This window comes from Cupressus sempervirens, chromosome 1, assembly GCF_028749045.1.
Source record: "Cupressus sempervirens isolate cs-2001-9-10 chromosome 1, ASM2874904v1, whole genome shotgun sequence".
NCBI classification, from domain to species: domain Eukaryota; kingdom Viridiplantae; phylum Streptophyta; class Pinopsida; order Cupressales; family Cupressaceae; genus Cupressus; species Cupressus sempervirens.
In genome coordinates this window covers 493,210,328-493,282,416 of record NC_143118.1, presented here as the reverse complement: position 1 = coordinate 493,282,416, position 72,089 = coordinate 493,210,328, and positions in this window count along the sequence as shown.

Below are 72,089 nucleotides of genomic sequence, written 5' to 3'. Positions count from 1 at the left end.
TTTGATCTTTATTTTGTTTCTTTCCCTTGTAACCACATCAATTTCCTCAAGGGGTTCCTCTTGGTTCTTCTATAATTGATCTATATTGATAGAGATCTTACTAAAAATGTATGCCTCCTCTAAGTAATTGTGTTATGATACCAATTCTTAGAAATATGGAGTACCAACATGGAGAGGAAAAGGGAGGGGAGGGGGTAAATTAGTGTTCCATAAACTTTTTCCCAATTATGTATATCTTCAATAATCTTTAAACTTGTATAAATGATCAAACTAAAAAGTAAACATAATGCAACTCAAAACAACATTATTTGTTAACTAGGGAAACTTGGCCAAGGGAAAACCCCAATGGGGATGGTACCCACAAAATGATCCACTAATCAAAAGTATCATGTGAAAGATATTGACCATGTTAGGAGTCTATTACATCTGCGTAGTGTATCTTACCTTGTTAGAGGACTAGGCCATGTGTTAGAAGCCTCAACATTGTTATGAGCTAGTATTACATTAAAAGTAGCAAGTTGATCCCACTACTCAAGCATGCATATACAATAGTACAATATGTGTACAAAAAGGTATAGATACAAAAACCATTCTGACTATGATGATATAATCAATATTTGATTTATCCTTCACATCTCTCTTCACAAAACTATTCATGCATCTACATCATACTATACTATCATCAAGTTTGCATCAATATTGATCATACAAAGTATGCATTCAAATATTATGTTGTTACAATACAATGCCACACTTATTACAAGCAAAAGGTGTCTTATTTTAACCAAAATACCTTTTTTCCATCATATGCTCTGCTCAACATGTATAACCTATTCTTGGAAAACTGAACATAACTATGATTACACATCAAATATTCTTGAATTCTCTTAACCACTTGCTTATTACATCATGTGCTTCCTTTCCTCAATTTTGCATAGTTTGTAGTGTCTCTAGTAAACTAGGATAAAGAATTTCCTTATTTTCTTGAATAATACTAAGATAATTTTCTAAGCCCAGGTATATAGAACTTAGTGTTATGTTTTTCCTTCTTCATAGTAGGTTATGTTCCCATAAATTATAACTCTATATCATCCTTACATATCCTTCTAGAAAAATTTCCAACAACTTTGTGTCAAGATCTTGGGCCCATCTTGGGTTTTAAAAATTTCTCACATAGTATAGCTAACCCTTTTAATTTTGACTATAGAATTTCTTTAAAATGAGGCTTACTTTCTTGATTTGGACATCCATTACTAATCTACACAATGTCCATGCATGCTATCAATTTGAAAACAAAATGCATAATTTTATTTAGGTATATCAAGTTAAGATTCATCGAAGGCCCTCATTTTCATGTCATAATTCATGAAATTCCTTCTCAAGATCTATATTTTTCCTTCAATGGAGATTATGGAGCTGGCCAACAAGGAGGGAGATCAAAATTCATCAATATTGCACAAGAATTCAAGTATTCAACCCTTCAGGCATTCAAGAGCATACTTATATCCATGATTCTATGATTTGGAACATGTAAATTTATCGCATTTGTGTAGACATATTACATTATTATTCTATATCTTTCATAAACATAGAAGTATTCATACATATTTGTGGATGGTACGCCCAAATTCATCCATAGAGATTTGGTAAGTGATGTAGGAGCATCCTAGGTTAATGTGTTATCTTGTTCAATTGTGTTCTTTCTACTAGTTGTTTTCAAGTTATAGTCATTGTCAAGTGCTGGTAATTTTGTACTTTAAGCTGAGTTGAGGCTATCCCATGTCATGTTAACATTCGAGTTCATGTGTTATCCCATCTTTCTTTGTAGTGTGTTTTGAGTTCCACTATGTTTGCCAAGCTATCCTTCATATGTCAAGTTACTTAGTAGATGCCAAGTGACCCTTCATGTATTGAGTTATCCTATTAATGTTGAGCATCAATATTTGAACATATTTTCTATGTTCTTGGTGTGAGTCAACATGTGGGATTTTTTTTTTACCACAAAATTTATGATAAGATCTTTTCTTGGGATGTGTCCAAATTGTTTATGGGTTTCCCTTTCTCTTATTTATTTATCTACAATGTTTAGTAAGCCATTTTGGCAAGTATAAATAGAGCATTTAGGCTTAGAATTAAGTAGCAATTAGAGACTTTGGAAAATTAGTGGAATATATGTTTGGAAGTGCAAATTTGGAGTTGGATCTTAGATTTTGAATGTATTTTGTATCTAGCCATAACCCAAAAGGCCTCACAGCTGGGCATGTATGCTAATAATTTCATGAATCGATAAAAGAATATTGTGCTCTCTCTCTCTCTCTCTCTCTCTCTCTCTCTCTCTCTCTCTCTCTCTCTCTCTCTCTCTCTCTCTCTCTCTCTCTCTCATGTTGTTCTCTTTATGTGTTTTCTTTTATTGTGTTTACTCTACAAGGTTGGTTTGGATTGGTGGGTGTGCCTTTGTCCTTGGTTTCTCCCTACCCTTGTTGCATTAGGTGGTATCAGAGCATAGTTGTTCTTGAGTGTGCACCCAAATTACCAAAGTGTGAGTTAGTTTTTGCTAGGAATTTGGATCATGTAGAACCCTAATTTGGATTTGGTTGTAGGGCTATAGATCTACATATTTAACCTATAACTTGCAAAGGGTTACAATCTTGTAGGAAGCTAATATGTAAAGATGGTTTGTGGCAAAGTAGATGTTGATAATGCCATGTTAGATGCCTTGAGACAAATTATAGCCAAATTAAATAATATTGAGAAAACCTAAAGGATAGAGATACATCTCGAGGATGTGAGTGATGATGAAGTGGTAGCACCAAACCCTAATCTAGAACTAGAAGAAGATCAAGATGAGGAAAGATTGTTGAGATTATTATCTAGGGCACATTCGAAGCCTGTTATAGAAGTTGTTCCTTATGATGGAAAGTTGGACACCAATGCTATGTTGGATTGGATCTCTAACATGGAGAAGTTCTTTGAGTATGAAAATACTCCTAATAATAGGAAGGTGAATATTGTAGTTACTAGGTTGAAAGGTCATGCTTCACTGTGGTGGGAGCATTTGCAAACTAATAGACAAAGGAGATGAAAGGAAAAGATTAGAACTTGGGTGAAGATGGTGAACAAGGTAAAGAGAAAATTCCTTCCTATTGATTACCAAGTTACTTGTTGAGAAAGATGCAAAATCTAAGACAAAAAGACATGACTATGAAAGAGTATACTAAGGAATTCTATAGATTGGACATAAGATCTAGACATGCGGATGATGATGTTGAGAAAATTGAAAGTTACATAAATGGGTTGAGATCTAGAATTCAAGATGAAATAAGTTTTGTGAAAGTAGAAAGCATAAAAGAAGCATATAAATATGCCTTGAAAGCTGAGGAGATCTTGATAAAAAAACATGAACAAAGAGAAAGAGGTAGAGGTGGTAGATTCCAGAGAGGTAGAGGTAGATCTTATAGTGAAGGTGGAAAATCTAACAATTTTGTGCATGATAAAGGAAAAATGGAATGGAAGAATGATGACAAAGATAAGAACAAGTGGAAAGGTGGAAGTTCTTACTGAGGAGGTATTGGTTCTTATCAAGGAAGAGGTAATTTTTATCCTAGAGGTGGTTTCTGTGGTAATTATTTTAGATGTGGTAAAGAAGGACATAGATATTTTGAATGTAGATCTTCTAAAAGTGGGTAGAATAATAGAAATTTTGTGATTCAAGGAGACATTGAGAGTTCACCAAGTGGACCTAAGGCTAGAGAAAATTTGATGGTGAGAAGAACCTTATGTAATAAGGGAAGTGATGAGGAACCTATCCTTAGGAGAACTCTTTTCAAAACAAAATGTAAGATGGCTAGAAAATAATGCAAGGTGATCATTTATAGTGGAAGTTTTACAAATTTGGTATAAGAAGATTTGGTTATAAAGTTGCGGTTGTAGAAGTTGAAGCATCCTAAACCCTATCATGTTTCATGGATCAGCATAAGATATTGGTAAGTGAACAATGTGTTGTGAAGTTCAAGATTGGACATTACTTTGATGAAGTGTTGTGTGATATTATGCCTATGAATTGTTGTCATATTTTTTTGGGTAGACCTTGGCAATATGATAGATATGTCATACATGATGGAAGATTGAATCAATATACTCTTTGGGTGAATGGGAAGAAACAAATATTATTGCCTTTCATTGAAAGTATAGATGAGCTTAGTTGTATTGCAATAAAAGTTTTCATAGTTAATGAAAAAAAATTTGAAAAAGAAGTGAAGAAGAATCAGGTTTGTTTTGCCATAGTTCTTAGAGGATTGAGTGTTGGTAGTAATAACCAATCACTGGAAGTTGGTGATGATCGAGTGAAAGTAGATAGTGGTAGCCGAGTACCAGAAGACATTACAAATTTTTTGAATGAGTATAAAGATATTGTTGCTGAGGATATTCTTGATGGTTTACCACTAGTGAGAAGCATAAGTCATTGTATGAATCTGATTCCTAGAGCTAGTTTTCCAAATAAAATACCATGTAGATTAACACCTATAGAGAATGAATAACTTAATAGATAAGTGCATGAGTTGTTGAAAAAGGGATTAATTAGAGAAAATTTGAGTCCATGTGCTATACCTACTATATTAGCACCTAAGAAGAATGGAGAATGGAGAATGTGTAATGATTCCAAAGAAATTAACAAGACCACAGTGAAATATAGGTTTCCAATGCCAAGGATGGATGACATAATGAATTGTTTGAGTGAAGAAAAGTATTTTACCAAGATTAATTTGAAGAGTGGCTATGATCCGATCAAAATTAGAGAAGCTGATGAATGGAAGATTGCTTCCAAGATAAAAGATGGTTTGTATGAATGGTCGGTTATGCCTTTTGGTTTGACTAATGCACCTATTACTTTCATGAGGTTGATGAATGAAGTTTTGAAAAGACTCTTGGGTAAGTTTTGATTGTTTATTTGGATGATATTCTAATATTCAATATCTTGAGCATTTTAGAAAAGTATTGTAGTGATTGAAAGAGGAGAGGTTGATGATTAATCTAAAAAAGTATTCTTTTATGCAAGAAGAGATTGTGTATTTGAGATTTTTTACTTTAGATGATGGTTTGAGAATGGATCCTAAGAAGGTTAAAGCAATTTTGGAATGGTCTACACCTGAGAATGTGGGTGAGGTAAGATCATTTCATGGTTTGGCTAGTTTTATAGAAAGTTTATAAAGAAATTTAGTGTTGTTTGTAATGTTGTGACTAAGACAATGAGAGGAGATAAAAGGGAACTCAAGTTGACATATGGAGCTGATAAGATTTTTGAGACTTTGAAACAAAAGGTTACTTAGTTTCTCGTATTGACTTTGCCTAATTTCAATAAGGTATTTCAACTTGAATTTGATGCAAGTGGTATCATCATAGGAGTTGTATCAAGTCAAGAAGGTAATCCTATTGCTTTCTTTAGTGAGAAGTTGAATGATTCTAAAAGGAAGTATTCTATGTATGATCAAGAGTTTTATGCTATTGTTCAAGCTTTGAAGAAGTGGAGACATTATTTGATTCCTAAGAAGTTTGTGTTGTATATTGATCATAAAGGTTTACAGTACTTGGGAAGTCAACATAAATTGAACAAAAGACATATGAAGTGGGTTGAGTATTTGCAAAGTTTTACATTTGTGATTAAGCATAAGAGTGGAGTTACTAATAGAGTTGTTGATGTATTAAGTAGAAGATTTTCTTTGTTGATAGAAATGAAGGTTGAAGTTCTTTGTTTTGATGAAATGAAAGAGTTGTATGATGTTGATCCTAATTTTTCTGAGACATGGAGATAGTGTAGAGCACTAAATCTGATAGATCACATCAGTAAGTATGATAAATTTTATTCAAGAAGGTATGTTGTTCAAAGGTATTCAGTTGTGTATCCCTAGAAGTTGTATGAGGTTGAATCTGATTAAGGAAAATCATAGTGGTGGATTGGCTAGATATTTTGGCATTGATAAGACATTGAGTTTGTTGAAGGAGAAGTATTATTGGCCATAGATGTATAAAGATGTTCAAAAATTTATGAAGAGTTATGGAGTTCATCAAGTTGCAAAAGGAGTAAGTTTGAATACTAGATTGTATACAGCTATTTTTATTCGTAAGAAACCTTGGAGTGACATTAGTATGGATTTTGTTGTTGGATTGCCTAAAACAACAAAGGTGTATGATTCTATATTTTTTTTTGTGGATAGATTTTCTATAATGACTCATTTTATACCATGTAAGAAGATATCAAATGCTGAGCATGTTGCTAAAAATTTCTTCAAAGAGGTTGTTAGATTGCATGGATTACCAAGAAGTATTATTTCTAATAGAGACAATAAGTTTGTTGGTTAGTTTTGGAGAACTTTGTGGAAGAAGATGGGTAATGAGTTGAAGTTTAGTTCTACATTCCATCCACAAGCTGATGGGTAGATAGAGGTTGTGAATAAAAGCTTGGGTAATTTGCTAAGATGCTTAATTGGGAGATGGTATTAGCACAAGCTGAGTTTGCATATAATAATTCTATGAATAGAAGCACATGGAAGACACCTTTTGAGATTGTTACTAGAATGAATCCTGGAGGAGTATCAAATTTAAGGGATGTTACTAGTGAAGAGAAGAGAAGTGTTGTACGAGAAGAATTTGTTGATTTCATGAAGTCTTTACATAAGGAAGTGAAGCTAAAGTTGGAACAACATAATTAGAAGTACAAGGAGAATATTGATAAGTCTAGAAGACATCATATTTTTGAAGTTGGTGATGAGGTGATGGTTCCTTTGAAGAAAGGAAGATTTTTAGTTGGAACATACAATAAGCTAAAGATAAAGAAGTTTGGACCTTGTAAGATTTTGAAGAAGTTTGATAGTGGAAATGCTTATGAAGTTGAGTTACCTAGTGACATGGATATATCTCTTATATTCAATGTTTCTGATTTGTATAAGTACCATGAGTTAGATGATGAAGTGGTTGTACCTAATGATTATCCTAAGAAGCAGATTGTAGAGGTTGAATAGATATTGGATTAGAGAGTTGGTAAAAGAAACAGAGGAAAGGATTACTATTAATATTTGGTGAAATGGAAGAACAAACTAGTTAATGATTCTACATGGATTTCTCAATCTATGATGGATTCAACTTAGGTTGTGACACTTGCATGATTGAGGAGAATCATTTCATTCTACCCTAGTTGTTTGATGTAGGAGCATCTTGGGTTGACATGTTATCTAGCTCAATTGTGTTCTTTCTGCCAATTGTTGCTAAGTTATAGTCATTGCGAAGTTGTAGCAATTGCTGAGTGCTAGTAATTTTGTAGTTTAAGCTGAGTTGAGGTTATCCCATGTCATGTTAACACTTAGGTTCATGTATTATACCATATTGCTCTACAATGTGTTCCAAGTTCCATAGTGTGTGCCAAGTTATCCTTCATCTATCAAGTTACTTATTAGATGTCGAGTGACCCTTCATGTGCTAAATTATCTTGTTGATGCTGAGCATTAGTATTTGGATATGTTTTCTACATTTTTGATGCAACTTGACTTGTGGGATTTATTTTGACCATGACATTTATGATAGGATCTTTTCTTGGGATGTGTCTATACTAGTTTTGGGTCAACCTTTCTCTTATGTCAATATCTAGAATTTTTTGTAAGCCATTTTGGCATATGTAATGATCTAGAATGTTCTATAAGACATTTTTCCATATGTATTGATCTAGAATGTTTAGTAAGTCATTTTGGCAAGTATAAATTCTTTAACTGGGACTTGACCAAGGAAATCTACTTCCCCTCAAAAAAATCCATTTTTCATGTGTGTAGCATCACACCTACAAGTTATTAGAGATATGAGTTTATATTCTCAAACAACTGTTTTGGGTTTCTGTCACACTTTTGGATTTCAGGTTTTTGGTGTAGAACATGTTGATGTCAACCTCGACCTCAACCTAAGATTTCTTGGAACTTAAGTTGAGTTGGACTGTTTAGTTCAACCTTTACTAGAGGCTCATAGTTTTTTCAAGATTGGTAGATCTTAGTTCCAGGGTCCTAAATCCATTTTTGTTCCAATTTTTGACATAGTCTGACAATTAATTTATAGATTTGAATTGGCCCATCCTATTTAACCTTAATATGAGTGTAACTCCTCATTTTCCATTTCATAGAACTTACTTTTATGTTTTAGATCTAATCCTTTAATGTGTTTAGATATCATATATGCTTCTAAATTTATTTGCAATTTGACTGGTCAATTTACTTGCACTAAACAAATCAATTAATCATATAACATTAAAGGCAAATAACATCTTGTAGAAAGATATGTTGAGAGTGTACATCTTTGAAAGTGACTTTGATTCAACATTATCAAACTTTTCATCCATTTTGGGTAGTGCTAATCTAATTTATGCCCTTTAGAAGGTTGTGCTTGAAGGTCCCTCTTTCACTTTCCCTAATGTACATTAAAAACTAAAGGATTTTTATACTATCCACCTATCTCTTAATTTTTATGTCGTGTATAATTAACTAATTTATAATGTAATTTGGGATTTTTTTGGGTAAAATATTGTTAGATATATCCTTATGTTGTAAGGTTAGTAAGCAATAATATTATATATAGTAGTTGAGTATTTAAAGTTAATGCTAGATTTATAATGTAATTCAATATTATGTAGTATGTAAAGTGGTATTAATGTTATTTTTAAAATTGATTTTGTTTAGGAATAGACCAATATATTGATAATTATTGCTACAAAAATAGGATGAGATTTTCTATATTACATAAGTATTATATGATAATATTTGAGAAATTATAAATGTGAGGTGGTAAATAGAAAATTTGACAAATAAAATGGTCATAAAGAAGTGAGACATTCATTTATGACAATCTTAATCAATAAAATTGTTATGTTTTGGATAAAATTGTGTGTATTTATGTGCAACAATATTTTGGAACAAACTCAATAATCTGGGCTCATTTCTTTATTATTACAATTCTCTCATTCTAATGATGGATCATGGGGTTTGATGTGAAATATTTACAAAATTGAATTACAAGTGGTTTTATCCAAAAACATAATAAGATAATAAATATGGATAATGGAAACCCGATGTCTGGATCCATAACCCATTTAAGCATATTTATTTATTTTTAAATAAAAATGAAAATAATAAAAATGTGATAAAATAGAATTAAAATGACATAATAATCCATCAAAAATTGTGATAAGAGAAACAAAATAAATCAAGGAAAAAGTATATCAAGTGAATCTATAAGTATTAATTTTTATACTAGAAAGTAAAATTTTGTTGAAGAAAACTTAGTTTACATATATCATGTAGTCATGATTGAAGATTCTAATTAATTTTATGTGACAAAAAAATAAAGGTTAAAATGTATCGTTGTATAACTTATGATTAAAGAAGGGTTTTTACCCTTTGGAATGCTAGGACTTCTTCCTTGTAGTGCCTACAATCAGGTTCAAGTCCCTATGGGGTTGCTCTTTATCATTGCTCTTAATGCAGAGTTATTTATCCTTGGGGATTCTTGTTTTTAGAGATTACATCAAAGGATCAAGATTTTTTGTCATGACGCCTCTTGTATGTAGAAATTACAACCAAAGATCAAGATATTTTTTGGAATATTAATAAGAAACTCTGAACTATGATTTTCTCCAATGACTCTCACCCTTTGTTGGTGTTGGAATTGTTAGTCATGCACCACTTCAAGGTTTGGATCTTCTCTCCCTAAATGTACTAATGTGGTTACTATTATTGATGTGTCAAGGTTTTTTGTTACTTATGTCCCTGTTGCTTTGGGTCTTATCTTGAGCTCTTCATTTTACATGTTACACATGGGTTGTTAGCTTGTTTTTCTCCAAATATTTCTTATCTACAATAGATTGCTACTATTCCTTGTGTTGTGTTGGAAAGTAGTGTCCCTACTACTAGAGCTTCCAAGGATGAGATTCCCCCTCTAATATCTATTGCTCATGATGGACAAATTTATGCATGTGTTATCAAACTATTTCACATATCCCTCTAAAGTTGACATCTTGACCTATTGCTTGTTTCAAGGAATCCCATATGGTAGTGTGTGGCCCAAATCTTATGGAAAATATAAATATCTACAAAAAAGAGGTTGGTCTATATATTATTATGCCTCTGGCCATCTCTTCCAGATTTTCATTATCAAGTAACTAGCTCTTAGCAATCCTTAGTTTCTAGTAAATTGATCTCTTCCCTTATGTAAATGGGTTTTTCATTACTTCATTTTTTACTCCCATGGAGATTTATTCAATTTTGAATAAGTTGTATGCTTGAGAAAAACACTCCATTTTTGTCAAGTCCTAGGCAATCTCTTTTATTCCTTGTACTAAACCACTCAATCTACACTTAGTGTGCATCCACTTTCCCATTCTCCCACTTTATTCATGGGAGAGGTAGTACTTCAAATCCATTAAAAACTCTTTGGATAAATTCTTGAAGGTGGATGAAGATATAGTCACAATAGTTGCTTGAAAGTGGATGAAGATATAGTCACAACTCTACTTTCACCCACATTTTGGTTGATTTGGATATCTCTACATTGGTTTTGGAGGATGTGATGCTCATGTTTGAGAAAGGTCACAAACTCAAGGTTTGGATTATGAGGGTTCTCTTCTATTTTTGATGTTGCTACTCTACTAGGATTTTGATTGCTAATTGCTATCTTCTTTGTCATAAAGGAGATACTACTTTGTAGAAGGATGCTAATGAGGACCAATTGACTATTTAATGATATTGGCTTTTGACAAAAGCTAAGAAGGAAATTATAGAAGAATCAAAGCTAGAGGAATAAAATGAAGGACAAAGAGATTTTTTCATGGGGAACATGAGAGCCAAAGAAGCCCTACTATCAGCTCTTCCAAAGAATGAATACAACTAGGTAAAGATATTTCAAACCTCTCATGAAATTTGGAAAGCATTAGAAGGTACTTTTGAAGGTGATGATCATACAAAATAAATGAAATTGCAAAATTGGATTTGGGCATTTCAATATGCTAAGATGATGGAAGATGAATCCATCAGAATTTATGTTGGTAGAATATCATAAATTGTTGCAGGTAATCAATCTCTTAGTGGAACTAAACAAGATGATAAGGTTATATGAAATATTTTGAAAATTTTATCACCACCATTCAAGAAAATAGCTCAAATGATTCAGTTAGTAATGCCCTTCACCAAATATTTCACAAAGGAAACATTTCTTGGAAGATTAGAATTTGTAGAAGCAAAAATGAGATAGTCTGGAGAATTAAAAAGAGTTGAGACAACTTTTAGTGCTTTGAACATTCAACCTAATCTATCAAGAAGTGCTAGTACAAGAGGAGACTTTGTCAATAGTAGCAAATCTGAAGAAGATAAGAAGATTGAAGAAGGAGTAGCCCTTCTGGTAAGAAGAGAGAAAGATGGTAAGATAATCTTAAAGTGTTGGACTTATGATGAATATGGTCATTATGCATCTAAATATCCTAAAAGAGAGAAAAAGTTTAGAGAAAAATTTAAGCCTGGAAAAGATAAAGATAGATTTTTTTAATATGATAATGAGGATGAAGAATCTGATGAAATTTAGATCAAAGTGAAAGTGATGATGAATTAGAATTTGTGGCTATTAAGGAAGATAATCTTGATACATAAATTAGAGAAGAAAACTCTAGTTAACCAAGTTGAGAAGAAATTATATTGGATAATTGATAGTGGATGTTCACATTGCATGACTAGTGATATAAAAAAAATTTTCAAGTTCAGAAATCATGATGGAGGTATTGTTAGAGTTGGTAACAATACAACTTGTCATATTACTAGGATTGGATCTATTAATCTTGATGGTACAACTAACACTGATGATGTTTACTTTGTTGATGGTTTGAAACATAATTTGTTAAGTGTTAGATAGTTGGTAGAAAAAGGATATTTATTATAATTCATAGAGAAGACTTGAATTATCAAAGACAAAGATGGTAAGCTAATTGGTACTAGAACAAGATTTAGAGGTAATGTATTTTAGTTGAATTCTATTGAAATAACATGTTTGGTTGCACAGATTGATAACACATGATTATGGCATAGAAGGTTTTGTCATATAAACTTTGATAATATTGTGAAAATTAGTAGTGCATTTGTAGTGAGAGATCTGCCTAAGATTATTAAGCCTACTAATATGTATTTTGGCTAAGCAGAGGAAAGTATCTTTTCCTAGAAAGAAATTCTCTACTATAGAGAAATTGGAGATTGTTCACATGGATTTGAGTGGTCTTGCAAGAACTAGAGGATTCTATGGTGAAAGTTACCTTATGATTTTTGTTGATGATTTCAATAGGATGATGTGGGTAGCATTTCTTAAAGAGAAGTTTGAAGCTTTTGAGAAATTCAAGATATTTAAGAATAGAGTTGAAAATGAATCTAGTGTCAAGATTAAGTTTTTGAGATCAGATAGAAGAGGAGAGTTCACCTCTAGAGATTTCAACATGTTATGTGAAGAGAATAGAATCAAAAGATAGCTATCTTCACCTAGAACACCTAAACAAAATGGGATTGCAAAAAGAAGGAACAAGTCAATAGCAAAAGAAGCAAGAGTGATGTTATTTGAGAATGATGTCTCAGAGACATTTTGGAGAGAAGCAATTAACACTACAGTATACACTCTGAATAGAGTACATATCATAAAAGGTATGAGAAAGACACCTTATGAGTTGTGGTTTGGTAATTCACTATCGGTCAAGTATTTTAGAATATTTGGAAGTAAGTGTTACATAAAGAGAGATAATGACATTAGTAAGTTTGATCCTAGAAGTAATGAAGGTGTGTTTCTTGGTTACTCATTGAAAAGTAAAGCATATAGATGTTTCAACTATAGAACTAAGAAATAGTTGAGTGTGAAATGTAAGAATTGATGAAAAGTTTGGTACTAAAGAGAAGATGGTAGATTATAATTCTAATGAAGAAGTGGATAACTCTAGATCTGTTAGAAAAAATGTTGAAGTTCTTTTTGAGACTAACAATTACTTGAAGAATGAAGTATCTATTAATCATAAAGAAGAAAAAAGATCTAAACCTAGATAAGAGATAAGAGTTGAGATGTCAACTCCTACTTCTAGCAAAAACATGACAAAGAATCACCATCCAAAGAAGATAATTGGGAGAAAGGATAAAGGTGTGATGAAAAGGAATGGAATGAATGATGAATAATGTCTAATTTCTCAAGTGAAATCTAAGAGCACATATGAGACATGTAAAGATGATCACTAGAAGCAAAAAATGAAAGAAGAACTGGATCAAATTATGAAGAATGAGACATGGGAATTAGTTCCTAGACCTAAAGACAAAAATGTTATAGGAACCAAGTGGGTATTTATAAATAAGATGAATGAGCAAGGAGAAGTTGTGAGAAACAAGGCTAGACTTGTTTGCAAAGGTTACTTACAACAAGAAGGTATAGATTATGAAGAAACATATGCACCTATGGCAAGAATGGAAGCAATAAGGATGTTCTTGACTTATGCAACAAGCAAGAATTTCAAGTTTTATTAGATGGATGTCAAATTAGTTGTTCTAAATGGAGAACTTGAAGAAGAAGTCTACATTGAGTAACTTGATGGATTCCCTCTAATAAAAGATAGAGATTTTGTATGCAAACTAAAGAAAGCATTGTATGGTTTGAGGAAAGTACCTAGAACCTAATATGCAAGGTTGGATAGGTATTTGTCTAAGCTTGGATTTATCAAAGGTGCAATAGATGAAAAATTTTGTTTAGAAAAAAATGATGATGGCTTTTTTATCATTGTAATATTTGTGGATGACATAATATTTGAAGGAAATGATAAAGAAAGTGATAAGTTTGTTGAAGAGATGAAAAATAAAGTTTTTCCTAGGATTGCAAATTGCACAGAACAAAAATGGGATATTTATTTCACAGACTAAGTATCTAAAATATTTATTGAAAAGATTTGGTTTGGAAAGCTGCAAACCTATTGGTACACCCATTATAACTAGTCATAAGTTATCCAGTAAAGATGAAATACATACAATTGAGTAGAAGAAGTATAGATCTATGATTGGAGGATTGCAATATCTAATTCACAATAGACCAAATATAGAAAATGTAGTTGAGATTGAGGCAAGATTCTAAGCTAATCAAAAAGAGTATCATTATGCAACAATAAAGATGGTATTTAGATATTTAAAGGGTACATTTGATTATGGAATTTGGTATGATAGATCAATTAATTTTATCTTGTGCACATATACTAATGCAGATTGGGTAGGAAGTATAGATGATAGAAAGAGCACCAGTGGTGGAGCATTCTTTCTTAGAGGAAGTTTGGTTTTTTGGTTGAGCAAGAAACATGATTATATATCATAGAGTATAATTGAGGCAGACTATGTTGCAACAATAAATAATTGTAATCAAGTTATGTAGATGAAACAAATGTTGAAGGATATTAGGATTGAATTTACAAAACTTGTTATCATTTATTATGATAACACAAGTATAGTAAGTATGTCTAAGAATCTAGTATTATATTCTAAGAAAAAGTACATGTCCAGAAAGTATCATGTTTTGAGAGAAAAGGTAGTAGAGAAAGAAATAAGTTTGGAGTATGTAAGCACTAAAGATCAGATTGCAGATATCTTTACGAAGCCTTTGCCTAAAGATACTTTTGAGTACTATATGCTAGGGGTTATGCCCCTACCTACTTCAGAATAGATAATTTAAGGAGTGCATCTATCTAATGGGACAAAGCACTATGGTTAGACTAGACTGAATGCTAATGCTTCTTGAATGGGGGAGTATTAGACATGTAGTGAGTCATGAAGGACTCTTGGTAATTGGCACTTGGTATTGAGAAGTGTCTTTGGACACTTGAGCTAGTTGATGATTTAAATAGTTGATTAACAATTGGTATATAATAATTGGTATACTTTTAACATTGATGTCATTGGGGGAGAGAATGTACATCAAAAACATATTGAGAGAATGTATACAAGAAATGGGAAGAGAAGAACCTATTGAGATGGAAATGGGGGAGAGTTATCTCTTTAGAGAGATTTAGAAAGATTCATGTAAGTGCATAGAATGAAGTGTAAGTGTGCAAGAGGAACTGTAAGTGCACAAATGCAGCTAAAAAGTATTGTAAGTTGCTTAATATGAAAAACTATTGCTGATCCTAAAGAAGAAGAAGAATAGTATATTGTTTTGGAGGATTTCAAATTTGATTAATGAAGAGGATTTGAGAAGATGACATTAGCAGAGTACAATTTGGTATTCTTGGAACTTAGATTTTTTTCATCTATGTTGCCATCAATACCAAAGGGGGAGATTGTTAGCATGAATGTTGATGATACTACATTGGAGGAGTATCCTAAGAATTGGAGAGTATTGATATGTTACATTCATGACTGGATTTGTCATTGATGTCAACATAACAATAATTATGTTAAGATTAGAAGAATAGAAATTAGTAATCTTAAAATGAATAGAAGATGAGAAGGTTTTAGATGATGGACAATGGAGGACACGTTCTTGAGGTTGTCTTAATGGCATAGTTAAGAGAACTAATTCTGAGTCAATGTTGTACAGAAGTGACACTTGATTTACTAGTTTAGTAGTGCAAAAATAGAGTTTTGGAAATTAGAGTTCTAATTATCTATTGCTATCTTTCATCTAAGATGTAATGAAGAGATGTGTAGTTAAATAGTGATAGATGATAGTCATGTGATTACACCGACATGTGCACAAGCTGTGGTTTTACATGTATGAAGTTTTATATAGACTATAACTGACAATTTTGTTATAACTGTAAATAAATAAGTAATCTTATTTTAATTAATTGGGAAAGCCTCAAGGCTATCTCAAGGAATTATTATGAAGATACAATATAAAGGAAAGTTGTTTTCCTTACTTATGAGATAGTCTTGATTAAGAGGATCAAGTGGAATGCAAAGTATTAGTGTGCAATGTGAGAAGGAGAAGAATGCTTGTTGAATGCATGTAAGCAATCCAAGGGATCATTGGATGTGTAGCATGAGATCTGGTTACAATATCTAAAGTAGAAAAAGTCCAATTGATAGGAAAAAGATAGAGGAGGAATTACATTTGAGTTCTATTATTTTGTAAGGAATAATGTAGAGATCATTTGGATAGTGGGTTCTTTGATCTTAATTAAAGAAATAAAAAAACTCTCCAACACTGGGAAACCTTGATTTTGAGCAAGACACACTTGTTCCTCCTTGGTAAATCCCCCTAATAATTCAAATCAAGCAATGATTAGGGGAAAGTTATTATTTTTCAAAGCTAGATGCCTTATGAGGAATCCTCTTGATGGTACAAGATCTAAGGAATTAGTCATGACCTCACTAGTGTTATATGCAATGATGGTATCCTATTGGTCTCAAAGTGTCTCCTCCTTTTCTTAAGAAGATATGATATCCACATATTCTTTGTGATGCTCGTGAACCACTTCCTTTGGAGCTATTGGTATGGCATTTCTCTCTACTTGTTGCTATTGTAACTCATCATCTTTTGATAATGAAATAGATTTCTTGATGCATGTGGATAAGCACAACTTTTGTAGCTCATCCCAAAAATTATCATCATCATATCCTTCTTGTTCTTTTGTAGTAATATGCATAGGTTGAAGGGCAACCTCATGCATATCGACATGTTCTTCCTCAAGGATAGAGCTATCCTTGGGGTCCTCTTTATTATCTACCATATAATGGAGGACTTCCAACTACAATAGTTGATTTTCTTCCTCATCTGCTTGTAACAAGTCCTCTGATTTGTCTATAGTCTCAATAATTGTTATTTCTTTCTCAAGAGAATGATATTGATGCTAATATCCTTATTGATAAATGTGATCTTGAAGTGTCATTTATTTCATTATGGCCATTAGTAATAGGATAAGGTCCATATTTTTCTTAAATCTACACACAATCTTTTATTAATGTGCAATACATTTATCTTAGTGGCTAGGTTCATCTTGTACCAAAAGAGGGAAACGTTGGCACTTCAATGGGCTATCACACCCCTATGGGAAAATTTCACCAACATATCTTTCATGATTCGTCACACATGCTAAAATTTTGTCACTACTATATTCATAAAATACATTTCCTTTCTTCGAATTACAAAAAATGATAAATGGCACATGTTCTGCATGTTTTTTATTACCATTGTAGTGTATGCACAACTTGTGTGATTGGGGGAATATAGGAATCCTATGTGGTGCCTCGTGTTGTTTACTAGTTCTAAACCCTATCTGGGACTAGTGGTCCACTCAGATTGTTCATTTGTTGGGATGCTTTGGTAGTCATTGGGTGTAATGCCTACCCCTGCTTGACTTTTCTAATTTGTTTTGATTGGATTCTTTTAAGTCAATTTTCTGATTATGTTTTATGATTATTGGTGCTTGGTTACTAGATTAGATTAGTTATATTTCATATTTAGTTTGTGTGTGTGTGTGTGTGTGTGTTGATTTAATTTTGTACTAGTTATTTTAGTTATTTCATGATTTTTTGATGATGATATATATGTTCATTTAGTGATTTTTTGTTATAATTAAATCAAATTAAAAGAAAATTTAATTATTTAATTTAATGAGAATTTTGTAAAGAAATTTGATATTTAATTATATTTAATTAATTGAAAAATTATTCAAATAAAAGAATTAAATTTAAAAGATTTAATTAAACTTCTAAATGTGGTGTAGTTATATTTATTTAATATAATGATAATTATTTAGGAGTTAAATTTTAAATAATAAATTATAATTAATGTTATTAATTAAGTTAATAAATATGTTATTAAAAATGTATGTGAATTTAATTAAATTAAAGAATAATATTTAAAGATAAGTTATAGTTCTAATTTTGGCATATTTATAATTATTTAATTTAATAATAATTTATTTAGGAGTTTTATTTTAATTAATAAACTCAAAATAATATTATAAGATAAATTAATAAATATGATATTAAGAATGTCTCATGATTAATTAAAGTGAGAAAGGAAACTAATTTAATAAAGATATTTTATATTGCAAAAAGTATGCATGAAAACACATAAGATAATTAAAATATTAAATAAAGATTTGATATTGTTTTATTGTGATTATTTAATTAATAATTATTAAATTAGAGTTTTATTTAAATAATGAGTTTTAATTATTCTTATTAATTTAAATTATAAACTACACTTTAAATAGTGCTTACACTAATTAATAAGTGGAGGAAAAGAAAATATAAAAGAATATTTTAATTAAAAAGTTCTTTAAATGTGCATGAAAAAATTTTATTTAAAAGATTTGATTAAAGTTCTAATTTAAGCGTATTTATATTTATTTAAAAGTTTTATTTTTAATAAACTCTAAATAATATTATTAGTTAAATTAATAAATATTATATTAAAAATGTCGCATGCTTTAATAAGGGAGAGAAAGCTTTAATTTATTAAAGTTTATTTTAATTAAATTACATAGAGTGCGTGCATGAAAATTAAAATATAGTAATTAAAGACAAAGAGTTTTCACATGATTTCATGATCAAAGCCTTGATTTGGGAGAAAAACTCTTTATTAAGGAAATTAGAGCTCATTTCTAGATATACAGCTTTGGAGGAGCCAATATTTGAAAAGAGGGTTTTCAAAGAAAAATGAAGATTTTTGCCTATTTGTGCATTCATTGTTTTAGCATCATATCTAGGTAGGATCTTGTGGATTTATGCAATAGTTGCTCATTCATTGAATTGCTATCTTCTTCATGTCTATTGTGTTTCTATTTTCTGAAGTTCTCTGGGTTGAAACTCTTGTTTGAGAAAATTGATTTCCATTATAAAATTTTCTATGATTTAATCTAAAAACCTTTAGTAAATATTAAACTTTAGGGTTTTCAAAACCTACTGAATTATAAAATTCACTTTTGTATGCACTTTATGTGATGTGTGATTTACTAGTGTTGGGGTTTTTGGGTTTTTCTTAGCTTTGGCTAGTCAAGATGTTTACTAGAGGCTTAGGGGTTTTTTTTGTGATGTCATGATGATGTTTGTATACAATCTTTTATACTCAACCATGGCAATGTGTCTTGTATTCTCTATGAGGTGTTTTGCTACATTGATTGTTATTGCTTTCTAGTGTTCTTGCGTGAAACTGAGGTGAATGGTGTGACCTATCTAATAAAACCTTTGAGTCTTCGATCAATTGTATTTGGATTGCTTTCCAATTTCTTTTATAGGAATGAGGCATTTGTATGATTTTTTCTTGGTGATGTCATGTTATGATGTGGATTGGTTTATGTATACTTGATTTTGGTATCAGTCCTATTAGGATGATCATATTGGTGGAATCTGTGATTATGTTTAGTTTTTTTCTATACTCATCAATTTCTTTTTTAAGAACTAATGTATGGTATATGGTATTTTGTGATCTTTTGATTTTACTGAGCTTAGGATAGGTTATCTATATGTAATGTTAGGAAGTGGCTTGCAAAGGAGGCTGGGGCCCAAAGTGGTTGTCAAGGTAACCCATTGTAAGTTGTTTAACAAGTGAAAACACTACACTAAATGGGAATAAAATGAACCTAATAAGATTCTTTGTATGTTCTTTCCCATGCCTCAAGTGCTAGTATAGACTAGGATGGGAGTAGAGAGAATGATTGATTATGACCATTCATCATCAGTATGCCTTGTCAGTATGAAAGGATACCAGTGCTGCATAGAGTCACTAGGGGGTTGGGGTCAAGTTAGACTACTAGGGTAACTCTAGCATTGATTTGTGTGATGACACTTGCCCACTTGCATAGTAGATTCCCTACGTGTCTATGTTGCTTCTGGGATTAGTTGATACTTGTGTCTTGGTACTCTTTGAGATAGTTTTCTTTTAGTTCATTCCTAGTTTGTTATCCTATTTGGGGACTTGAGACTATCTCCTCAATGTTGTGGGAGTGGGCCATTTAGGTTCCACGAGGTCAAGTGGTAGTTCTTTTTCTTATATCATTGAGATCCAATCGTCAGATGTCATTACTAGATGTGTTTGTGCAGATGTTCCTTTCTATCTGTTCTTGTATTTCTATGATGGATGGTTATACCATTGTATTGTATTTGATTTCATAAAATCTTAAGAGATGACATAATTTATTTCATGATGTATATTATTTTAGCCTTTCATACCCTGTGACCTATATAGTGGATGATTGTGCATTCTATTTATTATCAAGTGGCATCATATATAATTGTATATTATTTAAATGGATTCATATTGTTATATTATTATTTGATGCGGATTTATATATTATATTTATTCTTAATTAAACTTAAATGTGATTCAATGTCATGGGACCCTTAAGAATTGTAATATGTTTTATGGTATGTGTTTATGTGAACATTAATTTCTTTCTCTATGTTATAACTATTGTTGTTAAGTTATTATCTTTTTAAAAAAAATTAAAAAAATTAACAAACTTAGTAAAACTTTTGGTTAACTTCTTTTGGGCATGGTGGGGTGTTACATCAAGAGCATCAATAAATTATAGGTCATCAATCCATTCACAAATTTTATTGTCTATTAGATATGTATATCACCCTACACATTCTTATCTCATATTTTTCTTTTGTAACTTGTGTGGCACATTTCACATTTATGAACATTCTTATATATGTTATATTTTATTTGATTGAATATGTTAGCTATTAATAACATAGAATCGTACACTATATCAACTAGAATGGAGCTTTTGAGGTCATACTCCTCAAGATCCTTTATGTGTAGACCTTAAATTTTATCTTCTAGGAAAAGCTTGTGCCTTGGCATCTTCATATATGATTGATGTATTCCCACTTGAGAATTTGTATTTGAATGCACAATGGAGCTTTCTCTATTTATCACATATGTGACCAATGTAGTTATTGATGTCATGGAACTGCCATATATGCCAAGATGGGTTTCGTATGGTCCCAAAGATGAGAATGGAAAGGGTGATAGAATTTGTGTGCCCACCTATCATAAATAAACATGATATTGACCTGATCATTATGATATGCATGTGTGTGCATGTGCATGTACACATTATAAATTGATAGAGAAGACACATTTTATAGGACAGATATACTTGGAAGTCACATTAGGCATATACAAAATGTGTGGCATTTCTTATTGCAACACCAGAATACTTACACATTATATGAACATACATATACAAATATATAAAAATATGAGTGTGTGCACTAGTAGAGAAGGCACATTTCACATGATACACCTAGAACTATCTTGTAAAGGACATTGTCGTTGGATACTCATCTGGTTTCTGTTGACCTAGAATTGTCCATCTTTTATTGCAAAATCAACTTGATGCTACAGAAATAAGAGAAATTCCCTCAACTACACCTCTCCAACATACAAATCAAGCATTGATTCAAAATTATTACCCATCAGCATCCTGTGCAAGTAGAACTCAAATATTTAGTTTTGCATAATTTATGGAGAGCTAGTATTGTCTTCCATAAATTCATAGTCATTTTCATAATCAATCTTCTTGTGCAATTGTATCTAATTAACTTTTTCATAGTATGAATTGTTCTTTTAAGATTAATGCATAGAGACAAGAAGTTTTCCTCATAGAAATTATCATATGCAAAATTTGAACCAACTTTTCAATGGTCTCTATACCCTCTAGGAAAAAGCTTTTTTTATTACCCATTGGATATAAGAGGTTTAATCTTCTCTTGAATTTATTCCAAAAGAAAGATTCACTTCTTTTCCAAGCATTTTTAACAACCCCACATTCATCATCTTGGAACTTAATCATGTTAAAATACCTTCCAATGATCTAGTATGCTTTGGATAGGAAACCAACCATCCAGTCCCAAAGTTTTTCTCTATCACGATTGTCATTAGCAGCATAGTATCTAGATTTTCAGAGAGGTTATGCTCAAAATGAGTGAAAAATGCTAGTATGAAAATGCTATGATCACATGAACACAACTCATGAGTTGTTTCTGAATATAAAATGCGGAGCATTGTTCTTGTTGTTTGTTCAAAATTGTGTAGCTTACTCGTTTATTTTCTGACAGTCAACTATTCTTCCTTCTAGCAAGTGCACTCTTCTCTATGAACAAGGGTTTTTGGTGTCTGTTATGTTGGAAATATAAGAGGAGTAACTCAAAGGGGAGGGGTGAATCAGTTACTACATAAATAAATCCCATATCCCTTTTGATGTTAGTACAAAATGCAAACAAATAACTGAATACTATTGAAGCTCGATAAACACACAGAGTGTTGTAACTCGATAGTAACTGGATTAGCTTAGTAAAATATTAACTTATAAATCATTAGATTCTATCTATGATTACCATTACTTTAACTTAGTTTCAAACACATAAATAAAATAGCATGAACACATTTGACACCAAGATTTAATGTGGAAACCCAATTTGGGAAAAATCACCAATAGCAACTAGTTACTAATTTTCACTCTTCTAAAGTGAGCCCTATTAGGAGCCAAGCCTATTATAGGTTACAAAACACACTGTTAGGTGTGACCCTATTAAAGGATTTAATCACCCTACTAGGAGTGGCCTAGTTAGAGGTCTTGAAAATATTTCAATAGAATTGCCACCTTGTTAGAGGATTTTGCAAATAGTTGTTAAACCAACTCTATTAAGAGATTTAGATCAATGCTACAATGGTTAGAGAGTAACAATAAAATGACCTGATTTGAATGCAACTCAATTGCTGATTTCAAATCTCTTTTCTAGCTTGTACTTGATCCTTCTTGATTGAATATGACTTTACTACACCACAAGGATATTCTACTTATCCTTCAAATTCACTTCTTCTACTTACCAATGGATCTTCATTCATATCACCATAATTCACACATTCTCTTGCACTCACATGCACACTTTCTTTCTTGCTTTGAAATCATAACTTGACCTTATACTTATACCTTCACTTTCTCAAGTCAGCTCAAATAAAACTTACAATAATCAATATTTTATTACTTTAGTCAGTTGGAATCAATAGATAGATTAATTAAACTCAATACAAAAAAATAATAAAATTCTTTTCTAGCTGACCCTGCTTGATAGAAACTAACTCTAAAATGATTTCCTTCATTAACCAATAGAAGCTTGATTAACACTACAAACTTATGAAAATCCTTTGGCAATCAAGTGAGCTTGATTATCATTGGTTCCAATCAACTTTCCTTCATTACCTGAGTGAGCTCTATTAACACTTGCTTATTGCAACTTTTCCTTCAATGTCTGAGTGAACTTAGTAAACACTACCTTCTGACCTAGGAAAGCATAGGAACACTCGGTATACACTAATAACTATCTTTACTACCCAAGTGAGCTTGACATATACTACATGATAATGATTATGACATTTGTATAACATCAAAGAAAACACATAATTAAACAATTTTATCCAACAATCTCGCTCTTTGGCATTGATGGAAACACAACATGTCATAGCACAATGAAATTTTGGATTAGAGAACTCCCTCTGTTAGTATGAGCTTTTTTCCTTTCACTGAATTCTATCTGCAATAGCTATTAACAAGTTCATTTAGAATATTCTCCCTCTTTTAGCATACTTCATCTTTTAGAGAACTTGTCCCTCTCTAACTTTATTCTGGTTCAAAAATTTCTTAGAGATATGATAGTAAAATTCTCCTTCTTTGAAAATGCATACCAAAGACAATAACTTTGTAAATTCCAATGTACCTTAAGTACTGATTCATTTGCAATATGCCCTTGCCAATTCTGTGTCAACTAATTGATCTTGAATAGGTTTTGGTTGATGCATTTACTAAACTTCATTTAGTAAATTTTAGATAGGGGAATGACCCCTAGCTTACCTCTTAGATACATAAATGCATCATTAGGTAATGGCTTGGCAAATATGTCTGTAATCTATTCCTTTGTATTCACATATTCCAATCTGACTTCTTTATCTTGCACCAATTCTCTTAAGAAGTGATATTTTATAGCAATATGCTATGTTTTGGAATGCATGACTAGATTCTTTGATATCTTTATTGTACTAGTGTTATCACAATATATAACAATTGAATATTTGATTTCTACCTTCATTCCTTCAAACAATTTTTTGAACCAAACACTGTTAGAGCAATTGATTGTTGTTGCTATATATTATGCCTATGTTGTGGATTGAGAAGTACAATTTTTCTTCTTTCTTGTCCAAGATATTAGTCTTTTACCAAGAAAGAATGCTCCACCACTAGTGCTTTTTTTGTCATCAAGACTTCCTACCCAATCAACATCAGTAAATACTTTTAAGTATAAATTGCCTCCAAGTTTGTATCATAAACCATAGTCTTCAGTACCTTTTAGATACCTCATGATTCTCTTAATTACCATCATGTGATTTTCTTTAGGATTTTCTAAGAATCTTGCCACTATTCCAAATGCTAAAGCAATATCAGGATGTATATGAACTACATACTACAATTTTCCAATCATTGATCTATAATTAGTCTTATCTACTTCTTTAGAATCATCATTTTTGGAAAGCTTATGTCCAGTAGACATATGTGTTCGAACTAGTTTTGAATCTTCCATTCCAAATTTCTTTAGTATCTCCTTGATATACTTAGATTGAGTGATGTAGATACCATTCTTGTTCTACTATATTTGCAATCCAACAAAGAATTTTATTTCACCAAACATGGACATCTTAAATTATTTGCTCATTTCTTCTGAGAATGATTTGCATAAATCATCATTTCTTCTAAATAAAGTATCATCAACAAATATTTTTGCTAACAAAATCTTCCTGTTTGGTCCTTCCTTGATATACAAACTACTATTATCATTAGTCCTTTGAAAACCAATCTGTACCAAGTAATTATGGAGTCTTTATACCAAGCTCTAGGAGCTTGCTTGAGACCATATAAAGCTTTGTGTAGTTTGTAAACCATGTCTCCTATGCTAAGATCTACAAAAAATTCTAGTCACTCAATGTAAACTTCCTCATCAAGGATTCCATCCAAGAATGTATATTTAATGTCCATTTGATATACTTGAAATCTTTTATGTGCTGCATATGCTAGTAATGTTCTAACACCTTCAATTCTTGCTACAAGAGAAAAAGTTTCACCATAGTCAATACCTTCTTCTTGAGAGTAACATTTGCATACCAATATTGCTTTGTTTCTTGATACCTTTCCATCTTCATTTAGCTTATTTATAAATACCCATTTTGTACCAATTACATTTTTATCCTTGGGTCTAGGAACAAGAGTCCAAGTTTTGTTCTTTTCTATCTATTCTATCTCTTCATTCATTTCTTCAATCCAAATTTCATTTTCTAGAGCATCTTTAACACTTCTAGGTTAAAATTTAGTAATTAAACATGTACCTTTTAATTTCCTTCTTGTTATTGTTCCATCTAATTTATCTCCAATGATCTGATCAAGTGCATATTGTCTTCTAACATATCTTATTAATACAACCTCCTTGGTCTTTGAATGAGTGTCATCATCCTCTTTTTGAATTTTGGTTTCAAGTTTAGGTCCTTTTTTCTATGACTCGAGTCCATTAGGCTCATTTTGAACTAGCTTGGTAGCCTTTTTTTGTGACTCGGGTCCTTGTAGCTCAAGTTGCACTGTCTGCAACTTAGTAGCTATTAGAGTTTTTGGGGACTTAGGAGTTGAATCATGTTTTCTTTTAGATAGATTAGGAAGGGTATTACGTTCATAGTAAATGAATCTTTTGTAGTCTTTAGGTTCGTTGTTGCTTTCTTCTTCACTCTTTTCTACATATTCATCAATTTTGACATGTACACTTTCTATGGTTTTGTGAGTAGATAAATTCAAACATCTGTATGCTTTGCTTCTATAGGAGCATCCTAGAAATATGCCTTCATTAGGGCATATGCACTGAGTTGTGATGCCAAAAAGGTGACAAGTGTTTTTTTTTCTATTTTAAATAGCACATGCACACTATGGCTTAGGTAACCCAAGCCATAGTGCGTATGTGCTATTACCAAAATAATAAAAGTATATATGATGGGCTGTAGACCTACAGCCCATCATTTTCATCAGTATTTTGTTCTACTCCTATAGCGAGCAATGCGTACGGGAGTTGAAAACTTAACATTTTCACCACCATTTGCCAAAATGCCTCCTCGTCGATGAAATCCAAGACCACAAGTGCACCCACGACAATGTTGTAAGTGATATAAACCTAATTTTGCATTGTTTGATATGTTTTTCATTTTTTTTGTAGGTTTTTTATATTGTTTTGTAGGGTTTTTACAAATTTTATTTAGATTTGTTTATTTATTTGGATTTCAATTGATTTTTTATCAAGAAATGTCCATAATCAACTAGAAAATCCAGAAGAATGTCAAAACCCTCAAGAACCTCAAAACCAAAACCCTCCTCAAGATGAACAACAAATTTCACAACCTGAACCAATTGCAAGACCTCTGCTAGGCACACAAGAAAATATAACAAATGAAATAGTGAGAGGCAAAATTGAAATAGAAAGACTCATTGCTCAGTTGAAAGAATCCAAACAAACCAATCCAATGAGGGCTCAATTGGCATCATCCTTTGAATCCATTAACACCCAGATAGCCTTAGTTAGTGGTCAGTTAGATATTTGGTAGGTTAAGAGGGATGAACAAAAAAGATTTAATGCAAATAAATTGTCATTTGAAGATGTTAAAAAAAAAGAAATACCAAAAGGTAGTATATGTGCATTATTTAGAAAACCCAGTGAGAAAAATACTATTAGAGAGGGTACTAAATGATTCCCCATCCATTGGTACATACATGATGCTATTAGAAATAATTTTTGGAATAGATGGTGGATGGTTTTTGATGCCCCTCCTTGCAACAATCATGAGGTCCCCATGTATTTTTTGAAGAAATTATATTGTGAGTTTGTCCTTGGGGAGATCCCTAATTATTTTGATATATTAGACTCCCAGGGTAGAGGTGGGGGGTCATCATTTGAGAGGATGGGAGCACGTCGTGACCCTAATGTAGTTAGGGCACCTGTGGTCAAGCCACAGTGCAAGCATGTGACTATTCCTTCAGTTGTGAAGGAACATGTAGAGGCCAGTGCTCTAGGAACCATTAATGCTTTGATGCAGAACCTCATCCATTCCATGAGCCCATTAGTTGAGGGGAAGCCTTCTATGCATTGTGGTAACATGTGCACTTCATGTGGATCCTTATGCACATTTGGCACTCATGCTGGAGATGGTGTGGATGATAGGCTTGTTAGCGATCAGTTCCTGAATGACACATTTGGCATTGACACACAAGAAAATTAAAATTATAATTTACTAATTTTATCACATTTCATATTTATAGTGAATGATTAATTAATTAGCATCTATTGACATTGTTCAAAATTTAGGGTTAGAGTGTTGCCGGGCCTAGCAACGATCCTCTAGGCCCATTTTTTGTCCCTTCCATGAGTCCAAAGGTATGTATCAATTTAATAATTTTAATTAATACATATATTTATTACGTAATCATATTAAAGATTGACAAAAAAAATTATGCATGTGCATCAGTTCTGCATAGGACCCTCAACCTTTACTATGGACTCGGAGCATAGACACCATACAAGCTTCACACAAGTATAGTTGTTTCATGTTAATTTAATTCATTTGATTATATTTATTTCATGTTTCATGTTAGATGTAATTTATATTGTATGACATGTAGCTCATGATGTCGAACACACCTCCTCATCTGCGACAGTCTATTGATAGTGGAGTGGCCACAGCTGTGGCTAGCCCACAGCCATTGACAGAGGTATGAAAGAATTTTCTTTATTTTAGTTGTTGTTTATAATAGTTAGTCTCAAAATTTATAATGTTATTTATAAGTGATTATATTTATTGAATTTTTGTAGGGTTTTGTCACACCTGATCGTCCATGAGCATTCGAGGCAGACTTACAAAGTGACTATTTGATGGTAGTAAGAAAATAATTGATTTTGTGTGTACATATATTTGATTTCAACATATAATAAATATTGATTCATATCTACTTTCTTTGTATCAGTTGGAGTTGGAGAAGAGCCTCAACAAGAGGTCGAGTGAGCATGTCAGGAGGACCCCATCATCTCCACCATCTCCCTCCACATGATGGCAAAGGATGTCGAGAGACTTGTTTCCTTCCCCTTGTGGGAAGGAAAAGATATAAATGAGGGAAAGATATAGTTGATTTAGAAATGTATATATATAGGAATCAGTGGACATATTCAATACACATTTGATGTATATGACATTCTATATTTGATGTATGACATTTTTCGACTTATGACATTATTGGTTAATATATGATTTGTTTGTTCATATACGACATTATTGGTTATCATAATATATTATGTGTTTGTTAATGTACATGAGATTAATGGTTATCATTTTATATTATATGTTTGTTCATGTATGACATTAAATTAGATATGTTCATGTATGACATTAAATTATATATGTGCATGTATGACATTAAATTAGATATGTTTATGTATGACATTAAATTCATAAAACTTTATGTTTATACATGAATTTCACATTGTGATATGAAACTTATTAATGATACGAAGGATCAAATTCAATTTTCTTGGCAATCTAACTCAAGAGTGTCACCAAATGTGAAGGATGTCTTGAAATTGAGAATTGTCATTTGAGACTACACCTAACACCCTAATAATCATTTGGAGGAGATTCAAACAATGTTGTTCAAGTTTTTGTGCAAGATACATCTAATACTACAAATATCAAAAAGGAATTTTGAAGCCTTGAAGCCATTTTTTTTGTGTACCTCTTAATATTTGAAGTACTTGTTGCATTTATAATGTGGAGTTTTCAATGCACCATGAACTTTTGTGCTCCATGCATTCTACTTTGTGTACTAATGGAATGTTAGAGGAGTGTGGTGTACGTGCTCTTATAAACTAATCAAGAGACTTGCTACATCATTTTTTAATGTCCTAGAGATGATGGTTGTTTCTTTTATATAAATTCTTTCTTTAATGACAAGTGCTTTGAGTGTGGTGGGATAGTGAAGTTTGTTTCATGTTTTCATGAGGGCTATAGACAAAATTTTGGAAAGAAAATTTTCCAAAAAAGGGTATATAAAATAATTAAGTATATACTTAAAAGTGAAGGTGAAGGCTATAGACATGAGTTGGTTATACAATAATGCAACGTAGCTAATTTTATTTCAAAATTCAAGAAGAATTTTTTTTACAAGTATGCAAGGCATAGCCATAGGTCTTAGTGGCTAGACCAACAATTAAGGATTTGTAAGTACACTTTCCTAATTGATATAATTATATCAGTTTTTGACTTTGCATAGAACTATAATTTTATCCCCAAAATTAATTGAAAGCTCTATATTATCATTTTATCCATGTTGTTATTTTTGTGCACATAATACACACACACACATTCTCTTGATAGTATAGAAGAAGACCACACAATAATTAGAGAATACATTTTTATATTAGCGATGATAGATCTCACTCTCATGAGCATGTCCAATACTAATTTTAAAATTATTTTGAATGGGTGTAGGAAAATGATATTTCTATGGATAGACATTTCATTTGGTCAAATAATTGCATATGTCAATTCAAGAATGGTTGTATGTTTTATTGGCTATGTAGAATGTATGTAAATAGAGGCATACCTCATATATAAAAAATTTTCAAGGTCAAATGAGAGTATGATAGAGTAGGTGTGTGTGTATAGAGAGTTGTAGTGAAGGAGAAATTGACAATTTCAAGTACAAAACTCCTTGATGCCCATTCTATTATTTATTGGTGTACTACAATGTTACTATAGGGGGGACTCTTGAATCAATAATGTACATATTATTTTGGTTGGTTGAGTTGGCACAATAGGAGATAGGTTGAATTGTTAGATAGTGAAGAATTCTTCAAAACACATTCTTTTTGAAATTGATATGTTAGTACATGGACTATTTGGACATTAGAGTTGTATTTTTTTTGTCCAAATTGTGTTTAGTGTGAATCAAGTGAGTGGGTCAATATGTGGGTTCCACATTGTCTAACTCTTTTTATCTCTCACACTCTCTATAATGAATAAGGACATGGAGTGTTTGTAATTAGTGTAGTGGGATATACCTTGATAAAGGGCATCATGAGCTTTGGAATTCTTCTAACAATTCCTCAATCAAACTCTTGGCTCAAAAGCTCTTTTAGCATCACCTGAGATGGCATCGTAAAATGAAAATAGAGTGTGATCTCCAAAAAGTGAGAGAGGTTATTGTAGGTCTCCACAACACTGTCCTGTAAGAACTAAAATTTCATCCATACCTCACACGAGCTCTGAGATATGCCCCATCAAAGATCACAGCCCTATGGCATTTAGTGACCGTTAGGGACATTCAGGTTTGGCATGCTTGAGAACATTCGAGCATTGAAGGGGATAGGATGAGGTTGAGGATAGAGTTTAGTAGGCCACCCAGAGCTAATGGAGTAGATAGTTTGATCCCATGAAAAAAGGTGAGAGAGATTAGGCAGTTGGAAACTTTGTACTGGCCAATACTCCAAGTTTCAGCATCACTCGAGATGGCATCATAAAATGAAAATAGAGTGTGATCTCCAAAAAGTGAGACAGGTTATTATAGGTATCTACAACATGGTCCTGTAGGAATTGGAATCACATCCATACCTTGCATGAGCTCCGAGATATGCCCCATCAAAGATCACAGGTCTATGGCATTTAGTGACCCTTAGGGACATTCTAGTTCGACGTGCCCAAGAATATTCTAGCACTGAAGGGGATAGAATGAGGTTAGGGATAGGGTTTACCTAACCACTTGGAGTTAATGGAGTAGACAGTTCGATCCCACCACAAAAGGTGAGAGAGATTTGGTAGTTGGCAACTTTGTACTAGCCAACACTACAAGTTTCAACATCACCTGAGATGGTGTCGTAAAATGAAAACAGAGTGTGATCTCCAAAAAGTGAGAGAGATCATTGTAGGTATCTACAACATGGTCCTGTATGAACTAGAATACCATCCATACCTCACATGAGCTCCAAGATATGGCCCATCAAAGATCACAACCCTATGGCATTTAGTGACCCTTAGGGACATTTTAGTTCAGCATGCCTGAGAACATTCCAGCACTGAAGGGGACAGAATGAGGTTAGGGATAGGGTTTACCCAACCACTCAGAGCTAATAGAGTAGACAATTTAATCCCATGATGAAAGGTGAGTGAGATTTTGTAGTTGGCAACTTTGTACTAGCCAACACTGCAAGTTTCAGCATCACCCGAGATGGCATTGTAAAATGAAAATAGAGTGTGATCTCTAAAAAGTGAGAGAGGTTATTGTAGGTCTCCACAACATAGTCTTATAGGAACTAGAATCACATCCATACCTCACATGAGCTCTGAGATATGCCCCGTCAAAGATTGCAGCCCTATGGCATTTAGTGACCCTTAGGGACATTTCGGTTTGGCGTGTCTGAGAACATTCTAGCACTAAAGGGGATAGAATGAGATTAGGGATAGGGTTTACCCAGCCACCCAGAGCTAATAGAGTAGACAGTTTGATCCCATGATGAAAGTTGAGAGAGATTTGGTAGTTGGCAACTTTGTACTAGCCAACACTGCAAGTTTCAACATCACCCGAGATGGCGTGGTAACATGAAAATAGAGTGTGATCTTCAAAAAGTGAGAGAGGTTATTGTAGGTCTTCACAACACTATCCTATAGGAACTAGAATCACATCCATACCTTGCATGAGCTTCGAGATATGCCTCATCAAAGATCATAGGCCTATGGCATTTAGTGACCCTTAGGAACATTTTGGTTCAGTGTGCTTGAGAATGTTCCAGCATTGAAGGGGATAGAACAAGGTTAGCGATAGGGTTTACCCAGCCACCCAGAGCTAATGGAGTAGACAGTTCGATCCCACGATGAAAGGTGAGAGAGATTTGGTAGTTGGCAACTTTGTACTCACTAATACTAAAAGTTTCAGCATCACTCAAGATGGCATTGTAAAATGAAAATAGAATGTGTCTCCAAAAAGTGAGAGAATTTCTTGTAGATCTTTATAACATGGTCCTGTAGGAACTAGAATCACATCCATACCTCGCACGAGCTCTGAGATATGCCTTGTCAAAGATTGCAGCCCTTTGGCATTTAGTGACCCTTAGGGACATTCCAGTTTGGCATGCCCGAGAATGTTCCAACACTAAAGGGGATAGAATGAGGTTAGGGATAGGGTTTACCTAGCCACCTAGAGCCAATGGAGTAGATAGTTTGATCCCACGATGAAAGGTGAGAGAGATTTGGTAGTTGGCAACTTTGTACTAGCCAATACTGCAAGCTTCAACATCACTCGAGATGGCATCGTAAAATGAAAATAGAGTGTGATCTCCAAAAAGTGAGAGAGGTTATTGTAGGTCTCCACAAAATAGTCTTGTAAGAACTAGAATTGCATCCATACCTCACACGAACTCTAAGATATGCCCTGTCAAAGATCGTAGCCCTATGACATTTAGTGACCCTTAGGGACATTCCAGTCTCGAGAACATTCCAACACTGAAGGGGATAGAAAAAGGTTATGGATAGGGTTTACCTGACCACTTGGAGCCAACGTAGTAGATAGTTCAATCCCACGATGAAAGGTGAGAGAGTTTTGGCAATTGGCAACTTTGTACTGGCCAATACTCCAAGTTTCAGCATCACTCGAGATGGCATCATAAAATAAAAATAGAGTATGATATCCAAAAAGTGAGAGAGATTATTTTAGATCTCTACAACATGGTCTTGTAGGAACTAGAATCACATCCATACCTTGCACGAGCTCTGAGATATGCCCTATCAAAGATCACACCCCTATGGCATTTAGTGACCCTTAGGGACATTCTAGTTCGGCATGCCCGAGAATGTTCCAGCATTTAAGGGGATAGAATGACATTAGGGATAGGGTTTCCTTGGCCACTCAGAGCTAATAGAGAAAACAGTTTGATTCCCACACATGGAAAAGGTCATTATATGGATAATGGACATCATTGGTAAATAAAAAACTCAGATTTTATGCCTTTTTTACTATTTTTTCAATTATGTAAAGCCTATATAGATTGGTGGTGGTACAAGCCTTATATGGTTAGATAGAGGGTTGAGTTAGGATTCCATTTCAATTGGTTTAAGGTCTTTATCTTGTATATAGAAAAAGTTATATCAATTTTAGTGTAGGTAGGTCAGATTTACTCCAAATTTGAGAGTTTCAGCAAGATGGAATCCTAATTTGCAAACCCACTGTGGGATTTCAATGTTGCTTTGTGGACTACAAGTTAGGAGAGGGTTCTTTGAGAAGGAAGAGATTTAGGGCTATAGGAGCATGGAATCTATTTTTACCAGCAAGCCCTAGACTGAACATAATCTTATGTCTAGTCTAGATTTGAAGGAAAAAGAAGGATCAAGCTCCTAAACTGATTAATCTGACCCAAGTGAAGGGTGTAGAAGGAAAATTTTGATATATAGTAGAGATATAGGGGGTTGAACCAAGTTTGTACACCCATTTTTTTATGTTTTCCTTGTAACCCAGCCTAAACTGGCCATTTAGGACTGTGACACAAAGTGGGCATAACTTGATGTTGGAGCCGAGTTGTTGGTTAATCTTTTGGAACCTCTTAGGGGATGTTGAAGAGTGTTTAAAAATGAAAAGATATAAGGGGGTCCTTTTTATGGTTTGGGAGTTTGACTGTTAAAACTAGAAATTGTCCTAGTAGGAAGTGCTGGTAACAGTTTTGAAATTTGATTGTTGAGTGTTGAGAAACCTCAAGTTTGAGAATTTTCTTGTTGGTTTGAGTCTATAATAACCATTTCCATCTGAAAATTCAAGTGTTGAAACCATTTAAGAAGTATTTTCCTTTGTAGGCCTATTGGTGGCAGGGAGTTCCTAAGTGTTGATCCAAGTTGTTTGAGTACCCTAAGTTTGAGGGTTGGGCTTGTGAAGTGGAGTCCACTTGTAGGGTAGAGTCTCCCTGTATTAGAAATCCATTGGATCCTTAGTCCTTGGTGTCTTTAATGAATGTATCTTCATAGAATGACCTTGGTGCCCCTACACCATTAAGCGATGATGATGAAAATGAGTAAAATTAAGAGATTTGTGCCTACATGTTATAATGAAAAAGTTGTATCTATTTTGAAATTAAGAACATTGGATGTCCAAGTCATTAGGTTGTGATGCAGGAGCATCATATGCTTATCAAAGGCACATTGGAGGTCCAAGTCATCATAGACATCATGGAGAATCTCCTAGAGTCAATTGGGAAATCCTTCAACCAATCATGGCATTTGAAAGCATAAAAAAGTCATAATGTTGTATGATGTCTTGATGGATTTCAATGTTGGAAAAGTTGTAATTGAGCCATTGCATAGGATCTAGGGATTTCATAGGGTAGGAGAGTCCTTTGATAGGGTCTTATAGGTTATCATAACCTTAGCATGTCATTTGATAAGTTTAAAGATTCAAAAAGGTCTTTAAAAACATAGTTTAATAGTTAAAAAATTTAAATCTTGAATGTAATGACTACATGGGCATTTTGGAGGGAAAGTCCATAGTTTAAATTTTATGAAGGAATAGGAAGTGAAACTGGCTGGAGTTGGTTAAGGGGGTTAGTTTCTATCTCCCAAGTCTATAAATATTTGTTTTGTACAAACTCTAAACACAGATTGTACATACTATCTCATAAAAATAGAAGGAAAGTGCTTGGTTTCAAGAGTAATTTGAAGATCTCTTTTCTTTGTGAGAGATTTCATGTATTGGAATGATTGGTAACATCTTAGTAGACATGTTTTGATATTCTTTACTCAATTTAGCATTCAAACTTGAAGTTTTGTTCATCAAATTTCTATACTGTTGGTTGTAGCAGTCTTATTTCTAAGCATTTTGATAGTTTTTTGCATCTAATCATGGTTGTTCCATGAAATGCTCACTATTTCTTCATGGAATTCCATTTATCTAACTTCTAAAAATATTTCTAACCATGAAATGGAGATCTAACTTGAGATTGGTGGCCACCAAATCAAATAAAGTTGTGAAAACAAGGGTTATTTGGAGGGGACAGTCAATTAGGAAGAGATTTTCCTTAAGGAAGGCAGTGTTTGTGAGCTGATTCATGTTTATGGTAATAAAACATACATGTTTGAATTTCAAATTAGTCCACAAAGGCTTGGCACGTGTGAGATTGGTGATGCCCTAGGAATAAGGGTTTTGAGAAGGTGAATTGGGGCTTTTGGGGTTAGGGAACCCATAGACTGAAATTGAGAGTGGATTTGTCTAATTAAAATCATTTTAGGAGCCTATGAAAACTTTGAAGCCCATACATTGAGTATTTCTATATGTTTCTTTGTAAATGCACTATTGCTTCATTGATGAAAATAGGGGCAGTGTGTAGAATCTCAAATATTTTCTAAAGGAGTTGCATCTAAGTCTTACATATGTTTTATACAAGGATAAAGGGTATCTAGAAAGGTCATTTATTCAAGGAATCATTTGAAAAAATCAAAATTTATCCATCATTTTGTCTTGTTGCTGTCATAGACTTGTGAAAATGCATTAACAACATTTGGGTGAATTATGCATTTTGGCTTGCAGAGTATGGAAACTAAAAGGTGTTGATGGGAACATGCTAGATAGGCTAGAAAAAACCTATTAAAGCCTAAAAACATCCTAGAGTTGACTGTTTGTGGGATTTGCCCATTAGGACCTAGAAGGGTCACTTGGCACATTGTTACAAATTTGCTCATTTTGAGTTGACCTAAAAATTCCATCTTGAAATCTTCCACCTCTTCCACCTTACATTTTCTCATCTTTTTTAAAATTATACTTAGTCTTTAGGGTACTAATAATCTTATGTTATGTTTTGAAACTTAATTTATTTAATCTTATCTTGTATTGAAGCTCTATAAAAGTATTCAAATACCTTTCAAGCCTTTTCACTTCATCATCTCTATAACCTTGGATCTAATATCTAATAAATAAATTTCCTTAGTATAGTTTTTCATACTAAGATATTTCTTTGAGAGACAAGGATGATGAAACTACTAGTTGTGAAATTATTGGAAAGCCAAGATTCAAGTCCACATAAGGTCAAGAACATCAAGATATGTTCCATTATATATGCTTCATCAATCAAAAACTTCCTTCATGATATGATAAGAATTACCAATAACTTGAGTACAAAGAGTAGAAAGGTACAAAGCTATTGAAAGGTTCAACATACTATCCAGAACATGAACCTATCTACCAAATAGTAGGAATGAAGTCCTTTGAATTCTTAAGCATGTTATACAAATAGAAAGATAGCAACCAAGTCTAGAAAACCATAGTAGTGTTGTCGACACTAACAAAGCACTTATTTAGTTTTCTCAGATTATTAGACCATCTTGTACCATACATATAGAAGTGACAAAAGAATAAAATTATTCCATTGACATAGTATTATGAATGACCTATTTTGATTCAAGAGTTCTATTTTGTATGGTCTCAATATAACCCATGACATTTCCTTCAATAGTAGCACTCTGCATTTGGCTTTCTTGAATAGAGTTTTCCTTCCTAGTTCCTACATGGGTAGGGAATTACACTCTAAATTCCTCATTTCTTGCACATTCCTTTGATTTACTAAAGTATGAGTAGAATTTTCATCCTTTGAATCCTCAATTTATTCCTCTTTCTCATAATCTTTTTCCTTAGAACTAATGGTTTCTTTAGGATCCACAAAGGTATACTCTTTCTTTGCTTTACAAGCCGCTTCCTCTTCTTTAACTTTCTTCATAGTGTCTTTCTTACTTCTAAACCTCAACAACCTCCTTTCTCCTAAGATAGACTAATTTTTCTTATTTTTTTCCATGTATCATTTTTCTATCCTCCTCTTATTGGGTTTCCTTGTCAAAATCTCCCTGGTCAATGCCAATATATTTTCTTCTTTTGGGGTTTCAATTTTCTAGTTTTGTCAAGGTTACTTTTAGTAGTCGAAGCTTTTCTTTTCACATTTTTTTATCAAGAGAAAACTATTCAAGGGAATCATGAGGTGAGATTTTATCTTTAGAATATGAGACATAGGGCTTAGCTTCTTTTTTCTCTTTGGAACTACTTTCAGGATTTTTCCTTCAGAACTTCACTACTCTTCAATTTTGTCACAAATTCTAGGAGGGATTCCTAGCTATGGGTAGTTCAAACATCTATTAGTGGTTTGTGAAGTTGATCATGAGACCAAAAAAATAGAATAATCCTTGAATTTGAGTTTTCTCTTAAGACTTTTTTGGGTCATGGGAGTTCCAAAAGTCAAGGGATTGTGAGTTGCTTTGTAAATGGCCTTAAACTAGGCCTAGTTGGTAGACTGAAATAGCCAATTTTGAGTGATATTTTACAAAACAAGTGTAGTTGGTTTTGGAGTATATTTTAGAGTGAGGAAAAGGTTATTTTAATCACCCAATAGTTTAGGAATTTCTATGGGAAAGTTTGGAGAAAACAACAAATTAGTGTCTGGCAAGGGCTAGTTGGAACAAGCCTGGAAGAGGCAAAATCAAGAAAGCGTAAGAGATGAGTTGCTGAGAGTATGCAATGAGTTGGAACATGTTAGATGGGATTTTTTGAGATGATTGAAGATGTTTGGGTCATGGTATGAAGCCAAGGATGAGTTTTGGTATGTTGGAGGCACCAGGTTACACTAGGTGCATGGTGAACAATGTGACTATTTAGAAGACAAACTGAAGATTTGGGTTATAACCTCTTAGACATGGTTGTAGGAAGATGTTACCAAGTCAGAGACCTCCTCTTGAACCCTAGTAGAGTATAATTCCTTGGGTAGATTCCAATAATACAAGAGAATCCCAGAGTTGAGTTGTGGTTCTTAGGGGAATATAGGAGGGCCTTGCATCAAACACACACACTTGTTGTATAGTCACAGATATTGTGATCATTCATGAACTTGAACAAAACCATGTTAGAAATAGTGTTGTGAAAAAGGACTACAAAATAGAGGGAAATGGCCATCAAATATGCATGGTTTAAATAGCTACATTATCCTTAGAGAGAACTATATCTATTGCTGCCCCATTATCATCAGATCGAGACCTATTTTTCTTCTTACTTTTTTATTATTGTGATCCTCTGCAATTCCAAGCATAAGATGATTAACATACAATGGTACTTGAACAAAGAACACTAATAAATATTGAGGATGTGAATTGATAATACCATTTTGCAGATGATTTTGGCATCTCACCCTTTATCACTTGTGCATCAATTTTATTAGCCCTCTTCTTTGGTGACCTACAAATGAAGAATTAGCACAATAAAAAATCTAAGATAAGAATTAGCCCTCTTCTCTCTCTCTCTCTCTCTCTCTCTCTCTCTCTCTCTCTCTCTCTCTCTCTCTCTCTCTCTCTCTCTCTCCCTATTCAATCTAATGAGCCAACTAGATCTACTTGACATTTTAATGTCTCAAGTATTGCCTCATGGTCTGACTCGCGAACTTTCCAAAGAGTCTTATTATGTGGTTTTCTGCCATATTTTATCAAGTGGACATTTAATGCAACAACAAGGTTTGAATAATGAATAATCTTCCTCTCTATTTTCCAATCCTCGAATAACCACAAGTTAGGGTTCTTCATAGAATATCATCTAAGCCATGTGCCTGTTACAACCACCGCACCGACATGGTACTCTAAACCTTCACCATCTATAACCGAGTGATCCAATTTTTTTTTGGCTTCAACACAATGACAAAAATAATAATCTATCCCTTCTTCATTGTCTTCAGGTGCAATAACCACAAAAACATGGCCTATAGTAAAAAATGTACAAAATGTGGTCATTAATTCAGAAAATACTTGGGTAAAAGTTATAAAGTTACATATTGAAATTACAAAGATATATAAATATATATATTACCAGGTTGCACTAGATCTGACAAGTGGTCAAAGTTAATAGATGAATCCATCTCTACCATTTTTAGTGCTTGTGGGGGACGATAGGTGTCAATTAGGTCCAAAACCCATATATCCCATTTGTCCACCCATTCAATCAACTCACAATCATCCCAATTTTCTTCTATACATGGTAGAAATTAGCATGCCATTTTTTGTGTGTGGATACTCCATGAACCTACATTAGAGCTTCTAAAAGAGTGTAACTCAGTAGATCCTGTTAGTGTGCAACAATCCTGATATGGTGCAATGTTAGTATTATCTATCAACCAAAAAAATCTACGAACCATAGACTCACCTTCCTTACTTGGACCCATTGTAGCGTTACACCATTGGACGATGGATTTTGCATCTATCAATATTTCTCTATCTTTATACTTTAGTTCTTCATAAGCCAATGCTCTTTTAATGCATGCACATACACCATTGTGCTCTCCCTTACCATGACCAGCCTCTATGAAATTCCACATATATTGAATTCTACACAACCTATGCATCCTTCTCAACCAATAGAACATACATGCATTCTTGAATTGAGATGCACAATTGTCTGACCAAATAATGTGCTGACGATATGTTATGCCCCTGTTAGCCAAATCTCCATATAATAATTGAAAAAAACCATGTACAAACTCCGTAGAATGTGATCGATCATCATTGATATAAAAATGGTACTCCCTCAAAATCTTCTTGTCATCCTTTGTACTTGTAGGTAAATGCATGAATGTTATGTAAACAAGTATGGAAACCTATTGAGAAGTATAATACTTTTCTTGCACCTCATTTTGTGGTTGTAGTGTGTAGTTCTCTACAAAATCTACAACTAAAACAATGGTATCCAATGGAAACATATCCTTGCACAACTTGAATTGCAAATCTAGCCATCAAGCTCTATGGGTATGCCTTGCATACTCATAAATAATCTTTTCACAAAAAATCTTCATGAACTCATAACCTTCATGAACTCATACACTGGAATCTTTTCAATGACTAAATCACATCTTTTACCTTTTTTCCCATCTTTTAGAGCATATGTCACTATCTTAAATTTTCTGTAATCTACTATTTCATTTCCAATTGCATGTGTACTATCTATATGTTGACAAGTTGATAAAAGTTTCAAAGAACCACAAAATAAGCACGTACCATCCAAGCATGATGTCTTATAAAATTGTTGGCTGTCCTCTATTTCACATAAAATGTTGGATATGAATTCTCTTGAAGATTTTGGTGGCTCATTTATGTCACAATCCTACAAAACAAACTTAGAATGCAAAACTACACATATATGCCTATAAACATCAAAATGGTTAGAAAATTCAATATGTATCCTACAACAACAAGTTGTGCATGTGTGATTTATCTTCACATAAAAAGGTTTACCCATCTCAAAAAATCTTTGACTTATTTGAATTTGAAAATACATAGCAATAAATTTTGCAAAAAATTGTGTCTGAGTTGAGTCCAAAAAATGTTTCACATGTGGCTCGCGATTTTGGCTACCAATCTTCCTTCTTACAACATCTCTTTGATTAGGGGAAACACGTGTGTTATTTTTCCAAAAATATTTGATCAATGATTTCAAGGCTTCATTAATTTCTTTATCCTTTCGTGGTAGTCTACCACTAAATGTCCATAACTCATTTTTTGTTGGATCTTCCAATCTCTCACACCTTAGCATGGCTCTCCTTAGAGTACCTCTACCAATTTTTAATATTTTTCTTGTCTTTCTCATGAGTTGAGGTTTCTTCATTTGGCTACTTACTATTGTTGATGTAAGTACTCGTCTTGTGATATTACTATCTTTGGTGCGTGATTTAGGACCCACTTTTTCATAAGCACTCATTAGATTCTTTACAATATTTTTTTCATTTGAATCATCCATCGTTTTTAGCCCAAGAATCTTCATGATAGGCCTAAATTTCAAATTCATCATCATTTCAACAAATAATTGGCATTGACTTGTAATATTTAATTCTTCAAAAAAATATCCACATATGATTAACTTTTTTTTGACAAGTACACTTGCTAATCTTGTTAGGCATTGATTTCAAAATGTTAGTATCAATATCAATCAAATATTTTGGTCTTCTAAAATGAATTCTAGAAGGTGATATAATCCTTTCCATTCCCTCAATATTTTGAACATCAACATCTCTCTCTCTCTCTCTCTCTCTCTCTCTCTCTCTCTCTCTCCCATCCCTTACTCTCACTCTCTCTCTCCCATCCCCTACTCTCTCTCACACTCTCCCATCCACTAATCTCACTCTCTCTCTCCCATCCCTTTACAAGATCTCTCTACCACCACCTACTCAATCTCACACTCTCTCCCATCCCCTACTCTGTCTCTCTTACACACACACACACACACTCCCATCCCCCCTCTCTCTCTCTCCCTCTCCCACTACCTACTTTCTCTCCCCCATCCCCTACTCTCTCACACTCTCACACTCTCTCCCATCCCCTACTCTCTCACACTCTCACACTCTCCCATCCCCTACTTTATCTCTCTTACACACACACTCCCATCCCCTCTCTCTCTTACCCTCTCCCACCACCTACTTTCTCTCCCCCATTTTCGTACTCTCTCTGCCACCCCCTACTCTCACACTCTCACACACTCTCCTACCACCTACTATCTCTCTCTCTCTCTCCCATCCCTTACTCTCTCTCTCTCTCTCTCTCTCTCCCATCCCCTACTCTCTCTCACACTCTCCCATCCCCTAATCTCACACACTCTCTCCCATCCCTGTACGATCTCTCTCTACCACCACCTACTCACTCTCACACTCTCTCCCATCCCCTACTCTATCTCTCTTACACACACACTCCCATCCCCCCTCTCTCTCTCCCTCTCCCACTCCCTGTCCCACTACCTACTTTCTCTCCCCCATCCCCTACTCTCTCTCTCCTCTCCCATCCCCTACTCTCTCCCATCCCCTACTTTATCTCTCTGGTGCAGAGTATGCAGCAAAAGCACCAACTCTTCTTCCAACTCCGATCAACACTTTAACTTGCTTCCAACCTCCAAATAGAAACTAGGCCTTCTTCCAAGGTTAATGACTGACCCAATGGCTTCTAACATTGGTAGAATCTACCTCAAAGTGGACTCCACTTCACAAGCCCAACCCTCAAACCTAGGGTTCACAAACAACTTGGGACAATCACACCTATTACAGATTCCCTAACACCAAATAGGCCTAAAATAGAAAACACTTCTTAGATTGGGTTAGAACTCCATTCCCATGATAGAAATGGTTCTTACTAACTCAAAACAACAAGAAAAACCCCCACTTTGAAGTTTCTCAACACCCAACACTGAAAATTACAAATTGTTACCAACACTTTTATTAGAACAATTCCTAGTTTCAATGGTCAAACTCTCAAAAAATACAAAGAACCATAAAATATTTTCACATCACCAAACACCCGTCAACTACTCCTATGAGATTCCAAAATCTCAATTACCAACTCTATTCCAGCATCAAGTTATGCCCACTTTGTGTCACAGTCCTAAATGGCTAGTTTAGGCTGGGTTACAAGGAAAGCATAAATAAATGGGTTCAAATACTTGGTTAAACCCCTTGGATATCTTCTACACCTTTTATTTTTCCTTCTACAACCTTCACTTGGGTCAAATCAATCAACTTGGGAGCGTGATCCTTCGTTTTCCTTCAAAACTAGACTAGACATAAGACTATGTTCAGCCTAGGGCTTGCTGGTAAAAATAGGTGCCCAAATCCTACAGCCCTGAAACTATTCCATCTTTAAGTCACCTCTCCTAAATTTTATTCCACAAAGTGGCATTGAAATCCCACGGTGGATTTGCAAGTTAGGAGGCCATCTTGTTGAAACCCTCAATGTGCAGCAATTCCAGACCTACCTCTGCTAAAACTGGTATAACTTTAATTACAAAATAGATAAAAACTTCAAACCAATTGCATTAGAATGCTGACTCAATCCTCTTTCCAAAAATATAAGATTTGTACCACTAAAAATCCGTACATTCCGTACGGAATTGAAAAATAGAGAAAATTGCAGAATTTCTGAGTTTTATTCACCAAATGCTGTCCACCCGTCTGTACCATGGCCTTCCCCACGTGTGGAGACCTTAAATAAGTGCCTTCCAACAGTTATAACTTCCATTTTGATGGTTGGAAGACCATACAACTTCTTCTTCTTTTTTTTTTTTAAAGTTTGACAACAAATTTGCAAAAATTGCTCTTTAGCAACTTTTTGCATTTTGCAACTTTCTTGCACCTTTGCACTTTCTTTTTTTTTTACACACCTTCAATTAAAATGTGTCCTAATGACTCAAATCCACCTAAAACATCCTAAAAACAGTAAAATAATCAATAATGCATAAAAAATGACTCCTTGGTTACAAATGGTCACTTGGCTTATAACCACACCAATGTGCCATTGTACTTTACAATTGAGTCTTCATTACAAATATGGACCAAACTTCATTCCTAACAACTCTAACATACTAAACACCTTGAATTCATGCCTAAAATCCTTAGGTGCCCTGCACCACTCTCTTACACACATTCTCATTCCCCCTCTCTCTCTCCCTCTCACACCACCTACTTTCTCTCCCCCATCATTGTACTCTCTCTTTGCCACCCCCTACTCTCTCACACTCTCATAGTCCCTCCCATCCCCTACTCTCTCTCTTTCATAGAAACACACAGTCTTACCCCCCCCCACTCTCTTCTCTCCCATCCCCTACTCTGTACATCTATTACACACACTCCCATCCCCCCTATCTCTCTCCCTCTCCCTCTCCCACTCCCTCTCTTATTGCCTACTATCTCTCTCTCAAGTTCTCTCCCTCCCTCTCTACTCCCCCTCTCACCGCCTACTTTCTCTCCCCCATCGCCATACTCTCTCTTTGCCAACCCCTACTCTCTCTCACACTCTCACACTCTCTCCCATCCCCTACTCTCTCTCTTTTACAAACACACACACTCTTATCCCCCCACTCTCTTCTCTCCCATCCCCTACTATCTACATTTTTCACACACACTCCCATCCCACCTATCTCTCTTCCTCCCCCTCTCCCACTCCCTCTCCTACTACCTACTCTCTCTCTCTCTCTCTCTCCCTCTCTACTCTCTCTCTCTCTCTCTCTCTCTCTCTCTCTCTCTCTCCCATCCTGTACGAGCTCTCTCTCCTCTCCCATCCCCTACTCTATCTCTCTTACACACACACTTCCATCCCCCCTCTCTCTCCCTCTCCCACTCACTCTCCCACTGCCTACTTTCTCTCCCCCATCCCCTACTCTCTCTCCTCTCCCATCCCCTACTCTCTCACACTCTCACACTCTCTCCCATCCCCTACTCTATCTCTCTTACACACACACTCCCATCCCCCCTCTCTCTTTCCCTCTCCCACCTATTTTCTCTCCCCCATTGTTGTACTCTCTCTCTGCCACCCCCTACTCTCACACTCTCTCCCATCCCCTACTCTCTCTCTTTCATAGACACACACACTATTATCCCCCCACTCTTCTTCTCTCCCATCCCTTACTCTCTACATCTATCACACACACTCCCATCCCCTTATCTCTCTCCCTCTCCCTCTCCCTCTCTCTCTCCCTCTCCTACCACCTACTATCTCTCTCTCTCAAGTTCACTCTCTTCCTCTCTACTCTCTCTCTTTGTCTCCCATCCCTTACTCTCACTCTCTCTCTCCCATCCCCTACTCTCTCTCATGCTCTTCCATCTCATAATCTCACTCTCTCTCTCTCCCATCCCATACAAGCTCTCTCTACCACCACCTACTCTCTTTCACACTCTCACACTCTCTCCCATCCCCTACTCTCTCTCTCTCTCACCCCCATCCCATACGAGCTCTCTCTACCACCTCCTACTCTCTCTCAAACTCTCACACTCTCTCCCACCCCCTACTCTATCTCTCTTATAAATAAATACACATTCCCATTCCCCCCTCTCTCTCTTGCAGTCCCTCTCCCATCCCCTACTCTATCTCTCTTACAAACTTCCATTCCACCTCTCTCTCTCTCCCATTTCCTCTCCCACCACCTACTATCTCTCTCTCTCTCTCACTCTCCCTATCTCTCCCATCCCTCTAACATTGCCTACTCTCTCTATCTCTCTCTCCCCTCTCTGATTCCCTACTCTCTCTCTTTCACACACACACACCCATCCCCCCTCTCTCCTCTCCCATCCCCTACTTTTTCTCTCACTCACTCTCCCTCTCCCACTCCCTCTCCCGCCACCTAATCACTCTCACTTTCACTCTCACTCTCTCTCTCTCCCCCTCTCTACTCTCTCTCTGCTACCCCCTACTTTCTCTTACATTTTCACACTTTCTCCTATCCCCTACTCTCTCTCACTTTCTCTCTTACACACATTTCTATCCCCCCTCTCTCTACCCTCTCCCTCTCCCTCTCCCATCACCTACTCTCTCTTCCATCCCCTACTCTCTCTCAAGCTTCTCTATCTTTCCCCTCTCCCATTCCATACTCTCTCTCTTTCACACACATGCACTCCCATTCTCCTCTCTCTCACTCTTCCTCTCCCACTCTGTCTCCCACTGTCTACTCTCTCTCTCCCCCATCCCCTACTCTCAATCTCTCTCTCCCAACCTGTACTCTCTCTCACACTTCCTCTCCCTCCCTCATCCTACACTCTCTCTTTGCCACTCCTACTCTCTCTCTCACCTACTCTCTTGCATCTTGTACTCTCTCTGCCACCCCTACTCTCTCACACTTCCTCTCTCTCCCATCCCCTACTATTAATCTCTCCCCCCTATCTTGCACTCTCTCTTTGCCACCCTTACTCTCTATTGAATCTTGTACTCTCTTTGCCACCCCTACTCTCTCTACCATCCCTACTCTCTCACACTTCCTCTCTCTCCCATCCTATACTCTCTTTGCCACCTTTACTCTTTCTCACTTTCTCTCTCCCATCTTGTACTCTCTCCCCTCTCCCATCCCCTACTTTCTCTCTATCTTTCTCACACACACACACACATAGGTATTCCCTTGTCCCCTCCACCTAGTTCTATTTTTTAATTTAGGTGTTAATAGTGTGTGTGCCCTATAGTGTGTACGCAGTATACTCAACGCAAAGTTAAATAGCATGTGCATGCTATAAGGCACACATGCTATTGAAAGCTTTGCATTAAACCCAAGACTAAGGCTTGGTTTTACCTTGGAGATCTAACCCATAGGTTTGGAGTTTATAAACAAGTCTTAGATGTGTTTTCCAACAAACATACCAAAAATAATTGTTTTTTCTTGTGTGCTTCCCTTCAAGATTCCTCGTGCTTGGGTATCGATAAGATCAAGTTACATAGCATTATAGGTCCCTGTGTTAGCTATCTAACCATATGATTTATTTTTAATTTGAACTATGTCAAAACTTTCATCTATAATTTCTTTTGAATGTATGTTTATTTTTTGTCAAAAACCACCATGTACTAACTAGGCTATAGATTTTAGCTCATTCATCAAATTTTGCAACAACTTAGTTTTTTAGAAACTAGACTCCATTCTACACACTTTGAAAAAAAAGGTTTTGATTTTAGATTAGTTTTTAATTATTTCTAGGGGAGTACATAGATATTCCATGTTTTTGGGATGTGTCTAGTTAAAAAATTTATTAAAAAAAAAAATACACATTATAGAATTACCCAAAAAATCTAGGATAAACTACATAGTGTTAAGTAACTTTTGACCAGAGCAATTAAAGAATTTCAAAAAAAAAGTTAAAATTTTAGGGGGGCCACACTTTTTACTGTGTTATGTTTTTTTGGAATAAATAGTACCACTTTTTGTGGCCCCCTTTTTTGAGGACCTAAAACTAAACCATTTTGAAAAAAATTTAGTAGTTTAGAAACTAAATTCAAAGAACTACGACTTTTTTTTTTGTCATATCTTAAAATTTTGAGCGTAACTATCTTCAAATTCTTGTTGAAGTTCAAAATTTGTAGATTTTAGAAAAAAGGTGTCCACTTATAACCCCTTTTTGGCACCACAACTTGGTGCACTTACTCATCACCTTTTACATCGAATTTTCTTTTCTAGATTCCTTCAATATGTAACATTTTCTTCTAAATACCTTCAAGTAACTTACATTAGGTTTGTAGTCATACCATAGTTGATAAGGTGTCTTGTTTGAATCTTTCTTCAATTGAACTCTATTCAAGGTATGAACTACAGTGATGATAACTTCCTTCCTATATTTGAAAGTAACATTCTTTTCAATCATCAAGGTTCTTGTATCATCCATGATAGATCTATTTCTTCTTTCTGCTATACCATTCTACTGTGGTGTACCAAGAGCATATACTTGTCTTTTGATTCCTCTTTCAATGTAGAAATTGTTGAATTCATGGGAATTCACCACCTCTATCTAATCTTAGTCATTTCAACTTCTTTCCAATTTATTTTTCTACTCTTGCTAGATACCACTTGAATTTTATGAAAAACTTCTAATTTTTCTCTTACGTACATAACTGTCATCATTTTAGAATAGTCATCAACAAAGAGAATGGAAAACTTTTCTCCACTATAAATTTATGTTCCAATAGGTCCAATAAGTCTATATGAACAATTTCCAAGACTTCTTTTGACTAATAGTCTTTGCTTTTGAAGCTTGTCTTTCCCATCTTACCAATTTGGCAATTCTTACATAGACCCATGTTAGGCTTCTTCAAACTAGGAATACCTCTTACTCTTTTATGTTTGTTTATCTTAACCAAATTATCAAAATCCACATGACATAGTCTTTTGTGCTATAACTAGCTTTCTTCTACTTGAGAAATAAAACATGAACAACCACTAAGATCAAGATAAAATAGATTACCTTTTGTTTGCTTGCCAGAACCAACCAAATTTTCTTTCCCATCTAGCAATTTGGCCTATCCATTCATGAATTCTACCTTGAATCTAATGTTATTTAGTTGTATCACACTTAGCAGATTATGCTTTAGTGCTTCAACCCAATAAGCATTATCACACACAAGTTCTTTAGTTAACAAGATAAATCCTTTTCCTTTTATATTACAAGGTTCATTTTTTCCAAATCTTACACTACCTCCATCATAATATTGTATATGCTCAAATTTTATTTTGTCACTAGTCATATGATGTGAACATCCACTATCAATTATATTTATATCATTTTTTCTAACATGAGAGATAAGTGCCATCTTATCTTGTTCATCATCAGATTCATCTTTCACATCAATATAAACCATTTCATCTTCACTGTTATTAGAATCTTTAGCTATGAAACAAGATCTCTTACCTTTGTCCTTGAAGTTCTTATAGTTCTTGGATTCCTTCTTGTCTTTATGATTGTTACTTTTATTTTCATCCTTCATTTACTTGTTTGGACACCTAGCAACAATGTGTCCAATTTCTTCACAAGAAAAGAAAATAAGAGGAACTTTTCCTTTGTACTTCCCTCTTCCTTTGGAATACTTTCTTGCAAGGAGGGCTTCAACAATTTCAAGATCACTGTCTAAACTTTTTTCTGATGATCCATCTTCTTCACTTCCTAATTGACTAGATTTTGAATTTTTACCTTTTTCTTTGAGTGAGGGTTTAGCTTTGAATGCAAATTCAACATTTTTTAAAGCAGGAACATAGTTATCATAATTGTCTAGCTCAAAACTTGTTAATCTTTCAACTAGAGCATCCAACCCTATCTTATTAGTTGGATCACATCTCATTTCTTGAATAGAAGATACTCTAATTGCATAAATGGGAAGAAGAGTTCTAAGCACCTTACTTACAATATTTTCCTTTTTGATGTCTCTCTTCTAGATGCTTTGATTGCACTTACACTGGCCTTGATTTTTTCAACATATTTTTCAATGTTTTCATCTTCTCTCATTCTCATTTGATCAAAATGTCCTCTAAAGCTTTCTGATTTAGCTCTTCTTACATTTTCATCTTCTCCATAGATATCCTTTAGTTTGTTCCACATTGCAAAAGATGTTTTGCAATATTTTACCTTGTCAAATTCAACAAACTAAGAGTAGATGCAATATCAATCATCATGATATTATGATTCTCTTTTTAAAAATATCTTCAACTGATAATGTTCCAATGGGAGTCTTATATTTAGAATCAAGATATGTGCAACTTGAATCACTGATGGTATCCAAATGCAATCTCATAAATCCTTGTCATGTTGTAAAATTATCTTTGTTCAGCTTGGGAATCTCTCTTTTATAAGACATCCTAATCTTTTAGCTTAGGCCCTTGAAACCTTCTTTGCAAGCACCAAAAACTATGATACCAATTGTTGGAAATATAAGAGGAGTAACTAAGAGGGGAGGGGTGAATCAATTACTACACAAATAAATCCTATATCCCTTTTGATGTCAGTACAAAATACAAAAAAATAACTGAATACTATTGAAGCTCAGTAAACACACAGACTGTTGTAACTCGATAGTAACTAGATTAGCTTAGTAAAAGATTAACTTATAAACCATTAGATGTTATATGTGGTTACCATTACTTTAAATTAGTTTCAAAATACATAAATAAAATAGCATGAACACATTTGACACTAGGATTTAATGTGGAAACCCAATTTTGGAAAAATCATCAATAGTAACTAGTTACTGATTTTCACTCTTCTAAAGTGAGCCTTGTTAGGAGTCAACCCTATTAAAGGTTACAAAACACATTGTTAGGTGTGACCCTATTAAAGGATTTAGTCACCCTATTAGGAGTGGCCTAGTTAGAGGTCTTGAGAACAATTCAATGGAATTTCCACCTTGTTACAAATAGTTGTTAAGCCAACTTTGTTAATAGATTTAGATGATTGCTACAATGGTTAGAGAGTAACAATGAAATGACCTAATTTTAATGCAACTTAATTTATGATTTTAGATCTCTATTATTGCTTGTACTTGATCCTTCTTAATCAAATATGACTTTGCTACACCACAAGGATATTCTACTTATCCTTCAAATTCACTTCTTCTACTTACCAATGGATCTTCATTCATATCACCATAATTCACACATTGTCTTGCACTCACATGCACACTTTCTTGCTTAAATTGAAATCACAACTTGACCTTATACTTATACCTTTCACTTTGTTAAGTCGGCTCAAATGTAACTTACAATAATCAATATTCATTACCTTATTTGGTTGGAATTAATAGATAGATTAGTTAAACTCAATACAACAAAATAATAAAATCCTTTGCTAGCTAACCCTGCTTGGTAGAAACTAACTTTGAAATGATTTCCTTCATTAATTAATAGAAGCTCAATTAACATTGCAAACTTTAAAAAACCCTTTGGCAACCGAGTGAGCTCAATTATCATTGGTTCCATTCAACTTTCCTTCGTTACTCGAGTGAGCTTAGTTAACACTTGCTTACTGCAACTTTTCCTTTGACATCTAAGTGAACTCAATAGATATTGCCTTCTAAACTAGGAAAATAGATGAGTTCTTGGTAGACACTGAGAACTATCTTTACTACCCAAGTGAGCTCAACATATACTGACTGATAATGATTATGACAGTTGTGTAACATCAAAGAAAACACACAATTAACTAATTGTATCCAACACATTAAACTCTGTTTGACAAAAAGAGTTTGAAGTCATCATCATGGACCCACACCCTATGGAGGAGTGATGGATGGCTATGCTTGGAATTTATCTCTTTAAGTCATTTTCACCATCGAACATGTCATTTTTTGTGTTAGGATAGATAGCTTTGTTTACCATTGGTTGTGAGTCTACCAAAATGTTCCCCCATTATTGCATTCCATAAAAATCCATATAGTCTTAAACAAGAGTACAATAATTGAAATGTAAACATAGTATAAAAAATATTATGATTATAATACAGTTTTTAATGTAGAATTGGTATGATTAAAATCATTAGTGATAATATAGGTTGAACAATTTTACTTTGAAATGAATAGTGTTAATGTAGGATTAGTATGATTAAATCATCATTGAAGAGAATCTTGTTAAACAAATATTTACATAATGTAAAAAAGTTAATAGATAAACTTAAATAAACACTATTTTTTTCTTTATTATTTTTATTTATGTATAATTATAAATTTCATTATTTGAAATTTATTATAAATAAATATATGCATAGATTTTTATTAAAATAATTATGAATATTTATGAAATACAACATGGAAAATAATAACTAAATTAAAAAATAAAATTTATTTTAAAATTATACCACATTGTTATGAACTCAATATACAAATTTAAATTTAAACTTATTTAAAATTATATATTACAAAACTTTAATTTCTTAAAAATATTATATGACAAATTTAATTTTAAGAAAAATATTACATAAATTATTTATCTATAAGACACTTTAAATATTAAAATAAAAATAAGTCGATAACTTTCACTATGAAATTCTTTTACAAGGCATGTATTCATTTTTCTAAAGTGGAAGGACATGCAGTAGTACAGGAAGCTAGGTGCAAATATGTTGCACCATAGTTAGTGTCTATTGGATGAGGTTGACCGATTGTTATCAAATAGTATTTTTTGTTTATCACAAACTTTTCTCATAATGATCTTTTTTTTTGGCATGAGATGCCACATTTAATGTCTTAAGTCTTTGATATAATATCATATTTGCTAATTAGGTGGTCACCTAGCATATGTATGAGCAAAGAGAAAATAGATCCTTATTAAAATGTGGACCCCAATTATATGCAAGTGTGGCATCAAGAATGAGTTGAGATTGTAAATCAGAAGGTTGTCAACACTCCAATTATAGCATAGATTTTTCCAAACAAATCAAGTGCAAAATGAAAGCATTCTCTCTTGTTTTAGGTTTCGCCGAACCCTACATGTCGAATGGTCATGGGCATGTTTTCTCTTAGATATTCAAGTTATTTTTTCCAAACAAATCCCATTGGGTCATATCTATAATATGAACATTGTTTGTGAACTAATTTATGTTTAAATTATATTTGTTAAAAAAATCCTTATATTATTAATAAATATAATTTAAGTCATAAGTTTCTAATATTTTTATTAGTAAATCATTTTATTTCAAGGTTTAATATTTATTAAATAATGATTCTCACTATATATTAAATATTAAAATATATTAAGTATAATGCTAATGTTTTATTTTAAGATGTTTATTGTAGTAATGTGATTAATAGTAATAATTTATTGAGATTATAAAATACTTAATTGACAATTGATCTTTTTGAAAAGCAAAGATAGATTCAAAGTTTTTTTTGGTGCATGGAGGGTTCTTATTTTCTTTAGCAGTTCATAGATAAATTTTGAGAAGTTTGAGTGCATATTGAGGTATTTATAAGCTTAATTTTATTTTAATATCAGTTGAGAGGACATTCAAGGAAATTAATTAATGATGATGTATTGATAGGACAAAAACTCCATCACTAAGTAATAAAAGTTATAAAAAAATTAAAGAAGATATTAATATGCTAAAAAATTCATCAATCATTCATTTAGTCATTTGTTTGGGTGATTAATTATTAGTGACCATTTATTTAGTAATTTACTTGATCATTTATTTTGTTACTTATCTTTGTCTAACCTTATGATTTTAGTCAATGACTAGATTAGTCATTTATTTAGTCATATATTCTTTTGAATTGTAGAAAAATACTAGAATTTCACTAGTTTTAGTCATGTGACTAAATGTTTTAGTCATGTGGTCATTTATTTGCCAAAATTCTACTAGTGCAAGAATCTATGATGATTAAGGCTTATTATAGCCATGTGTAAGGAATCAAATATATCCAATATGAAATATTTAGCCAAGTGTAAGGATAGAATCCATGATGTAAGATGTCCATGTGTCATGATGATGTCAATATTATTTGGAATATTTGAATGAAAAATTCATTATTCCACACAAATAAAAATTAGTAAAATGGAAATTAGAGGTGGAAAATAGAACTTAGGAAATTTTGAAGTCCCATAGCTTTGTGAAGATGAATCAATAATTTAATAAATATCAATTAATTCATAATGTTATTTAGGAAGAATCATTAGTAATATGAGACAAAGATGATAAAAAACTGGCATATGATTATATTATGGGTTATCTAATCCTTTAGGAAAAATAGGTAAATGATTAACCAATTTTATTTGATAAAATGTGACAATATCCTTTGATGAAATGTGATGATTATGTGGATCAACTAGGATGATGATGAGTAGATTAAAACCATGATAAAATTGAATGACTAATTAGGATTGATAAAATGCCAAGGAAACATGGTGTGGATTAAGAACATGTAACATTTAATAGACATTGTAAATGCTATAGGATCAGAATTGATTGATAAGGTTGATTATAATAACATAGCAGATATTGTCAATGTTATTAAATTGGTGTGATAATGCCACAATTTGGCACTGAGGGACTCAACAATGTCAATAATCAGATGATAAAAATGATAGTTTAACCTAGCACTAAGGGACATGAGAGTACTAAGTTCAAACTTGATGGGTTTGATAAGGTTTGATAGGTTTCCAAGTCACTGAGAGATGCAACAATGAATAGGGTTTGATAGATGATGATTGATTTAAGATATTTGACATGTTTTAGATTGGTTATGCTTGATTTGGAATGATTTTGGGTTGATTCTAAAAAGTTTGGATAAAATGGGTATCGATTTCAAAGCAATCTACAATTGACTTAAAAGGGGATACAAATGATGAAGAATATTGTTGAAATGTGCTCAAATGATAATAAAGTTGGCCAAGAGATCAAAATTAGTGAAATGAGAAAATGGGATGAGTTAGTGTAAAAAAGTGAAGAAATAATAGATGTGAACCATTTTTTAGCATCTACATTTTGCCCCTCTTTGATATAATTTGATTTAGAGCATTGTGTCAAAGAACCCTGATAAAAAAGCAATAGCAACCTGCCCTAGTAGGGATGATATGTATGGTTTCCCCCTCAATAAATTGACCAAATAATTCAAATGATGGGTCAATTTTTTGATAATGAAGAGATGAATCCAATGCAACTAATGGATCAAAATTTGGAGCTCAAATGCAAAAGTTATGGGGTCTGTAGTGCAAAACAAGGGTCAAAGGAGGGCTTAAGAGTAGTTTCATGAGTGATCCCTCAAGAAATTGATTGAAAAATTAAAATAATATGTCAATTTTTTCACAACTAAGATATGAATCCAACACAACTAATGAATCACAAATTAGAGTCCAAACACAAAAGTTATGGGCTTTGGAGTGCAAAATAGGGGTCAATCAAGGCTCTGGGCATCCAACTACCCCAAGTGTACCAAAAATGCACCCAAGTGCATAGAGGATGCACTTGGTCATTCCATGTGCACTCTAAGATTACCAAGTTTTCCCTATGTGCACTTAGGAAGCCCAACTACACTCTGACAGTGCAAACTATGCCCTAGAAGGCTCTAGGGGCCAAATCAATCTAACTAGATTGAAATGGCCTAAAACTTTGTGTGCATGGCCAAAATGATTTAGAGAGGTCAAAAAATGGGTAAATTTTTTCAAAAATGGTCAAATGTGGTCAAATTTAGGTCAAGTTTAGGCCATACTTGGTGGAAATCTATATAAGGTTGATAGACAATGAATGATTATGCAAGAATGTAGGATTACAAGATGAAGATGATCTTGGTGTATCAGAGTGCAAGACCATGGTGGTGGATGAAATGGATGCCAAAAGATAGAAAATATGAGATGAGCACCACTTAAAGTGAGGTGAGGAATTTTTCTTTCACAAAGTGCATTATACGTTGATGGAGCTTTATCTTGATATGGGAGATGGAATGCAATGCATCATGGCATAAAGGGCTAAAGAACACATGCAAATGTTTTGTATAAACAAGCATAATGTAGATAGAAAATGACCTTGTCCTTCTTGAGGCATATATACATGCCCTAAACACTCAAAGGTACATTTTAACAGATAGAAAATAAAAAGATGACCATGAACCATCCCAACCACTCTCATAGATCAATTTATATCATCGAGGGGTATAGGAACATGATCAAAGAAAAAAAAGAAAAAAAAATCACTCACTAAACAACATGAGAAAACAATTATTCTTGACCATTATTACTTTCATTTTAGTTTTTTAGGTCTTTAGATAGTGTTATATAGGTTGACAATGTGATAGGCCTAGCTGTTGGTTTGGTTGATAGTGACATGTTAGATTGATTGTTTGTTTACATTGGTGAGATAGTGTGGTTGTCATTCAAGTGTATTGCTTTAATATTTAGTCTATGAAAGTGTGAGTGTTTAAGAAAAAGGTGTGATTATCCACAGTGAGTATTTACAAGGATTATTGCAAATTTTTGGTGGGTTTTGTGATTTTTAGGGTTTTTGAGGATATTTGATGTTTTAGTGTTATTCATTTCTTCAGGACATTTTATGTTTTTTAGGGTTTATTGTAGGACTTTTTATGATGTTTAGAGGGTTTTTTTAGGATGTTTTATGATTTTTATGAATTTTTTTAGGATGTTTTATGCTTTTTATGAGTTTGTTTAGCATGTTTTATGATTCTTATGAGTTTTTTTAGGATGTTTTATGATTTTTATGAATTTTTTTAGGATGCTATATGGATTTTTGTGTTGGTTTTTCTTAAGGATATTATGTGATTTTTTCAAAATCATATTTGAATTTCTATGAGTTTTTTTTAGGATCATGGAATTTTAAGGATTTTTTTCAAGATCATAAAAGCTTCACAAGTGTTAGCTCCAATCTAATATGAAATAAGTTCAATGGATAATGTGTACTTAGGGACATGCCCCTAGTTCAATTTCAAACTCATGCACTATGTATGTGATATGCCCCTAGACAAGACACAAAATATGTATAAAGGCCAAAGATAGAGTATGTATAAACTAGTAAAGCTTGGGTAAGATAAAAAAGGATATTAACCAGTTCATGTGTCATGATAAATACCTAGGGATGTCTTGCAATATGAAGGATGTGATCAAGGATTAACAAAAGGGGGAAAAACTAGATGGAATCCTAAAAGATGGAGGAGTTATAAGTGATTACACATGATGCCTGTTTGCCTAGTTTTCACCATGGTACTTTCCCAAAGTGCCTTTTTTTCCAAGTTTTCATTTTTGGATGAATTTTTTCTCTTGACTCAAATTTTTGTGTGTTGCTAGCTGATAATATTTGGATCTATGACTAACCATAACTACATAGGATTCATTCTGAGTCTATAGTTAAAAACAAACCACTGGAAAGGCCTCAAGATATACCATCGTGTACTATATGTAAGATAGTGTCTACCTCTCATGACTCAAGGCATCTAAGGATAATTGGGTCTAAGGATTTGTTGTATGGGATGTCACTAATGATGATGTATTCAAAGGTTTTCTGGATGGAAGTTTTATTTCGGGTGTTGGATAAGTTGGATAGCTGGATGTGGGATAAATAGTTGGATATAAGGAAGGATTAGGTGGAATAAGACCAATAAATTCCCATATGAAAGCTGATCAAGAGAGCTCCAAAAGACTTTGTGGCATGTTGAACACTGGAATACTTATATTCTTGGCATCAACTTCTTCATCTTGTATCCTTGGGAGTTTCTTAGCCTTTTCTTTTTCATGGGCTAATGGTGCCTTAAGGTTTTCACCAAGAGACCTATGCTTTTTTTTTCCTTTATTTCCATTTTTGTAATTGGAAGATAGAGTTGACTTCCTAAAATATGCCAATGTGATCAATTTGGGAGGAATTTCTTCTTTATGACCATTAATTGTAATGCCTTCATAGAGTTCCAAGACACTTATAAGAGCATCACCTTTTTCAATTTGATCAAAGATCGATGGTCCATACTGGTCCCAATCCAATAGTTTCGGATAACTTGAGGGGGTGCCATCATTAGTGTTGAATGGGCTCTAGTCAAAGGTATATATGGATATCTGATTTAGTTGTATTATTGGGGTCAACAAAGATATGGTCAAGTGCATAAGGATTATTGATTTTAAGTTGGGTGTCCTTAGATGCCTTTTCACCATTCAAAACATCCACAGTCTAACATGAGGGTACCTTTGTACTAGGAGGACCTATGAACATAATGGTTTGAATGCAAGCCCCAAAATAGGAGGTCATCCTTTTATAGTGATAGATTCAATTATTCCTTTTTCTTAAGATCCAAGATGACTACATCTATCATGGCCTTGTTTCTACATGATAGTAAACCTAGGTCCATACTTATTAGGAGATATAAAAGTGGGTTTTTATTCTACTTCTACTTTCTCAATAAAAACAGATGTATTGTCATAGACATTTTCTTCATGTGGGCCACCTCTACTAATAAAATTGATAGAATTGGCATTTTGTGTACTGATCTCAAAATGTTGTGCTTACAATAGTTGTGATTTACCATAAGATTGGGGACAAAGTGGTGACTCCCTAATGTGAGATACTTGAGATATAAATTATTATCCACACCCTTTGTCTTCAATCTTTAGCTTTTCCTTAGCCTTACTGAGGATTATATCAATGTCCATATATTTAGAGGAATATGTGAGTTGTGCTTTATTGTTTGTTGGAACTTGGTAGGTAGTAGAATATCTTAAATTAGCACAAAATTGGAAAGGATCTAGATTAGCAAGGATGCTAAACTCTACATTGTTATAGACAAATTTAAGTACTAGTGGTATGTATAGGGCACCACTTTCAAAGCATGGATCTAAGCACATCCTAGTATCATTTTGTAGTTCATTTTGATGTCTAGGACCTAGAATAATGTATTCTCAATAGCTAGACCAACTATGATGGGTAATATGATGACACTCTTGGAGAAGCATTTGCCATCATCATAGGCTTTTATTTTGATTCTATGAGAGGGATTTACATCTTCATTAGAGTAACCCGCACCCTTGATAACTTTAAATGTATAGATGTTTAGTCCCACTCCTCCATCTATCAAGACACACCTGACCTTGGCATTATGGATAAAGACTTCAAGATGAAGGGGGTCATTATGGTTGGGTCTATCCTTAGGAATATCTTGAGTGGAAAGGTAATATGATGAGATGCAAATATGGTCCCAACCATTGTCTAGAGCTAAGAAACATCAATGTTATCTGGTACTATGGATTCTTTTCAATCTTGGTTAAGGATATTTTGATGCTAGGGGGACACATGTAGTGAATCCAGGATGGATATTTCTAAGCTGGTCAACAAGGCTATAATCTAAAGAAGTAGGATCAACAAGTTTACCAACGGCCATAGGTCTGGTAGAGGTAGTAGGTCCAATTAGGGCAGTAGTTCTAGCTAGGGTTCTAGGTAAGGTAATCTATGTTGGAAGATTGGTTTGATGATGATATGTTACTTTCATAACTAAGTTTGTCATTGATGTTAACATAGCATGTTTGATGTCTTCTATGGTATCTAACAAAATAATAGCAAAAAGATCAAGTTGGTATAGATGAATAGTTGAGCATGTCAACCACCCAAGATTATGGGAGATACTTCTAAGTATTTAGCATCTATAGTTAACATCAAAAGTAGAAATGATAAGTCTAGAAGAAGAGTTGTAAGTTTTGGTGATGTTTATTTTGAGATAGATTTTAGAGATGCATGTTCTAGTAAACTTGTTATATCTCTTAGAAGAGTTGATATCTTGAGGATCAAGGTTAAGGACATGGAGAAGACATGTTAAGGATGATGTGTCTAAGCTCTCTTGTCATAATATTCTATGTACAAAAAGTTATTCAAGTTGCAAGGTAGAGTATTAAGGTTATCACTAAGTGTAATGTGTTCTTAATGTGGCCCTATAATAACTAATTAAGAAGGTCTAACAACCAACTCAAGGAATCTTTTTATGGAATCAGTATAAAGGAAGTGCATTTTCCTTTATCATGGAACTGAATGAATGTAATGTGAATTGATGATAAGTAGTAGAGAGTGCAGAATATGAAGTTGAGCAGAGCAATGTGGAGTGAAGATAACTTCATTGCTAATGTTTTGATGAGTGATCTGAGGTTTGATATTTAGATTTGAGGTTCATGACCTAGTCTACAAGGTCTAATAGTGATTGTTCGGTTGATAGGATAGAGGAAAGAAGAAAATAATAGTAAATTACTTGTTTGAGCAGTGAGCTCTTCTTATAGTTGAAATTGCATGTTTGAGTAGTGGGCTCTTCTTGTATACATTACACCATAACTCCTAATAGGGATTCAAAGTCTCCTAATAGGGACTCATTGTACTACATTTTGTAATAGACTCCTAATAGAGTCCATCCTCTAACAAGGAATATTTATATTAATACATCATCTTGTGGGCATCATTCCTATTAGGGTTTTTCCACTAATCAAGGGTTTCCCTAGTCAACATATCTAGTGTAATTATCTATGTGCATCTTTATATAATTGTTTTTAAGTTTGTTTAAAGAAGATAAAAGTTGTAATTGTTGGATAACTAATTCACCCCCCCCTCTCCCCGCTCTTAGTTACCATGGTGGACTATTGTTCCTAGCAATTGGTATCAAAGCCTCAAGTCCTTGAAGGATAAGCTTAATAGATTTGGGAGATTAGTAGTGAGAAAAGATAGTCCTAGATCTTACAAAAGAAATTTTGACACTTGAGTGATGGAAATTCTTGGTGAGTTATCAAATTTGTAATATTGAGTTTTTAGATCTAGAATCCTTCTGTTGTATACAAAGGAACAATAGCATAAGTGAATATAGATCCAAATTAGAAGAAGATATAAAGATAAAGGAAGATGTTGATCTACTTACAAAGAGAGAACCTGAAGGTATGAAATTTTTTTCTTGTTGGACATGTAGAGATTTTGGTCATTTTTATTCTACATGCCTTAAGAGAATAAGGAAGTCTAGAAAGAGTTTGATTTTTGATAAAGATGAAGAATTTAAAGCAAGTATGGAAATATTCTTGAAAGATTGTGATAATGAGCATGAAATGGTTAAGGAAAAGGAAGTAGAAGCTTTTTGGTACAATTGATTAATTATGCATTGTCTTTGATGTTACAAAAATGTCATATCATTATTAGTCAGTATATGCCAATCTTAGTCAAGCAATGAAGACAATTTTCTATGTTTACTGAGCATTCTTGTGGTTGCCTAGTGTTGGTGTAAATATGTACTTTACTATTTACACTTACTTAAGTTTACTTAGGTTAATGCATTATTTAATTATATTGCATTATTTTATTATTTTTACTTAGGAGTTTATGCAACCTTGTGAGTTGTCATGTTGACAACATAGGAGTATGCACCTTTATTTGAGCACATGGTGTCTGCAACACTGATTTGCATGTCTCACCCTTGTAGACTTATCCTCACATTACCGCACTTACTTCTGTGCTTAATGGAGGATAGTCCATATCTAGTGGACATGTGCTTGGTTGTGTGGCACTTCATGGTGCTAACTTCTATGCATTCTAGAAGCTCTCTTGAGGCCTTTATAATCAGGCACTCCTAGTGTACTCTTATATCAAGTTATTGAATACATTGTTATTCTAATCATACTCTCTCCATTTTTGGTCTACAGTTGTGCTTGTGTTTGAGTTCTTAGTTCTTGGGTGAATTTTTCCCTTAGGCAAATTCTTACATGGTATCAGAACTCGGAGGCCCCGATTGGCGGTATGGGTATTGATCATTTTCGCAGATTTATGAATTAATTTTGGATCTACACATTTTATTTTCCTCTGCTATTTATTTTCCATCCAATTATTTTCAAAAATTCAAAGAAATTTTTTTTTGACAGACCTGGGCAGTAACACCCTCGATTTGCCAATTTGGAGGATTTATACTTTTTTTCGTAGGTTATATTAGGCAAAATATTCCTCTGCATTGGGCACTTTCATTTTTTGAAAGGTCAAAATTCGGCGAGCCTAACCCAACCAACAAGCACACCACCAGCGGCATGCTCTTTGTTTGGAATTCTGTGGCACTTTTCTTTAAAATAGTGCCATAATCGCTCATCCCATTGATGTGGGACTAAACCCTCGACAACCAGTGAAATTACCCTCCATTTCCAACCACGTGTGAGGATTTCTAGCACTCTACTTCCTTGCCACACGCTCAGGCCCCCAGTGACGACTACAACCTGATGTGTGTAGTGGGTATTTTGGCATGTTCAATGGATTCCAACATGGCTAGTGTTAAAACCAGAAGGTCTTTGGTTTTTTGACCCCTGCTGCTAAGTTTCTAGCAACTGTCATTTTCTCCGCCGTTGAGCTCAGCCTGTTCTTCCCCGATGTAGACAAACTGGAGTTTCCCAATGCATATGACTCTGATCACTGGTTGTGAATAGAGTTCAAAAAAAAATTTGGCACTAATGTCGAATGGAAAGAAAGATCATGGAAACCATCATGATTTTTGATAAGGTATTAAATAACCAACCCTCCGCTTGTCTGTGTATTCCGATGCAGATTGGAAGACATTCGACGTCATTTTTTGGCATTTTTTGATGTGATCTACTGGAGGTTTCCATCACCTGATTTTTCCTTCCCATGTGGTGGTTTTTTTTGGTGAGACCTCCTGTGACATGCGGCATTGTGTTATTCAGCCACACGGCAATATCTGAGTCACCCACCCTACCCAGTCATAGTCCAGTCAGCAGTGACTGAGACATCACCACCTTAGCTGGTACAATCATTGTCACATTGACAGCCAATTAGTAGTAGAGTTAGCAGACCATACGCCAAGTCAGAGGACACGTGTTTTTTTTGGATCCGTACATTCTGTACAATACGAAAAGTCCACGTTAGCTGCCACATCATCTGAGGGCACAAAATTTTGCTGATGTCATCTTTTAACAATGTTAAATTTAACACCTGTTTGGACGTCATTCCAAGCCATTTTAGAACTACTTTGATGACTTTTTAACCATCAAATTTAGACTCACAGTTTCTCCTCCAGACCCCTCTCTAGATTGCTTTTCAGTTTGGCAACCTAACTTTGCGAGCTCATAACTTGGACATCCAAGCTCCAATTTAGGTGCAATTTTTTTTGAAATCAAGTAGAATTTCCTAAATTTTCAAGTGGTAATCTTTTTTTCTAGTTTTGGTGCATATATTTTGGAGAATTTTCATTTTTTGGTGATTGTACATACATAATCTTGAATTTTGCAACTTCAGAAGCTTCGTACGGGCACATTTGGTCACTTTTTCAAGTTCCATTTTTTTTGAAAGTGCATATTTTTTCATCTACTTTCTAGATCTAAATTCAAATTCTAGGGTTGTTTGGACCAATTTCTCACTTTCAGAATTAGGCCTTCTTTGCATTGTAAAGCTTTGATTCTTTTTCAAAATTGTTGTAAAACTAAGCTATAGTGCTTAAGTGATAGATTTTAGCCTTATAAGGTAGTTGTAAAAGAAAAATCAAAAAGTCCACTTTGTTCATTTTGACAAGTGGCTCATTGTAAACGCACTACTTATAAAGTGCCAAAGCATCTTTTTTAGGGGGTCTTTTGATTGAGTGAAAAGGGGGGATGTGTACTATGTTCCCGTGTCTCTATTTTGTGCTCTTTCATTTCTACATCATGGGTTTTAAATGTCCTCCTCTAACTTCACGCAACTATTCTACATGGAAAGATATTGCATGGAGTAGATTAATGGAAAAAGGATATAGTCTTTATGTTGATGGTACAATCACTAAACCTACTGATGCTAAAGAACTCATTGATTGGACAAGTCAAGATCGACAAGCTTTAGGTGTAATTAGAAGTTGTGTACATGGGGATCTTCTCTTTCACATTAAAAAGTGTTCAAAATCTAAGGAAGCTTGGGATAAACTTGAACAGTTGTATGGTAAAGTGGATGAAGAAAAGGGACTTTAGATTGAGGATGATCTAGTTCTCTTAGATCCTAAGAATTATGACATAATTCACGATTACATCATTAAAGTCAATGAGTATAGGGCACTTCTGAAAGATTGTGGAAATCCCATGAAGGATGAAAGGTTGATACATCACATCCTGAAAAAGCTACCTATTGAGTATGCCAACTTTGTTTTGAGTTTTAATACTCACAAGTTGACCATGGGATTTGCTTACCAGAAACCTTCCTTTGATGGATTTGCAGACATGTTGATCATTGAACAATCTCACTTGATGGATTTTGGCCTTCTCAAGTCATCTAAGACCAAAGCCTTAGTAGCTCATGATGATTATACATCTAGTCAAGGGGGGAAAAGCAACAAGAAGAAGAAGCAGTGGAAGTAGAAAACATAATTTGAGACACAACATGAATCCTCTCAACAAGGCGGTTCTTCTTCAAACAAGAAGGGAAGTAATGAAAAGAAGGACAAACTCTTTTGTGCATATTGCAAAAAGCCAAATCATGATGAGCATCATTGCAAGACAAAAAGAATTGATGAGTTAGAAAATCTACTCAAGAAGAAAAAGATTCAAGTGCCAGGTATTTCCAAGGATTCTACTCCTGACTCTTCAAAGGGTAAAGGTCAAGCACTTATGCCCAAGTCAAATTCTTCTTCGGAATGGATACTTGACTCAGGTGCCTCTTACCATATGGGTTCTTCAAGGGAAGACTTTTCTTCATTGAAGCAGTCACAGGTGCCACACATCTTCGTGGGAGACGTTACTAAGATGGAAGTTGAAGGGAAAGGACATGTAGAAATGGAAGATGGGGAATTCAAAGATGTTCTCTATGTTCCCAATCTAAGCTCTAATCTCCTATCAGTTTACCAAATCACTCACCTTGGAGATGGTCATAAGGTTGAGTTCCTTCTTGATTCAGTGATGGTGTGAAGTCTCAAAGATGATTCATTGGTAGCAGTTGGGAAAGTCAATGATGTCAGGAGGCTTTATTTCTTCTCCCATTTTGTGCCTAAGAGTTCTTTGCAAGCCTTATTAACTCAATCTAATTCACACAACAATTTATGGCATGAGCAGTTTGGTCACCTTGACTTTTGCTCTCTTCAGCAACTTTGCTCAAAACACATGGTGAAAGGTCTACCCGATATCAACTTTTCTAAGGGGGAGTGTTCATCTTGTTCAGTGGATATGCATCTCAAGGAGAAGTATGATAAAGGGAAGTCTTCTCGAGCTCCAATTGTTCTTTAGCTAGTTCACATTGTATTAGCAAGACCGTTTGCAGTGACTTCAGTCAGCCAAGGCTGCTACATACTCGCATTTGTTGATGACTTTTCTAGATTCACTTGGGTCTTCTTCCTTCATCATAAGAATGAAGTACTTCATAAGCTTCAAGACTTCAAGACTCATGTTGAACACAAGTCAAGGAAAGCCATCAAAGTATTAAGGGTGGACAATGAGAATAGATATGTTGATAGAAGACTTAAGAACTTTTGAAAAATTGAGGGGATTGATCTTCAAAACTCACCAGCATTCAATCTGCACAAGATAGATGTTATAGCTATGAGGATTAGAACTCTCAAAACCATGGAAAGTTGCATGATTAAAGCCAAGTCTCTTGATCCTACACTTTATGTTGAAGCCATTAGCAGTGCTACTCACATTCTTAATCTTTCTCCTCATCCAGCCTTAGATGGAAAAACTCCTTTTGAGGCATGGTGCGGTAGAAAACCTATTATGACACACTTCAGAGTCTTCAGTTGTCCTACATGGGCAAATAGATCTTCCAGGGGTTGTAAGACACAAACATTTTGGCCTTGTACTTTCATTGGTTATGAAGACAGTGTAAAGGCATATAAACTTCTTGATCCAGAGACATATGAGATTTTTGTGGAGAAGGATGTTCACTTTGAGGAAAGTTCTTCGAGCTTATCCTCTACTCCTCTCCGCACATCATACATAGTGGAAAGTGAAAGTGACACCAATGATAGTGCTTCAACAGGTTCAGACATGTGGGGTTCTTTCGACAGTTGCAGTGAGAGGTCACATCAGTCTAGTCCATGTGCTTATATTGCCACAATGAAAGGTCCATCTCAGCATTGTACATCTTGTCTTTCAGCTCCAGCTTCATTTGACTTGGGAGATAGACTTGAGGACTTACATCTTCTAATTGATAATGATTCTTTTACAATTGTTGTGAGGGCTCACTCTAACCCTCATGTCCATTCTCTACATGATTAATCTAAACAGGTTGGTGTGATTGTGGATCCTTATGAACAACAATTAGTGGAGGTCTCTTTGTCAGTTAAGGAGACAGATGGTTTAGTAGAATAGGTTCAATAGACATCCTTGCTAGATCTACATTCATTCTTTTCAGCACAGTTGGAAGGGGTGAACTTCAGCATTAGTACAGGGATACTTGAGCAGGTTTCAAGGCCCACACACATCTTCAGGACTGTACCTTGGGCATTGTTTCTTCCTAAGGGGAGGAACACCTTCTGCATTCTTGAACCAGCTTCTTCATTGAAGCAGCTTTCATTTGTTGGCATTCTTCTTTTGGGGGGGGAGCCTCTTCTGTCTCTCTTCCTTCTCTTATTCTCTTATGTATATACTAGATGTATGTCATAATGGGGGGGTCTTGATTGCTCCATCCATTGATGCATCCTCTTTTATCTCTCTTTTTGGGGGAGGGTTTTTCCCATGAGTTTTTCCCTCTTTCCCTGCTTTATGGGAGATTGCATTTCATTATGTACATGGGTACCTTACATGGCCTAGTAGCTGGGACCCATTATGCATCTTCATCCTAATTTGTAAGCTTAAGCACATTCCCCTAACTTGCACTTAAGGGGGGGTACTTTACTATTTACACTTACTTAGGTTTACTTAGGTTAATGCATTATTTAATTATATTGCATTATTTAATTATATTGCATTATTTTATTATTTTTACTTAGGAGTTTGTGCAACCTTGTGAGTTTTCATGTTGACAAAATAGGAGTATGCACCTCTATTTGAGCACATGGTGTCTACAACACTGATTTGCGTGTCCCACCCTTGTAGACTTATCCTCACATTATCACACTTACTTTCATGCTTAATGGAGGATAGTCCATATCTGGTGGACATGTGCTTGGTTGTGCGACACTTCATGGTGCTAACTTCTATGTATTCTAAAAGCTCTCTTGAGGCCTTTATAATCAAGCACTCCTAGTGTACTCTTGCATCAAGTTATTGAATACATTGTTATTCTAATCATACTCTCTCTATTTTTGGTCTACAGTTGTGCTTGTGTTTGAGTTCTTAGTTCCTGGGTGAATTTTTCCCTTAGGAAAATTCTTACACCTAGTTTAGAAGGCAGTGTCTACCAAGTTCACTTGGGTATTGAAAGAAAGTATGTAGATAATGAGTGTTAACAGAGCTCACTTGGTTAATGAAGGAAAGTTGGATGGAACTAGTGCTAATTGAGATGACTTGGTTGCCAAAGGATTTTTGTGAGTTTTCAGTGTTAACTAAGTTTCTATTGGTTAACACAGAAAATCATTTCTGAGTTAGTTTCTATCAAGATAGTTTGGCTAACGAAGGATTTTCCTATTTTGGCATGTTAAGCTCAATTGATTTATCTATTGATTCTAGCTGAATAAGGTGATGAATATTAATTATCCTAAGTTTTATTTGAGTCCACTTGACAATATGAAAGATATAAGGTCAAGTTGTGGTTTCAAAGTGTTTAAGTATGAAAATATTATTGAAGATTTAATGATGAAGAGAGGAAGCAAATTTGAATGATAAGTAGAATATCCTTGTGGTGCATAAAAGCTATATTTGATTAAGAAGGATCAAATGAAAGCTAGAATAGAGATCTATAATTAGCAATCTAGTTGCATTCAAATCAATTCATCTCATTGTTACTCTCTAACCATTGTAGCAGTGATTTAAATCTTTTAACAGAGTTAGCTCAATAATTATTTGCAAATCCTCTAACAAGGTGAAAATTCTATTGAATTGTCTCAAGACCTCTAACAAGGCCACTCATAATAGGGTGATTAAATTCTTTAATAGGGTCACACCTAACAATGTTTTTTGTAGCCTTTAATAGGGTTGGCTCCTAATAGGGCTCACTTTAGAAGAGTGAAAATAGTAACTAGTTGCAATTGGTGGTTTTTCCAAAATTGAGTTTCCACATTAAATCCTGGTGTCAAATGTGTTCATGCTATTTTTTTATGTGTTTGAAACTAAGTTAAATTAATGGTAATCATAGATAACATCTAAAGTTTATATGTTAAGAAATTACTGAGCATTTCAATAGTTACTGAGTTACAACATTTTATGTGTGTTTAGTAAGAATAAAGAGTATTTGGTTTTCAATTTGTAGTTTGTACCAACATCTAATGAATATAGGATTCATTTTAGTAGAAATTAATTCACCCCTCCTCTCTTAGTTACTCCTCTTACATTTTCAACAATTAGTATCAGAACTTTTGGTGCTTGCATAGAAGGTTTCAAGGACCTAAGCTAAAGATCAGGATATCTTACAAGAGAGAGATACCCAAGATAAAAAAAGACAATTTTATAGCATGGAAAGGACTTATGAGGTTACATCTAGCTACTATCAATAATTGAGGATGTGATGTAGGAGCATCTTGGGTTTTCTTATAATCCTACATGGTTGGAGGGATTTTGGATAAGTGTTGTGGAGCTTGACAGATACTAGTGTTCATCATACACTGAGAACTCAACATGGTTTGGGAACTTGACATGGTCTTTGGTTGCTTGGCATAGTCTAAGAACTTGGCATGGTCTTTGGTTACTTGACATGGTTTGAGGACTCAACATGGTCTTTGGTTGCTCGACATAGTCTGAGAACTTGTAATGGTCTTTGGTTGCTTGGCATAGTCTAGGGACTCATCATGGTCTATGGAGCTCATCCTTGCTTATGAATTTGTTTCTTATTATAGGCTATGTAAGTAATTTTCTACAATGAGTTATAGGATACAAATTTCAAGGATTAAAGAGGGCCTAAATTAATAACTATAGTTTGAAGTATGAGTTCTTATTCAATAGGAGCTAGGAGATATTGTGATTTTACTCAGATATTAATTTTGGGCATTTAATTTCTATTGGATGCGAACTTGTGGTATTTAATTTATGTATTTATATTTAATTTTTGTTCTAGGGCTGACTTGTGGCTTAGATTGGTATAAGTAGAGGTTGTAGGGAATTCTTTTGTCATTATTGATCCATCATGGAGAAGAGGAGATGGTAGAGGAGCAAATTTGGAGAAGAGCCAGTAGCTAAGGCTTGGAAAACAAGGAGATTGCTTGGTGGGATTGTAAGCACAAGTTGAGATCTTCCTTGTGGGTTTCTACTAGAGTGTGGATCTAGACTAGCTAGTGTTTGGATTTTATCTTGAGGGATCTTGTAGAACTATTACTTTCTTTGTATTTGGCTATAACCAAGAAGGCCTTACAACCTCATAGATTGCATATAATCAATTATATTGTATGAATATATTATTATGATTTGATATTAGAAATTGCATTGTTATTATGTTTGCACTATGTGCTTATTTGTTAGGGGCTAGGACAACTTGTTTGGGGATTCTCCTACCTTGCACTGCATCAAGTGGTATCATAGCAAGTTTGTTCTTGAGTGTGTTGGTAGATTTTTGAAGCTAAGGAAGTTTACACCAAGATTTGCAAAGAAGGTTGATCTTGTGGTTGATTGATTTTCTAGATTGGTGGATTTGTTGCTTAGGGTTTGGCTAAATTTTGGATGATTCTTTCAAGAAGATTGGACCCTAGGGTAATTTTTGATCTTAGTGATGGTGTAGAAGAATAGATCTCAAAGAAGGTTAAAGTAGATTTTAGATCTTAGATGGAGGAGGTTAAAGCTAAATTCAGATCTCAGTTAGCATTAATGAAGAGTGACATGGTTGTTGAAATTGTAAGTGCTTTAGGTGGCATACCTAGGCATGTGGGTACTGAAGGTAGTTATGATAAAGTTATTGAAGAATTTGAAGTTTCTAGATCAAGTAGTGAGGATAGAAATGATCATGTGGAGAGACTTATTAGAATTAGGGCTGGTCAGTTTGCTTGACTTGGGTCTCAGTTGAAGCTAAAGCATAAGATGTAGGTTTCTAATTTCTCAAGTACTTTGAATCCTAAAATCTTGATTGATTATATTGGTGAATTAGAAGACTACTTTGATCTTGAGGATATTGAAGATCCACTCAGAGTAAGATTGGCAAAGACTAAGTTGAAGATACATGTTTCTCTTTGGTGGAGAGAACTGCAAAGGAAAAGAGAAGAGGAAGGTGAAATGAACATCACTAGGTGGAGATTGATGGTGAATAAGTTGAAGGATAAGTTAATTCTTACTAATTATGAACTTGAGTTATTTAAAAGGTTGCAGAATCTAAAATAGAAGAATATGACTATGAAGGAATATACTAAATTCTACAAGTTGACTATTCAGTCTAGGCATAAAGAATTGTCAAAAGAAAAGGTAGCATGGTACATTAATGGTCTGAGATTCAATATTAAGGTTGAGTTGGTATGTTGAATATTTCTTCAATTGAGGATGCTTATCAATATACTTTGAGAGTGAAGGAGAAGCTAAAGAGGAAGAATCGAGGTACTTCCCAAGGGAAGGAGAAGTAGGATAGCTTGGTATAAGTTAAACTGAATGTAGAAGGTGAATAGAAAACAAGGATAGGTGGAGGTTGGTTCGAAGGTAATATTTTAAAGTGTGTCCAAGAAGGGAATAGATCTTTTCAATGTCCAATTGTAAGGACAACTTCTATTGTGAACAAGGATGTAGTCCCAGATAGTCATCCTAAGCAAGGAGAGAGCTTGTTGGCTTGGTTAGTACTAATTGGTGAGAGGACATTAGATTCTTGTTATAGGACTAGTTTGTTCAAATCTCATTGTAAGTCTAGTGGTAAAGTCTACAAAGTGATTGTGGATGGTGGTAGTACTGATAACCTTGTTGTTGAGCAGATGGTTCAAAAACTTAGTTTGAAGAGAGTGAGACATACTTATCCTCTTAGGATTGGCTGGTTGCAAGGTGAGCATGCTGTGGAAGTGAGGGAGCAATGCCTTGTTGATTTTTAGATTGGGTAGTATAAGGATCAAGTGTTGTGTGATATTATGGATATGAATAGTTGTCATGTATTACTTGGTAGACCTTGGTAGTATGATTGCAAAGTTGTGCATGATTGTATTAGAAATGTGTTTACTATTGAGAAAGGTGTTAGGAAGTTTTCCCTAATTCTTATGTAGAATAAAGAGCTCAGTAGGAGGAACCTGAGTATTGGTAGCCAAGTTGAGTTGGTAGATTTTGAGAAGGTTGGAGATCAGCATGGATAGTAGACCTATGGAATACATGTGGTGGATGTGAAGAAGAAGAATAAAAATAAGGGAAAGAATGTACATGTTAAAGACTTGGAGGACATGTATGTGAAGAACTAGTTTGGGATTATTTGTTAAATCCCAGAAGATGTTCTTCTAGTTACTAGAACATCTTTTTGAACTTGGGGTGTTTGATGCAAGAGCATCTTGGGTTTTCTTATAGTCCTGCATATTTGGAGGGATTTTGGTTAAGTGTTGCAGAGGTTGGTAAATACTAGTGTTTGACATACATTGGAAGCTTGACATGGTCTAGGAATCCAACATGGTCTTTGGTTGCTTGGCATAGTTTAGGAACTTGACATGGTCTTTACTTTCTCAACATGGTCTGGGGACTCGACATGGTCTATGGAGCTCAGCCTTGCTTATGAATTTGGTGTCTATTGCAGGCTATGTAACTAATTTTCCACAGTGAGTTAGAGTGTAGTGCCTGCCCTAGTTTGCATTTTGCTATTGTTGTCGAACTCTTTCTTGGTGTATTTTCTATTAATTAAGTCTAATTGAAAGATTTAATTAATGATGTAATTAAATGAAAAATTAATATGATATTTTAATATTTATTTTTATTTAATTAATTGAAAAATTAATTAAATAAAAATAATTAAATTTGAAGATAAAAGTTATAAGTTTAAATTTGGAAGGTGATAATATTTATTTAATTTAATAATAATATATTTAGAGTTCATTTTTAAATAAATGCTAAATAATATTATTATTTAAGTTATTAAATATTTTATCAATTAAGTTTCAAAAATAAATTTTAAAGTGGGAAAATAAATTAATTTATTAAAAATGTCATGATTGCATGATAAGTGCATGAGATTTAAAATAATAATAAATAAATTTTAAAAGGATCCAAGTGAATATTAAATAAAGAAATTTAATTAAATAAATTAATGTGCATTATTTTAATATTTATAGGAGTATGAAAACTCTCGTGAGTTGTCATGTTAGCAACAGAGGAGTTTGCACTCTAATTATGCACATGTTGTCTACACTTAGGAGTTAGCACATTATTTGAGCACATGGTGTCTACAACATTCTAGACACCTCATCATGTTTATCTTCTTATCGTGGAAGTTATGTGCTTAGTTGTCATGCATATCTCCTAGTTCTTTCTAGAAATAATCTAGATGCATCTTAGAGGCCTTTATATAGAGGCTTTCCTAGTATGCTTCTACATCCTCTTATGCTTCTACAAGCACTCCTAATCACTTCAAGGGGTTTTCGGTTCTTGGAGGAATTGTGAATGTTGGAGAAGGAAGAAATTTGTGAAAAGGAGAAGGTTCTAAGAGGAGGAGCTTCTCTACGATTTTTTGAGGCATAGCAATTTAGCATCAGTGTCTCGGTAGGCACATGTGATTATTTTGCATACTCTATTATGCTTTCTCTTTCTTTTCCTATTTTCATCATGTTTTTTATGTGTGTCTAAATAATTCTCTATGAATGAATCTTCAATTTTGCAATTCAAGCATGCATATTGTTTCATCTAGTTATGGGAATTAAAAATATTATTGCAATCTTCCCTTAGTAGAATCAAGATCTAGAAATTGTTTCGGATTTGGGTTTGAATTAAAATAGAATCTTATTATTATGCATTAGTTTTATATGATTTAATTAACTAATCTAATTAAATTTAATATAATTAAGATTAGTTAATAGTAGAAGGAGTCTAATTAATTATTAGTCAATTTTAGTAAATGGATTTTTAAATGAGGGAAAATTAAAAGAAAAGATATATTAATAAGTGCTTAGTAGAATTAAATAATTGAATTATTAATGAGATTGATTTTACTTAAAAATCAATGAAGATTATTTTAAATAAATGATTGCCTTGGAGTGTTTAAAGGAAATTGTAAACTAATTATTTGAAAGTTGATAAGTATTTGAAT